Genomic DNA, 72,089 nt, shown 5'->3' with positions numbered 1-72,089 from the left:
TCTCGAAATCCTGAGGTTGGTCTGGAAATCCTGACCTCAAGTGATCCTCCCACCTCAGCCTCCCAGAGTGCTAGGATTACAGGCCCGAGCCACTGAACCTGGCCCAGCAAGTTCTCATTAATAGAAGACCTAGATGAGAAAGGCAGTCCTCCACTTTCTAATAACACCTATGGTTTATACTGCATAATATAATTCAATGGAACAGTATTCTCACCGATGATAAACAAATTTATAGGAAATTCATTCACCTATTCAACTTAAATATTAATATAAAGTTAATATTTTGACCAATATTAAAAATTTAAAAATTCTATTATGCTGACACTTTCAAAAGTATTAACTTAGCAATAAGTCATCTTTATGATGCCATTTATTAAACTGAAAGGAAAGAAGATGGTACATTCTGGGTTTTACTTAAAAAAGGGATTTAATTCAATAATTGATTCATTGCTACTTGAAAACAATACCTTCTTTCTCAGCACTGGATGAGGCAAAAGCAGCTTTCGTGGTCTTCAACTTGCCTTTAATGGAAAGCATTACAGAATTTCAGCAGTGAACATCATCTGGTTCCTACTCAAAGCCCAGTTCCAAGAAAATGTGGGAGAGAATCTAAGAGATAAGTTCTGTTCAAGGCATGAAGATTCCAATCTCAAATACTTCACTCCAGCAACTTATGTTATACCAGCTGTTCCATCGTTGAATACTAAATGATCATTGAAAACAAATGAAGATAACAATATCCTCATTGCCATCATTTATTACTAATATTTACATAAATTGTTTTATATCCAAATATATGCATATAAAACATTTGTACAGATAAATTAGTGTTAAGAATTAAAAATGTGCGGCTGGGCGCGGTGGCTCACGCCTGTAATCCTAGCTCTGGGAGGCCGAGGCGGGTGGATCGCTCGAGGTCAGGAGTTCGAGACCAGCCTGAGCAAGAGTGAGACCCCGTCTCTACTAAAAATAGAAAGAAATTATCTGGCCAACTAAAAATATATATACAAAAAAATTAGCCGGGCATGGTGGCTCATGCCTGTAGTCCCAGCTACTCGGGAGGCCGAGGCAGTAGGATCGCTTAAGCCCAGGAGTCTGAGGTTGCTGTGAGCTAGGCTGATGCCACGGCACTCACTCTAGCCCGGGCAACAAAGTGAGACTCTGTCTCAAAAAAAAAAAAAAAAAAAAAAAAAAAAAAAAAAAAAGAATTAAAAATGTGCGGGCTGTACATGCCTGTAGCCCACACCTGTAATCCTAGCACTCTGGGAGGCCAAGTTGGGAGGATCATGCTCGAGGTCAGTAGTTTGAGACCAGCCTGAGCAAGAACAAGACCCCGTCTCTCCTAAAAATAAAAAAAAATTAGTAGGGCGTGGTGGCACACTCCTGTAGTCCAGCTCTTTGGGAGGCTGAGGCAGGAGGATCACTTGAGCCCAGGAGTTTCAGGTTGCAGTGAGCTAGGATGATGCCACCGCACTCTAGCCCGGGCATCAGAGGGAGACTCTGAGAGAGACTCTTAAAAATGTGCAGTAACATCCACAAATGTCCTTTCTATGTTCTGAAATCTATGCAATTGTTTTCAAGACTGGAAACCTGAACACCCTGGCTACACATTAAAAACGTGTCAGAATACACACGTTGTGGAACTGACCATCTCATACAAGCAAAACCAAACTTAGAGTGCTTTCATTATTGCTTAATCCTCTAATTAGCCTCAAAAGAAGACCACTGAATACTAAAGTCAAGTACTTACTAAATAGTGTTGATTTCTACTAGCCAAACAGCCCTCACAAACCAACAACAGAACCAGGATAGTCTTTCTCAGCTCATTGTCTATTAGGAGTTTGATACATTTTCAATTAAAGCCTTCATTTTTCCTGTAGACATCAACATGTGTGGCCCAAACAACAGTGTCTCTGAGGTGGGCTCTGATTCACACTTTGGAACTCTTTTGTCAGCTTCATCTAGGCCACAAATTCTCTCTTATAAGGACACCAGTCAGATTGGATTAGGGCCCACCCTAACAGCCTCATTTAACCTTATTCACCTCTTTAAAGGCCCTATATCCAAATACAGTCACTTTCTGAGGTATTGGGGATTAGGACTTCAACATATGGATTTTGGGAGGAATCAGTTCAGCTCATACGTAACATTTCTTTACGTGAACTCCTTACCAAGAGGCAAGGAATGACAGCAGTAGTTCCAGAAAACTAAAAGTAATTAGTCCAATACATCATTCGAATCAAATCGAATTTGTGGTATTTGTTCGTATTAGGCATGCAATCTCCTCAAGAAAAATTCATAGAAACCATTTAAAGAAATGATTTGAAGTAACTTCTTTTAGACTTCTTTAAATTACCTCAAAATCCTCGTCCTACAGATGTTTGAATCTGAATGAATCTGAATCTGAATGAATACCTCTTATTTTGCCCAAAAGGAAGTTCACTGAAGATTTTAAAAAGTACCCTAAGCAGAAGGTTTTCATGTGTTTTTATTGATTAGAATTGTATACAGTTGTAATCCTTCTAGCATACATGTAATATACAGTAACAATCAAATATCTGATACTAAAATAAGTTACTGACAAATGCTAATATTGAACACACAATAATTCTATTAACAATAAAAACCAAAATCACAGAGTTTATCTTAAAAAATTTAGATTCAGGCTATTATTTCACAATTTGGAAGTCTGAGTAATCCAACTTTGAGATGACTTTTTCATTGTTGAAGTTTGCTTTGTCAATGTGTGATTTGGGACTTCCACTTGTCTCAAGCCATTCCTGCATATGGCGCACCTTGGAGATGGGACCTTGCAATTGCCCTTGCACTGTGCCCCGGTCAGTGTTCTGGACCCAGCCTACCAATCCCAGCTTTTTACCCTCAGCCTAAAGGGGGAAAAAAAAAGAGAGAGAGATATCCAGTGAGATTGAACAAAGTGAGGCTAAAATCTGTTGCTAGAATCTTTGCCCAGAATCAAGCCACTGGAACTAATTTGATATTGTCCAGAACGGTCAAAAAAGAAAGACAGCAAGAAGGATCTTATTGCTGATCTTAGCATGAAGCGTTGGCCACTCGAATCCATTTCCATCTTCTACCCTATGAAACCCAGGCATTACAATTTTTCACTCTGTAGTCAATTTGGTTAAGCAAATTGGTTAAGTACCAAAGATATAAGTCCAAAACAGATGCTTTCAAAATGATCCCCTAAGGCTGACTGTTTTAGGATACTGGGCTGTATCTTGCTTATTTTCTCTTTTCCTAATCAAGCATCTGTTGGGTTTGTTAAATGGAAAAAGCATGAAGTTATCTGATCCTTCCCTTTGTCTTTAACCAGGACCACACCTAAATGTCCTGATGAATTAGTGTCCATAACATCTTTAAAAATCATTAGAGAGCATTTCACAATTTCCTGGGCAACTCATCTCATTGTTCTCACTGTAGAAAAACTGTCTAATCCAACATCTTTATGTTGCATCCAAAGCCCACTTTCTGTCACCCTCCTACAGAAAGAAAGCAGTTGGTGATCAGCCTATGAACACCAAACTTTCATGAAACTACATAACTATTAGGTTTTCACTTGACTTTCTTCTCTTTTGTCTAAACAATCACAATGCCTTAACATTGACTGCCACACTAGAAAAACATTTTCCTTGGGGCCACAGTGCTTTCTTACAAAAATACAATGAAAACTTCGAAAACAAAACGATCCTTTCTAATTTAATGAAAAATTTGTTATTTTTTGTTGTTTTCTGTGTGTGACTTATATGCTCTCAAGGTGAAGAGATATGTGAGTTATATATGCTTCATGAGGTCCAGGGCACAAAACTCGATTGAGTCAAATATAACTCACATGGCAGTTAATGTGTTAAAGTTGAATAAGCTTACGAAGAGCATTTAATCATTGTAGTGGCTATCTTTTCTCACCCTTTTCAATGTTCTTTCCTTTAAGTCATTAAACTGTGGCAAGACTGAATTTAGGAAAAGTAGCAATGTTTTAGAGGGAATTTTATTTTTTTATAAATATATAATTAGGATATTATAAAAGTCATTGATTATTATTTCTATCTAAATAGAAAGTGTTGGATTACAAAAGAAAATGGGAGTTAACATGATTGCATGTCAAAATGCCAGAGTAGCAACCTAGTAAATGTGGGAAATTGCTGGAGTTAGCCAAAGAAAACATTATGCACAGCAAAAAAATGTTTGATGAAGAACTGAAGTATCCATCAGATCACTTATGTTCAAAGCAAAGACATGCTTGCATAATGAACAAGAGACTCCAGTCAAATAAATAAGTTTAAGGGATACAGAGGAAATTAAGGAATGAAGAAAAATAGGAAATACCTACAGCATGCACTGCTAAGTGCCAAAGAAGATAGCATAAAAGAAGAATGCTGAGAATGGATTTAGAGGAAGACTTCATGCCAACTGACTTTATGCTTAGATTAAACTTAGGGAGTTGGTTATCCCTAGTTCTTAGAGTTACCTTATATGGTAAATAAATACAAGAATGTGCAGTTTTGAGCAGGAAGTTATAACAGTCAAATAAATCTTTAACTTGCAATGTTATTTATCTGAACTCCTGAGAGTGAAGAAAAACTCCCAAATTTGACCAGTGTTGAGAATGGGAATTTTCTATAGGTTTCATTTGTATTCTCGATTCTGTTCTTATTTTTTAAATGATGACACAATGTTACTGATTCATGTGCAGTTTTGAATATCTATTTAAACAAGTAAACAGTGTTTTTCCTAAGAAAATTCCAAAAAGCTAATTCTACCTCATAACCATATTTCTGCTTAAACAGTCATCTGTTTTGGTTTTTTTTTTAATCACATGCTCACACACACTCACTCATTCTCACATCTGATATTTTAAGGAATGTAAGACCAACTCTAGTTGCAATCTAAAAAGAAAGTCCCCTAGAATCAATAACCTAGAATTCTACCTTAGGACACTAGAAAAAGAAGAGCAAACTAAACTCAAAACAAGCAGAAAGAAGGAAATAATAAAGATTAGAGGTGAGAATTTAACAGAGAATAGAAAAACAGAGAGAAATCAATAAAACCAAAAGTTGATTCTTTGAAAAGATCAACTAAATTGGCAACCTTTAGCTAGACTGATCAAGAAAAAAAGGCAGAAGCCTCAAATTATTAAAATCAGAAATGAAAGAAGGGACATTACTACCAAACCTTACAAAAATAAAAAGGATTATAAGGGAATACTATGAACAATTGTATACCAACAAATTAGATAACTTAGATGAAAAGGACAGATTCCTAGAAAGATGAACTACCTAAACTGAATCAAGAAAAAAAATAGAAAATCTGAATAGACCTATAACAAGTAGAGAGATTGAATTAGTAATCAAAAGCACTTCCCACAAAGAAATGCCCAGGACTAGATGCCTTCACAGGTAAATTCCACCAAATGTTTAAGAAGAATCTCTCATCAATCCTTCATAAAATCTTCCAAAACACAGAAGAGGAAACACTTCCCAACTCATTCTATTAAGCCAGCATTATCCTCATACCAAAACCAAAGATATCACAAGAAAAAAAAAAACAAACTATAGATCAATATCCCTTATGAACATAAATGAAAAATCCTCAACAGAATACCAGCAAACCAAAGCTAGCAACATACAAAAAGGATTATAAACCATGACAAACTGAGATTTATCCCAGGAATGCAAGGTTGGTTCTATATACAAATAGTAATCAACTTAATCTACCATATTAATAAACAAAATAGGCTGGGCGCAGTGGCTCACGCCTGTAATCCTAGCACTCTGGGAGGCCGAGGCGGGTGGATCGCTCGAGGTCAGGAGTTTGAGACCAGCCTCAGCAAGAGCGAGACCCCGTCTTTACTAAAAATAGAAAGAAATTATCTGGCCAACTAAAAAATATATATAGAAAAAAATCAGCCGGGCATGGTGGTGCATGCCTGTAGTCCCAGCTACTGGGGAGGCTGAGGCAGTAGGATGGCTTAAGCCCAGGAGTTTGAGGTTGCTGTGAGCTAGGCTGACGCCCGGCACTCACTCTAGCCTGGGCAACACAGCGAGACTCTGTCTCAAAAAAAAAAGAACAAAACAAAACAAAACAAAACAAAAACTACACAATCAGCTCAGTAGATGGCAAAAAAGCATTCAACAAAATCCAATACCCTTTTATAATAAAAACACTCAACAAACTAAGAAAAGAAGGAAATCTCCTCAACCTGATAAGGGGCATTTGTGAAAAACCCACAGCTACCATCATATCTAATGATGAAAGACTAAAAACTTTCCCCCTAAGATCAGGAACAAGACAAGGATGTCTGCTCTTACTGCTCTACTCATTATACTTGAGCTTCTAGCCAGGGCAGAGAAAAATAAAGAACAGGCATTCAGATTGGAAAAGAAGTAAAACTACCTGTACTTGCAGATGACATATCAATATACAGAAAATCCTAAAGTGCACACACACACACACACACACACACACACGAACTAATAAAAACAATTTCACAAGGTTGCAGGATATGACTGGTATACAAAAATCAACTGTATTTCTACACATTAGCAATGAACAATCAAAAATGAAATTACGGAAACAATTCTGTTTATAGTACCATCAAAAACAATAGAATGCTTTAACAAAAGAAGTGCAAGCCATGTAGGAAAACTATAAAACATTGTTGAAAAAAATTAAAGATGATCTCATAAATGGAAGGACATTCTGTCTTAATATTGTTAAGATGGCAATACTCCCCAAACTGATCTACAGATTCAAAGCAATTTCTATTGAAATCCTAGCTGCCATTTTTGCAGAAATTGACAAATTGATCCTAAAATTCACAGGGAAACATAATGGACCCTGACTAGCTAAAAATAATCTTGAAAAGGATGAACAAAATCGAAGGATTCACACTTCCCAATTTTAAAGCTTACTATAAAGCTACAGTAATTGAGATACTGTGGTATTGGCCAAAGGATAGCATCTTAGTTTACTCTGTGTTGCTATAAAGGAACACCTGAGGCTGGGTAATTAATTTATTATATAAATAAAAGGTTTTTTTGGCTCATGGTTCGGCAGACTGTACAAGAAACACGGCACCAGCATCTGCATTGGGTGAGGGCCTCGGGCTGCTCCCACACACAATGAAAGGCAAAGTAGAAATGAAGTTTGTAGAGATCACATGATGAGAGAGGAAGCAGGGTGAGGGGAGGTGCTAAGCTCTTTATAACAGCCAGCTCTTCAGGGAACTAATAGAGTGAGAACTCACTCACCCCAACCCAGGGAAGGCATTAATCTATTCATGAGGGATCCTGCCCCATAACCTAAACACCTCCCATCAGGACCCACCTCCAACACTGGGGATCAAATTTCAACATGGGATTTAGAGGGAACAAACATCCAAACTATGGCAGGTAGACATATAGATCAATGAAATAGAATTGAGAGTCCAGAAATAAACCCTTAACTTACATTTGTGGTCAACTGATTTTTGACAAGGGTGCCGTGACAAATCAATGTGGGGACATAATATTCTTTTCAATAAATTATGCTGGGACAACTGGATATCCACATGCAAAAGAATAAAGTCAGGACTGGGTGTGGTGGCTCATGCCTGTAATCCTAGTACTTTGGGAGGCTGAGGTGGGAGGATCGCTTGAGCCCAGGAGTTCAAGACCAGCCTGAGTAATATAGTGAGGCCCCATCTCTACCAAAAATAAGAAAATTACATGGGCATGGTGGCATGCACTTGTAGTCCTAGTTACTCCAGAGGCGAAAGCAAGAGGATGGCTTGAGCCCAGAAGTTGGAAGTTACAGTGAGCTATGATGACACTACTGTACTCTAGTCTGGGCAACAGAGTGAGGTCCGGTCTCAAAACCTCATACCACATTAAAATTAACTCAAACTGAATCAAAAACCTAAATCTAAGAGCTTAAAGTAGGAAATTCTTAGTTCATGACCTTGGATTGGGCAAAGGTTTCTTAGACATAACATTAAAAGCACAAGCAATAAAAGAACAGATAAATTTGACTTCATCAAAATTAAAATCTTTTGTACTTCATAGGACACTATGAAGAAAGTGAAAAGACAACCCACAGATTGGGAGAAATATCTGATACATCTGCTAAGGGACTAGTATCCAGATTATATAAAAAAATTCTTATAACTCAACAATAAGAAGGTAAATAACTAAAAAATGGGCAAAGGATCTGAATGAACATATCTCCAAAGGAGACATATAATATCCTATTTCATGTGCCAGTAAGCACATGAAAAGATGCTCAACATCATTAGTCATTAGAAGGCAAATCAAAACCACATGGAGAATATTATTCATCTTGAAAAGAAAGGAAATTCTAACACATGACGTAACATGGATGAACCTTGAGGACATTATGTTAAGTGAAATAAACCAATCACAAAAGGGCAAATACTGTATAATTACACTTATATGAGGTACCTAGAGTAGTTGAATTCATAGAGATAGAAAGCAGAATCATGATTGTTTGCCAGTGAGGGGAGGACAGAATGGGGAGTTTGTGTTTAATGGGTACAGTTTCAGTTTTGCAGGATAAAAAGAGTTCTGTGGATGAATGGTGGTGATGGAAGCACGACACAGTGACTATCCTTGAGGTTACTGAATTGTACATTTAAAAATAGTTAAAATGATAATTTCTACATAATGTATATTTTACCACAATTTTAGAAACAAGTGTTATATAGTTTCCAACTATTTTGGGATTTTCCAGTTATCTGTTATCGATATGTAGTTTAATTCCACTGTGGTTGACGAACATTTCTTGTATGACTTGAATCTTTTTTAATTCACTGATACCTGAAAACAAAACAAGCAACAACAAGAAACCACAATGAGATACTACTTCACACCCACTAGGATGGCTGTCATAAAAAAAGGCAGTAACAACCAAAAAACTAATTCTTATACATTGCTGCTCAGAATGTAAAATGGTAGAGTTGCCTTGGAAAAGTCTGGCAGTTCATCAAAAACTTAAACACAGAGTTACCATATGGAATTGAAAACACTGTCTACAACAAAAATATGTACATAAATGTTCATAGCATCATTATTGATAGATAGGCAAAAATTGGAAACAACCCAAATGTCCATAAATTGATGAATGGATAAATAAAATGTGGTATATACATCCAATGTAATATTATTCAGCCATAAAAGGAATAAAGTACTGATACATAGTACAATATGGATAAACTTTGAAAACGCTGTTAAGTGAAAGAACCAAACATAAAAAAGGTCATATTTGTATGATTCCATTTATATTAAATGTCTGGAATAGACAAATGCATAGAGACAGAAAGCAGGTTAGTGGTTGCCAGGGCTGGGAGGAGTGAGTGCTAATAGGTAGGGGATTTCTTTTGCGGTGACGAAAATGTTCTGGAATTAGTGCACAACTTTGTGAATACACTAAAAATCACTGAATTATATATTTTAAAAGCAGGAATTTTATGTAGCAAAACAAAACAATTGTAAAGACAAACATATATTTAAACAATTATAAATAATAAAGAGTAAGCTACAGTCTAAGGAAAAAAGATAGCATTTTCTTTGCAGTTTTCCAAATCATTATTTGTTTTCTGCATTTTTAATTTTCTCTGTAAATTGGAGAAAGATGTGCTATATATACCACCATCTCATCTTTTCCTCAACAACTGTGATTAATCTTTGAAGCTGTCACATCAATTTACTAAATCATAGGAACCTGCCCTGCATAATTGGTAACAAAGCTGATTGTAATATAGCTCTTGCTATGACTTTCAGCAATTCTTTTTTCAACAGGTACTTCCCATGAGTATGAAACGGGAAGAAATAATTTGCAAATAAGTAGAAAAAGAGGCACTGGCAATTAAAATTCATATTTTAAAGATTAAGACTTGAATCTTAAGTACTACAGTCCCAGGAATGGAATACTTAAAAGGTTCTAAAGTCCTAACTCATTTGTAGGGTTGGAGACATACTGGTAAGGCAATAGTCTGACACCCCGCTACAAAAGGCATAAGGGAAATTGAGATTGCATTTGTGTGTGCGTGTTGAGGGAAGATTAGTGACACTTTGTAAAGCAGAGGTAGAGGCTGCCAACAGTTTGTTCATCTCCTCAAATACTCCTTATTACTCTAGTAGGAATACCAGACTCCATGTTCAGCATTACCATTACCTATTCTGGAATGGATAAAATGTTTTTAATTAGAAAAACTTCAGCTGGAAAAGGTAAATGTTCTTTGAAAGGCAAAAAGGAATTAAGTGGAGAATTGGAGGAAGGTTGGAGAAATGAAAGAAGTCTGAAGAAAATGCAGCAGCTACAGAAGCATTTACATAAATTCCATAAATGTCATCAGTTTATCTAAATATCATCTCTTCATCTCTTTGATCAATGTTAGTTTTCCTAAAAGAAATGTGACTTGGTTTGATGGTGCCACAACAGGGAGAATGGGGGAAGCCCTCTATTCACCTTGGAAGAGAGAAGCTTATTAATACGTGCATCTAGATGCTTAGGCACTACTGTTAGAAAAACACCAGTAACAGCTGCAGGAAAATCTTTCATTTATATCATGATTTACCGACTGCACAGCATTTTCATACTCAATGCTCTACAAACTACCTCTCTGCCATGCATCTACCAAATAGCCAGCTTCTTCTACTTTACATTTGCCAGGCACATGTCCCTTGTTCCCATGCTCATAACGTGGGCCACATACCTGAGTATGCTTGCGGAAAAACACCCCTTGCACCTTTCCAAAAATTTCATAATCCACTGATATCAAGGTGTTGCCTTCTGCCATGCTCAAACCTGTCAGAAACCAGGAAAGCAGAAAAGTGAAGGATTATTCCAGGCCCCCTAATCCTGAAATCAGAAAGGACCACCACACCCACACGTCTTCAACCTTAGCCACTGCGACCTCTCCTCGCCAGTGAAGTTAGATGTGAATGAGTGGATAAGGTAAGGCGTCTGTGGGAAGTCACAGCGAGACGCCTGGGGGGGGGGGGAGCTGGGGTCGCAACTGCCACCAAGGCCTCTTTCGGGGAAATGACCGTCTCCCAATTCCCTCCTGACACCCATGCCCAGTCTCGCCCCCTCCCCACACTTTTTCTCTTCCCAAGCGGCCGCCAGAATCCCGTTACTAACATTTCAGGGATAAAAAAAAACTGACGGGCACACCCCGGGGTCCTCTCCCAGCTCACCCTCCTCGTCTTCCCCACGGGCCGCCGGGATCACTCGGGGACCGCCAAGCCAACCGGGACTGCTAGGCCAATGGCTCCCCCGGCCGCGCAAACCGCCGCGCCCGGAAGTTTAGAGCGCGGCTCCTCCTTCGCTGTCCCTCCTGCCTATCACCTCCAGCGGACCAATCAGAGACGGCGCCTCATCCCCGAACCCACTCAGAGGGTGGGATTTCTGGACGCGGTCGTCGCGTTGCCCGGTGAGCTCCGGGTCGAGGGATCTGTCCAGGGTCTTGGCTTGGCCTTCACAGGCCCAGCCCTCGCCCCTCCTCGGTCACTAAGGCACCCCCTTCTCATGTTCTCTTGGGGAGAAAGGTACAGACGAAGAAGCACTTGGGATACATTCAGTCGCTGAATGAGTACTGACAGCCCAGTGTCTGCCAGGCACTGTTCTGGGTGACTGGCATACATTAAGAACAAAACAGGATCCCTGCCCTGGAGGACCTTAAATTCTGGAGGTGGGAGACAAACAATAAACATCATAAATCAGTAAATTGACTAAGACACATACAACCCTTCTGTCCTGATTTTCTTTCAGTTGTCCTGAAATTTTGGGTCAGAGGAGATACAGGAGGTCCCAGTGGAGGTTATTTCTCCTTCTGGGCTCCTGGCAGCTGCCCACCAGAGTCTACCATACTAAGAAAATGCCAAATAATGCTTGAACAAATAACTAGCTAAACAAATAAAGCAAAAGTACAAGCAAAATAACTCATGGCTTCCAGAGTCACAATTTAATCAGTCAATCTAAGCCAGATGACTAAACTGCATGACTTTATTTTGGGAAAAGAGAATTGTCAAGGAGGATGGCTAAAATTATAGTTGATTTGTAGACATCTGAATCCAGCTACCCTTATGATTGAGAATGTGTATGAAGGAAAACTGTGTTTATTGTTCCTCTGTGGATTGCTTGTGTACATTACACTATTGTATAACATGACTCCCTATGTGAATATGCCAGGTTGTCAGACTTGGCAAGGCAATATGGGTTTGCAATGGTAACCATGGAAATTCATCATTCCACTAGTTCCCCACTATAGAGTAAGGGACCCATATTCTAGAGAATCATAAAACCTTAGTGCTGGGGTGGGGGTTGGTGGTGAGTGAGCTAGATTGTTTTGTGCTTGGCAATATTTGAAAATAACAGAGTACCTGGCTGATGTTATTTCTTTCCCTAAAATTCATTTAAAAAAAATACCCAGTTCCTCTGTAGAATTCAAAACCTACTGAGCACCTAATATGTATAAGACACTGTAGGATATGCAAAGATGAATAACATATAATCTCTGCCCTCAAAGAGTTTTTAATTTAGTGTAAGGGATAAATATTCATGCAAATAATGACAATAAAGTGCAGTGTGGTAATTTAATTTCATGAAATTCCATTGAGAGCTTATCATAAATCAGCCCTGTGCTGTAACAAGGACAAAATATTATGGAGAAAAGAGATTAATTCTGACTGGGAAGATTGGGAAAGGGTTTTTGGAGGAAACAGCATTTAATTCAAGGTTACACAACCACAACCAGTAAGTGATGAGCTGTTATTTAGTTCCATGCCATCAGTCCAGAATCCACTCCCATAAATGCTCTCAGTTCCTGAAGCTTGGGGTAAGGCAGTCACCACAAAGTGAGGAAGTACAGGTGGTCTGCTGTGGCTAGACCAGGGGTTCCCAACCCTAGCTGCACATTAGCACTTTTGGGGAAGCATTCTTTTTAATTTTTTATTCATTTAGAGACAGGCTGGATTGAAGTGGCCTGATCACAGCTTGTTGTAACCTCGAGCTCCTGGGCTCAAGCGATCATCCCATCTCAGCCTCCCGAGTAGCTGGGACTATAGGCATATACCACCACACCTGGCAAATTTTTAATTTTTTTTTTGTAGAGACAGGATCTCACTATATTGCCCAGGCTGGTCTTGAACTCCTGGCCTAAAGAGATCCTCCCACCTTGGCCTCCCAAAACACTGGGATTATAGGTGTGAATCACCACAACCGGCATGGGGAAGCTTTTAAAAATACTGATGCCCAAGCCTCACTCTGATATTGCTTTCCAGGAATTCTCAATGCACAGCCAGGGTTGAGACCCACTGGGCTACACTCTGGGGTTTATTAAGGGCAGGCAGGGCTGGAAAGGTAGACTGGACCTAATCTGGCAGGTAGAAATGCCATGCTACATTATGTGTTTTAACTGTATTCTCCAGGTAAAGAAGAAGCCACTGGGGAGGGAAATGATAGGATCATAAGTATTTAGTAATTAGCCTGCTTTAATCATTTCACTGTGTATACATATGGCAAAACATCAATTTATATACTGCAAACATATATAATTTTTGTCAATTATATCTTAATAAAGCTGGGGCCTGGGGGATGTATTTAGGATGATTATGCCAGTAGCAGTAGGAAGGATGGCTTTGGGAAGCAGATGTTGAAAAAGCAAAACTAGAAGTTAGGAAGGTGGTGCCAAGCCAATGAGAAGTGAGGAAGAACTCACCTGGGGCAGTAGAAATGTACAGGAAGGATTATATATGAGAGACATTGCAGAAATAAGCTCCACAGAACCTGCGGTCAGAAGGAAGAGGTGACAAAGAAGGAGGAGTGGAAAATGACTGATGCTGTGAGCATGACAAAGAACACTGGGAAGAAGCAGATTGAGGAATGGGGAAAGGACCGTGAGTTTGTGTTCACCTTACTGAGTTCAAGGTTCCTGAGGAACAATCATGTGAAGATGCAAAATGGGCAGCTGGAAATTTGAGTTTGTATCTAAGGAGACAGACTAAAACTAAGCTGGCTATCTTTTTTTGAGACAAGAGTCTCACTCTGTTGCCGGGGCTAGAGTGTCGTGGCATTAGCCTAGCTCACAGCAACCTTAAACTCCTGGGCTCAAGCAATCCTTCTGCCTCAGCCTCCCGAGTAGCTGGGACTACAGGCATATGCCACATTGCCCAGCTAATTTTTTCTATATATTTTTAGCTGTCCAGTTAATTTCTTTCTATTTTTCTTTAGTAGAGATGGGGGTCTTGCTCTTGCTCAGGCTGGTCTCGAACTCCTGAGCTCAAATGATCCTCCCGCCTTGGCCTCCTAGAGTGCTAGCATTACAGGCATGAGCCATGCACCCAGCCAGCTGGCTATCATTTAAACAGGTAAAGGCTGGGTATGGTGGTTCACACCTGTAATATTAGCACTCTGGGGTTGGGACAGGAGGATCGCTTGAGGCCAAGAGTTCCAGACCAGCCTGGGCAACATAGCAAGACCCTGTTACTAAAAAAAAAAAAAAAAAAAATTAGTCAAGTATGGTGGCATGTTCCTGTAAGTCCAGCTATTCAGGAGGCTAAGACAGGAGGATTACTTGAACACAAGAGTTCGAGGCTGCAGTGAGCTATGATCATGCCACTGCACTCTAGCCTGGGCAACAGAGTAAGATTCTGTTTCTAAAAAAAATTAAACAATAATAAAAATAAATAAATACAAACATAGGTGAAACCTGAAATTTAAGTATTTTGTTGAAGCCATTAAGAAAGAGAATGTCTGGAACTGCATATATATGAGAAATAAGAGTGCTCAGGAGAACATCTAAATTTACAGGGCAGATGGGGGAAAGATATAAATGCCAGAGACCTGGAAAAAGACGGAAAAAGAACCTGAAGGAAGAAACTAAGAGGCAACAGGAGCAAGTGAGAAGAGAGTTCTAAGTGGTTGAATGATCAATAATGTCAAATGAGGCTGGGTATGGTGGCTCATGCCTGTAATCCTAGCACTCAGGGAGGCCAAGGTGGATGGATAGTTTGAGCTCAGGAGTTCGAGACCAGCCTGAGCAAGAGTGAGACCCCCATCTCTACTAAAAAAAAAAAAAAAAATAGAAAGAAATTATCTGGACAACTAAAAAAAAATATATATATATATAAATCAGCTGGGCATGGTGGCGCATGCTTGTAGTCTCAGCTTCTTGGGAGGCTGAGGCAGAAGGATTGCTTGAGCCCAGGAGTTTGAGGTTGCTGTGAGGTTGCTGACGCCATGGCACTCTAGTTTGGGCAACAGAGTGAGACTCTGTCTCAAAAAATAAATAAATAAATAAAAATGTCAAATGAGTAGGCTGAAGAAATGAAGCTTTGGTCTTTGGTCATTGGAAGGTCACTGGTAGCCTTGCAATTAAATAAAGTGGAGGGAGTAGAAGCCAGACCACAGTAGACTGGACAATGAGGGGGAGTTGAGGAAGAGGGAGCAGCAAGTGTAGAGAATTCTATTATGAAGACTTGTGGATGAGATAACATCTCATCCCAGTTACAATGGCTTTTATCAAAAAGGCAGTAAGTAACAAATGCTGATGATGATGTGGAGAAAGGGGAACCCTTGTACACTGTTGGTGGGAATGTAAATTAGTGCAACCACTATGGAGAACAGTGTGGAGGTTCTTCAAAAAAACTAAAAATATAACTACCATATGACCCAGCAACTCCACTGCTGGGTATAAATCCCAAGGATGCGAATTCAGTATATCAAAAAGATATCTGCACTCCCATGTTTATCGCAGCACTATTCACAATAGCCAAGATATGGAATCAACCTAATTGTCCATCAATGGATGAATGGATAAAGAAATTGTGGTACATATACACAATGGAATATTATATAGCCACAAAAGAATGAAATCCTATTTGCAACAACATGGATAGAACTGGAGAACATTATGTTAAGTGAAATAAGCCAAGCACAGAAAGACAAATCTCACATGTTCTCACTCATATGTGGGAGCTAAATATTAAAAACAATTTATCTCATGGAGACAGAGAGTAGAATAACAGTTACCAGAGCCTGGGAAGGGTAGTGAGGGGCAGGGATAAAGTGGGGATGGTTAATGGGTACAAAAATATAGATAGAATGAACAATATTTGTAAGTACAACAAAGTGGGTATGATCAACAATAAGTTAGGGTATACTTTAAAATAACTAAAAGAATGGAATTGGAATGTTCCTAAAACAAAGAAATGTTAAATGCCTGAGGTGATGGATACCCCAATTACCCTGATTTGATTAATTCACATTGTATGCCTGTATCAAAACATCACATGTACCCTGTAAAGGTACAACAAATAGTTGTATAAAGATATACAACTATTATGTACCTATAATTATTAAAAAATTTTAAAAACTTGAAAAAAAAGAAGTCTTGTGGAAAAGAGGAGAAATAAATGGTGAATGGTACCAACCTAAGAGGTGTCAGGTCAAGGGAAATGAGGTTTGTTTTGCAGGGGAAAGTTAAGCATATCTTAAAACCAAAGGGGAGTTTATGGAGAGGCACAACTTGAAGTGAAAAAGATGCAGGGGTAAAGTGATGGAGTCAGTTCCTGGAGGGTACCAAAGGGACTAATTCAAGAGAACTTATGGAAAGAAAGAAGACCTTCCTCATAGAGGAGAGGGAAAGAAGTCAAGAGGGAGCGAAGCTGTGAGAGGCAGGCCGGACGCTGAGATAACTGGGACCCTGAGTAGAGTGGGAAATATCTGGAACTGCATATATGGAGAAGGCAGTAGTCAATGAGGGATGAAAACAAGGAATAAAAAAAAAAAAAAAAAGGACTGCCTGGAGGGCCCACCAAGGAATTTCTTCGAACATGTAAAATCTGTAACATGACATGTTGTGCGATTAAAACTGACTACTGCTGTCTACATTATTTTCCATTGGTATGAATCCTTCGAGCAGTTACAGGAAAAAAGTGTACTGGCTGTTCCAAACAGCTTACACAAATGAACTGAAGCGTGAAGACAAATAAACTGTCTTCCGATGGTAACAAGTTGTAGAGCATCATTTAGTGTTGAAACCAGGTTATGCTGATTATGTTTGATCTGGTCGTTAATTTATCATCACATTTGGCTGAGTCATTCCTGGGGCCTAAGTAGAGACAACCAGAGTTACCACGTGAGCGTAAAACATTATGATATCAAAATAATTAGATTGGCCACAGAAACTATCCTGGAAAGACACTGAGTAGCAAAAAAATAAACCTGACAGAGTATTGGCGGGGAAAAGCACGGACAGTAGGTAGCCATACCTGGGGCCCGTCCGTGCAGAGCAGCGAGCGTGCCCAGAAAGGCTGTCAGCAGGCCCACGGCCGCCAAGCCGGCGGAGGCCGGGATCTTGCTGCAGGACGACCCCGGGGCACATCGACGGGTTCCGCCCTTCGTCAGACACGGGCACGCCCCAGGGTCTGTGAGCATCGTTCTCGGAAAAATTCAAGTTCTTCTTTGATGCAGCCCCAGAAAAGCCTCTCCTGCCCCTCCCGCCCTTCCCTCGCTCCCAAGGGCAGGGCGGGGCGGAGCTGCAGACTTGGCCGGACACCCGGTCAAGTGACACTCAGACCTGCCGCACCCCCTACCCCGGCCGCCCCGCATCGCGTGTGGACTGCGCCTGCGCGCGCCTCCCCGGGCGGAGTTAGCGGCGAGAGGCGGGGCTCGGTGCGCGCGCCCATCGGGTCTCTCGGCAACGAGAATAACAGAGGCCAGCTGAGGGCGCGTGCGCGGCGGTCTGTTGAGTGGGGTCGGGTCTGGAGAACTAGGTCCTGGGGTTCTCTTGAGCAGGAGTGGTCCCCGATAGTCTCAGGTACGCGGAAGGGCGGGAAGACATGAGGTCAACACCTCGACCTCCCGAGGGCTCGAGGGGCAGGAGAGCGAGTGCTTGTCCCCAAAGGCGGAGTCCCCAGTGGGGGCACCCGGGTTGACCTCCGGGCCAGAACCTGACTTCCGGGTTCCGGGTTTAAAATCGGTCGTGGCCAGGTCAGATGGCCCCCCCCACCTCTCAGGTTACAGACTTTCCGCCCCTGCGCCACGCCACGGGGACTCCTTGGATGAGTGTTTGATAGCCAGGCACCTGCTCCAGGTCCTGATTGGTCTCTGTGCTCTTTGGAGTCACGCACAGTTTCAGCAGAAGGGAAGCCAGAGAGCTCTTTGTGCCAGTCACTACCTCTGGGCCGGCCGCAGCTTTCCCACCTGGAAAATGGTGGGGCTGGACTCATAGGGAACCCTTCAGTTTACCGTTTACAGAAACTGGGGCCAACAAGGGGAAGTTGCTTGTCTTGTGTCACAGGCCTAAAAACTGACTTTCAATCCAATACTCTTTCCACCTACTAAGGAGTATACTGTGTATGGCAGAGACTGGTACTGGTGGAAAGCTAGGTGGCAGGAACACCTTTATCACCTTCATTTTTCTATCCTCAGGGCCTAAGACAATATCTGGCACATAATAATCACTCACCAAATGCTTACTGAACAAAAGCTCTGGGCTGGGCGTGGTGGCTCACGCCTGTAATCCTAGCCCCCTGGGAGGCCAAGGTGGGAGAATCGCTCAAAGTCAGGAGTTCGAGACCAGCCTGAGCAAGAGCGACATCCCGTCTCTACTAAAAAATAGAAATTATCTAGACAACTAAAAATATATAGAAAAAATTAGCCGGGCATGGTGGCACGTGCCTGTAGTCCCAGCTACTCGGGAGGCTGAGGCAGGAGGATCGCTTGAGCCCAGGAGTTTGAGGTTGCTGTGAGCTAGGCTGATGCCACGGCACTCTAGCCAGGGAAAAAGAGCGAGAGAGACTCTGTCTCAAAAAAAAAAAAGCTCTGGCACATCGAGCACCATTGTCCATAGAAAGGTTTAAGGGAAATGTGGGGAGGGCAAATGTAGAAACAGTTAACTTTAGCAGCCGAGGGTGAACCTCAGGCAAACTCTTCACGTGTATCTGGTTTAAATCTCCCCTAGGCTTCAGTCTAGGCCCTGCCTGAATGGCTGGCCTCCAGTTGGCGCCACATCTGTCTGTGAGTGTTATGTTCCCACGTGATAAAACGGAAGCTCCAGGGCTCCACTCAGCAAAGCAAGGCCCTTATGAACAAGGTGATTCTTCCCAGCAGTCATCAGTGGGGCACCGGTGGAACAATTTCCAGCAGAAGCTTTTGAGCAACAAAGAGCCAATGCTGGATAATGTCTACACTCACTCAAAGTGGAACACCTGCACTAAAGCCCGGAGCTACTCCCATCCCCACTATGCAGGACTCAGCCACCAAGATTCAGGAAGTGATCCCCAAGGCCAAGGCAAGGGTTTATTTCACTCATCAGTCGCTCAATCCCGGTATCCCAAAGCAAATAACCAGGACTTTATCCCCTTTACAAAGAAACGAGTTGGGGTGGACCGGGCCTACCCACTGAAACCTGTGGGCCACTGGAAGTCTGGCAGTGTAGGTGAGGCTGGCACCAATGGGGACCAGAATGTCAACCCAAGATCCCCTGAGCCAAGAGAGTTTTCATACAGCAACTTTGGTTTGAAGAACCAGACAAATTCATCTGTGGCTGATACTGTTCTTGCTGCCATGAAGGGGGAAAGGGTCATGGCAAACTTCGACAGGACCAAGTGGATGCAGATCCAAAGACTAAAAGCTGCAGGGGACAACTTAGAGGAGGAAATCCGAAGAAAGGAGATTCTCCTGAGGGAAAAGCTGAAGAGGACAGAGGAGGAACTCAGAAGGATACAGAAGGAAAAGGAACAGGCTGAGGAAAATGAAAACAGAGAGCTACAGAGGATGATACTCTTCAGGGGGAGAGTTAAAGGTAGTAAGAGCAACCCCACGTACAAACCTATCTTCTCCCCAGAATTTGGGTCTAAGGAGGTGATCAGTAGAGACAAGAGAGAGGATGAAACTTGGAGACGGTCTCAAGAAAATTCTAGCCCTTTCCAGTTCTATGATTACGGAATCCAGAGTCTCAAAAGGGAAAAGCTGGCGACAAGCAATAACAAAATCCGAGACCAAGTCTCAGAGCCGTCAATAGAGCCTTCAGAAACACCAGGCAGTACTGTGCAGGGATATACCAGAAATTCTAGCCTGCCCAGGGCACCAGACTCCTCAGGGTCCAGTGGCTCTGCTGAAGAGCCTGAACTGGGCAAGTGCAGCCACTGTGGACGCAAGTTTCTCTTGCTCAGGCTGGAGAGACACTCCAACATCTGCAGCAGGATGCAGGGTTCCAAGAGGAAAGTGTTTGATTCTTCCAGGGCCCGGGCTAAAGGCACAGAACTAGAGCAGTACTTGAACTGGAAGGCGCCAGCTTCAGTCAAGGTAACCAAAGCCTTACTGGATTTGACTTTGTGTGGGGAATCATTGGAAGGGTCTGTTATGTCCTCACCAGTTTTCTTTAGGGAAAATTCATGTGTCATGTAGGAAGAAAGTGAAAATTAACATTTCTTGATTACTACTGTGTGCCATTCACTGTGACAGGAGCTTTTCATGTGATCCTCACCACTCTGAGGATTTCATTATCTCTCATCAGATAGGTTAAGTAACTCACTTGAGGTCACAAACAACTTTAAGCAGCAGGGTCACCATATAAATCTTGGTTGGAATGACTTCAAAATCTAAATTTAAAATACATGTCCTTTTGATTATAAAAGTAATACATGTTTACTGTGGAAAATTTAAAAGACACAATCTAAAGAAAAGAATTATGCAGCATTTCATCATCTGGAGTAAACTCCTTGCTCTTTGCAACATAATCTGCCACCTCCCAAGTTAGTATCTGTTATCACTCCTTTAACTGTATCTGCCCTTTCAAGATTAGCTCAGTTTTGATATCCTTCTTAGTAAATATTAATACATGAAACACAACTAAGTTTGGAATTCTTTTTCTCCCCAATTAGAGTGTAAACACCTTGAAAGTAAAGGACTTTCTTTTTTTGGCTATCTCTCAAAACATTCTTCCCTTTAGAAAAACATGGTTGTAAAAAGTAAGGATTTCAAGACACTTACGCGATAAGTTTACTTCATAGGCACATTTGGACAGATCTGGAGAAGACCGTCTCATAAATAGTCTGCCAAGGTTATGCCACTTGGTTTGTAAAATGAATGTTTCTCAAAGTGTGGGATGCTGACAAACACTTTTTATTTTAGTATTTTTGGAGTGTATTAGAAAAACACAACAACATATTAAGCCCTCGATTTCCAGGGATCATGAATTTAAAGAAAAATGTTAAGCGATTAATAGTAAAGGGGATAAAGTGAAAGTGATAATGCAAATGATCAAAGTTTGGGAAAGCCAAACTTTAAAATCATAGGCCATATGATCTCAAAGGCCCCCAGCTAGCTCTAATATTCTAGAAAAATAAGAGAGTGGCATTCTGTTTTCATTTCTTTCCAACCCTTCCTCTGCTGTGCTGGCACCTCTTGTCCATCAGGACTTTACAGTTTATGTGTGTCTTTGCTGGGGCCTTAAAAACTCGCATTTATGTGATGGCTGTTAAAGTTGTTTACAATTAGAATTCTTTCTTTCAGTACAATTTGGGAGATCACCACAAGAACGTTTCTTCTGTGTTGAGAGGCAATCTCCCTGAAATCTAGTTTCCAAAAAGAAGTCAACATTTTGCTCTTGCAGATAATGACATGATGGCCAGTTACTGTTCTTTCCTGTTCTCTTTCTGGTCTACCCAATAATCCACTGGGGAGTCACTCTGTCCCACTATAGTGATTTATTTTTGGCCAGAACCTAAGAGAATCATGTGTTTCTTAAATTCCTAAGTTCAGTAGCTGTGAAGCAAAAGAATTGGGCTTCTGAGATCAGATGCCCCAGCTTTGTGAAAACTAGTTTCGGGGAATGTGTGGCATTGAGGACAAGGCAGAAGGGATCTGGATTGAGATGCACCCCCCTCCAGGATTCTCAGCTCTTTTCCACAGCTCTGTGCCTTTGAAAACTGAGTGGTTGTATCTTCCTGTCATTCCTCTGGTGTACTCACAAGAATAGGTGATCTTTCTGATATCTTTTAATCTTTACATAACTTCCAGCAGACTTAGACCTCTTGTCTCTTTACTGGACATTCAAGGATAGGAACACATCTGTGTCTTTGTACTTAGTGTTACTTGAATAAAATTTCAATATGCTAAGAATTAAAGTATAGGTAGGTATCGTACACTTGAGGAACTTTTCCCTAATTGAATTCTTTTAAAGGTTCCTGGAGACCACCTCTAACACTGACTCTCTTGCCCCTTGTCTGTTTCAGTAAGCGTCTCTGCTGATGGATCCTTCCTTTTCTTTTGATAATATCTCTTCCTATTATTCATCATCAGTGATGTCAGATTACCCAGGCCTATTTTTCTTCTTTTAAAAATTTGTTTTAATTTAAATAGCATTTGCATTCATTTGAGAAAAGCATGTTGTACCCAAGTGACCTGTAATGCAGGTCAGCAGGATCCTGCCTTATCCCTCTCCATCCCCGAATCCAGTCTCCAGAGGCAGCCTTCAGTTCTGTCAGATGATTCTTCTGGCATGTATTCCCATATTTCCAAATAATATGCTTATTTTCTTGATTTATCAATTCTCCATGTTATCTGGTGACTTCAGTGAAAATCTCTTCCATAGCCTCTCTCCCCTACTTTTTTCCTTCCCTTATCTTTCCACCGTAGTTGAATCAAAATTTTAGGTTAAATCAGGAGTCAGCTTTTACATTATAATAATGACCATGTAAATTTTGTTCACTCATGAGTAAATACATTCTGCCCCTGCCCTCACGTACCTGGAGTTAATCATTGACTTATGTTTTCATTTCCTTCATTTTCCACATACCTGTCTCTAATTTTCTTCCCCTAAATGATCCATCTGATGTCAGACATCTGCTAATGTTTTTGTAAATGCTCAGACACCTGTCATAATCTATCAGTTTGATTTTTTAATTCTGGAAACTTCCCTTCCATCACTCTTTTCCTTCCTGCTCCAGGCCGGACTGGTTATCCTCTGGGCCTGATGCAGACCCGTTGTCCTGGGACTTCTCTTTGCTTCTCTTCTGTGTTGGGTCCCCTGTTTCCAGCATCTTGTGTTTCCTTTTTCTTGCATTACTCCTTGCTTTGCTGAAGCTTACTAAGAAAGGTGCACAGCAGGTACATTTTTTATCTTGGAATGAATGAAAATATCTATATAAGAGCCTCCTATTTGGTGATTGTAGGTGGAAGATAATTTTGATAGAACTTTTAAGGCATTTTCCTCTAGCTTTTAGCATCCAGTGTTACTGTTGAGAAATCTAATGTCATTTTGATTCCTGTTCACAATATGAAACCTGGTTTTTTTTTTTCCTTTTCCTAAAAGCTTACAGAATTTTCTATGCTAAAATTCTGAAATTTTGTAGTGATTGTGCTGGATATTTGGTAAGCCATTTCGGTCTCAAGATGTGTGACCTTTAATTCTAGGAATGTTAATTATATTATTTAATAATTTTCTCCTCATGTTTTCTGTTCTTTTTGGAACTCTTACTGGTCACATGTTGGACTTCTTGGATTGACTTTCTAATTTTTTAATCTTTTCTACTTTCCATCTTGATCTTTCCCATTATGAGAAATTTCCTTGACATTATTTTGCAACATTTCTATTTAATTTTAATTTTTTAATTTATAATCATTCTGGTTCTCTGGTTGTTCCTTTTTCATAGTATACTCTTCTTGTTTTATGGACACCATCTCTTCTAACACTCATTTTGTTGACATTATGGTTTTTTTTTAATTTCAGGAAATTATGGGGGTACAAACATTTTGGTTACATGTTATGACTTTGCCCAACGATGATTTGAGATATTATGGTTTTTTTGTATTAAAAACAGGTTTCTTCTCCTACCTGCCTTGTTGCTGCTTCCTGAGTTTTTGTTTGTGGACTTTTTTGGGTCTTTTCCTTGTTAGCGCTTTCATCAAATATCTTGTGGCTCTTGTCTGTCCATTCATAGTTAAGCTTAAATGGGGCTTGTTGACTAAAGGACTTCATATTAAGGCTATAAAATAGCCTTTTAATTAGGGTCCCCCAAGGTCAGTGTCTGAAGGCTTTTCTCTGGACTGCTCGGTGCATCTAGGAACCTTCTCTTTCCTTGGAGGATGTCAATGTGCTTGGTACTCTGGGAGCTAAGGAGGCTAACAGTTCTATAATTTGGTATGTACACTAGGATTTAATCCCATTTTCAGCCCCAAGACTAACCCAGTTCTCTCCCAGTTCTGGAGTTCCTGAGTCTGAAACCTGTCTGGTTCAATTTCTCTACAGAATAAACTCCTATTCTCCTGTGAGGGTGCCAGGGGTGTTGGACACTTGGACGTGCAAGGTGTTAGAGGAGCTGCGGGGTCTAGCTTGTTTTTAGCCCTGAAACTACCCCCTTTCCACTGTCTGGCTTATTTTCTTGATTTATCAATTTCCCACATTACCTGGTGACTTCCTTTTGTGGAAATTGTGGGTGAAAATCTCTTTCATACCCCCCTTCAGCTTTTCTAAGCACTGAGCCTCTCAGGGTTCCAATGGGAAAATGGCTTGCCTCGCAGTAGTGTCCCCCTTTGCAGGCCAGTCACTTATCACTGTTGCTCCTTTCCTGTTCTTTGACCTTGAGGATTAACACCCTTTTTATTTCTTTACTGTCATTCTAATGGAGACTTCAGAAGGAGATGAGATAAATGCCAAGTTGAATGATCAATCTCCCTTTTATATTATAGGCTGAACCTCCTCAGAAGAGCAACTGGAGGCAGAAGCATGAATCTTTTATCCGTACCCTCCGCCAGGCTCGAGAGGTCCAGCAGGTAATTGCCAAAGGTGGAAACCCCTCAGACTTGCCTCCCATCCTGCCTGCAGAAAATCCAGACTATCTTCAGTGCCCTCACTGTAGCCGCCACTTTGCTCCCAAGGTGGCTGAGCGACACATTCCCAAGTGTAAGACCATCAAGAACCGTCCTCCACCTCCAAGGAGGCATTACAGTTGAGCACATGACAACAGTGGAAACCTGCTCGGATAGTTCAAGCTCCGCTGCTTCTCTTCAGCCGTAAATGGGAGTAGAATTTGATGCAGAGCAGAAAGAAACAAAATTTTAACATCCCTCAGATTTGCCTGCAAGCTAAAATCAGTGAGGAGAAAGCCACTGCTAAGCAGCAGGAGGCAGCAGCCCCAGCTTCCCACTAAATTACAACCTCCAGCTGGTATGCCTTATGTTATTGCCCTCAGAATTGATGGGGGAAGACACTGAAGAGTACTGAGCAGGCTACATTAAAGCTCTTTTCTCTCAAGCCTGACTTGTGGTTTTTGCTAGTGAAGTGCTTGCATTTGGTTGTGCCTTCAGGCCACTGCATGTATGTTCGTGGTTCCTGTTAACTCTTCTGACTCTTGCATGAAGTTGGAGTTATTAGAATGAGTTGGTGTCAGAGAAACATGGTCACCCAGATGGTAATTCTTACATAAGATAAGATTTTGCTGTAAGGCATTATTAATGGAAATCTACCCCTGGCCTCCCTGATGCATGGTCCTGGCCAAAAGCCAAAAAAAGTAGGTAAGGTTTAGGCACCAGTGCCTCCTAAACCTTCCCTATGGTGTACTGTGTAATAAAGGAAACATCTTTATGTACTTTACAGGGCAGGGAACGGGGAAAGCACATTATACTTCTTTCTCTACTTGTTTTCTAATGGGTTTCACATGTTAAAGAAAGAAACCTCAGTTTCAGCTGTTACTAGCAGTCTGCTTTCACATCAAGTTGGTTTAATGACTTTTGAAATCAGGCAGCAAATTCTACCATCAAAGCAAGCTGGGACATTACAAGTGTCACATGTTCCTGCCAATTATAGCACAGCCGATTTCTATTTGAGAAAGTAAACTTTGAAGGGAAAGGGACTAAATCTGTTATATTTTCTGTGTAGAATAGTGCTCAGCACAAATTAGGCCTTCAATTAATGGGTTTTGCAGATTTAAAGTTAAATAAAAAGATGAGTGAGCCTTAGACTTGTGAAATGGGAAAACCAGTAAGTTAATGTCTGAGAAGCTAACATCAGTTCAGATAGGAATGAAGCTAGCACAACAGATCTGAAATCCTACTAGGATTACTGTCTTGAGAGCACCACTCATATTATTAGTTTAAAATCCTGGAGAAAAACCACCCAGCTTGAGCTGGGCAAAGGAGACTGGGCAGACAACAAAACCACATTTTGCTGAATAACAAACAAATGGCCACTCACTCCTATCCCAGTTCTTCTGCAGCTTCTGTCAGGTGGCTGGGCTAACAGATAAGACCAATTTGAAATGTGAGTTTAAGGCTTCAGCAGTGGAGCTGCAGGACACTAGGCTGAAAAAAATTATCTACTTAAAGAGGAGCATATATCGAATTGCTTTGCACTTTTTTAATTGTTCCAGAGGAAAAAAGGTAGCACGTAATGGGGCCTTTGGTTAGCCCCTTACGGAAACCTCACATAGAGACACTGGACATTTAACCCAATGTGTGCATTCTCCAGCCAAGTTTAATGAAGTACACACTTTAAGTTTCACACTTGATGTTAAAAGCAATAGATGGCAAGAGTAAGCTGTGGCCAAGGTCACAAAGTGGTAGCCTGTGGACTGCTTTGCCCCACAGATGTTTTATTGGGCTGGCACAGCATTAAATACATGATCTGACACTTCGAAATCGGGATATGGAGCAACTCTTGAAAAACTGGAAGTTCTGGAAACACTGGGCCAGCAACCTGCACAGCACAAATTGGGCGGGGTTCAGAATCAGTTGCTTTCCGATGGGGACAGCAGCACCACCTAGCCTGCTGCCCTTACCTACCTGGCCCCCAGGCACTGAGGTTTGGGATCCCTGGATGATGTTATTAAGGTCACAGATCAGGGTCCTCCACAGAGAACAAATGTGTGAGGGGGCAGTGCTTTCTATAGACACAAGGAAGCAGTTACTCATTCTTATGTTACTAAAGAAATAAAACAATAGTCAATGCCTTAGTGTTCCCTTGGATCTCTATGTGTTCAGGCCTTGATTATATTAGGAATATCTATTAGTCTTTTAAATTTAGCTTGATCTGGTCTTTGGGAAGAGGTTAAGAACCTTTTTCTGTCTGTCTCTTCCGGGATAGCTCAGAGGATGATAGTGGATAAATAAATGCTGTTTTAGTGTCTGTATTTTATATTACTTTATCCAAGAAACTTTAGTGCAAGTAAATGTTATAAATTTTAAAGTTCAAAAGGTTAAGGCCATGGGAAAAATTTCCTTGTGGAACTCACATGGAAACCCATTTCATTTTAAATGTATGTAAACGTGCTGAGACAATATTTCTTAACAGCAATGTATTTACTTCACAGCACCTTCTGGCCAAGATTTGCTTTCAGTCATCAATTTATCACTCTTCACAACTACATAGGAGGTAGCAGAGATGTGACATAGTGGAGTTTTTCTCCCTAATGTTTCATGATTTTGTGAGATTTAATGACCAGCACATTTATCTCCACAGTTAATCATTGAAGCAATAAATGATTTTTGGCTTTGCAGCAGGAAGGAACGTATTTTATAGCCCTGACTACAGCCCCCTCTGCCCTGACACTATCATGAGTAATACTTCTTTGGAGGCCCAGGGATCTCATTTGAATGAATTTATTTAAAATACATTCTTGCTCTTCAGTTGTTCTTTCTATTATGATTGTTTGTGAATATATGGCAAACCAAATGAAATTTGAGTTTTACTCTGCTTTTACTTTAACCTTTAGTGAAATGTGAAGCCAAGAGAAGTTATAACTTGGCTGTGCTATTAGACCAAATACAGTTCACCCTCTTTGAGGGAAAAGTTTAAAAACATAAACTGGCATAATCACTTGGAAAAGCCCCCCGCTGAGACTGAGGAGGTAAGTTCAAGAAGGGATCCTTCTTTTAAAGGCTTATTTTTTTCTCCCCCTGCACTTTCAGCGCTGTCTTCTGGACATCTTGGGGGAAAAAAGGACGTGATTCTGCTGGCAAGAATAAGAAACTAGAAAGAAGCAAAGATTATTTCTGTGCAAATGTCCCTCGTGTTGTTTCTGTTCCAAGAACATTTGTTTATTTACATAAAGACTCACTGAATCAAAGGTTCATGAAAGCCTAGAATCTGGGTGTTTTAACCCCAGTGACTAAGGTCTGTGTGCAGGCTTACTGAGGCACAGCACTGATCGAGAGTTTAAATGTTTATTTAAAACAGAAATGCCAAACCATTCCACCCTCAACCTTTCAAGCATATGGCTAACAATAAGCTAGTTCTTTCCACAACAATGTCAGAGCAGAGGAGTAACTCAGGTTATACTATAACTCAAAAGCGATACTACTAGAAAACTTAAAACACCTAGCACTGCATAAAGTAGAAAAGCATGACAAAATCTAAAGAGAATTAGCTACAGACAACCATTCAAAGGCATTACTACTGCCTCACCTTTCACTTTATCCACCTTTGAACTGGTTTCTGTTTGCATAGTTGTTTGGTGGGAAAAAAATCATAATGGCTGTCCCAGGCACAATTTGGGAAAGTGCAAATTATCTCTAAGGCACAGAACTTAGATACTCGGCTAGATTAACAGCAAATCTAGACTTTCCAAGGGGACATGCTAGAGAAAATGACCACAGTGTTCCACCGCTAGGGAATGACCCCCCTCTGAACAAGAAAAGGGCTCTCACCCGCTGTCAGCACTCACTTTCACCCCACAGTCTCAGCAACGTGCCCATGTCCCTCAGCTTCACACGGGAAGCAATCCTCATGATGCACACCCAAACTGACCCTGCCTCTCAGGCCTGCTGAGATGGTGAGCATGAGGATACAGGGACATGGCAGGCCAGTCAGTCCTTAAGAAAATTAAAGTTGCATTTACATGATGAACCAAAACCCACTGTTAGGGTTTACAGCAACCCCCAAGTCCCCAGAACTTGTAACTTTAATCCAAGGTTGGCCCTTCCCTGATTTCAAGAAAAGGCTTCAGTGATTACGATAGTACTAATGTACTAAGCTTCCCAGAATTGAGAAAACAATGGGAACATCAAACCAAAGAAGATCCCATTGAACAGAGTTGCCCATCCCCAGCCATGGGGTTTTCCCAGAGCATTAGCCTTTACACCAGGTTTAGGGAAATGGCAAAATTTCCATTGCACAGGACCTTCCACAATATTAAACAGATATCACACATATTTTGGTTTGGGGAAAACGAAACACAATTTAGCTGTTTGTAGGGAGGTAGGATATGAGACTCTTCAAAGCAGCTCTTATGACTCAAAGTACTAAAGGAACATTTCCTAAGGCTAGGCAGAAACACAAAGCTCACATCCTTACGTGAAACCATCAAATGCCTGCCTAGAACGTTCTACATGAAGTTTTATTCTTCTAGGATACTCTTTCTCCTTGGGAAAGCTAGCTTGCTCTTGCCTACAGGGACACAATGAATATGGGATTAGCAGTGAGCTCTCAGCCAAATTCCTTCCACTCAGCAGGTTCTACCTGTTCTGTTAGGCTTCAGGGACTCCCAGGGTTTGGTGCTGGCTTTGGGCCACTCAAGTAGGAAAGATGATACAGATTCACTGGTTATGATATGGCTTCATAAACACCAAAAGGGGAAAAATACTGACTAGACATAAGGAAAGGGAGTGTTTGGGCTGCAGCTGTCAAGGTTAGAACCTTAAAAGCCATGAAGGTAGAGGCATAAACCTTCTCCTGAGCAGAAGACTGAGTCCATCTCAGCCTTCTCTAAGATACCAGGTAGAGGCAGCTAAAGGAGAACCTCCATTCCCTCATGACTTTCTCTTAAGGCCATTCCTACTGCCCCACTGACACAATTCTCTGAGACACCTCATCCCTCAGAGGTATCTTCCAAAGCTACGAAATCCCACCATGCATCAGCCACATCCTGAAACTCCAGCTGTGTGATGCGGAGGGACCTGCCCTTTCTCTACTCCTCACTGAAGAAATTTCAATCAACCTCAGAGGAAAAGCAATCTAAGCCCACTTTTCCTCCTAAAGCATTTAGCTGCATGAAGTAACTGAACTTTCTGGAAACAAGCTCTACATTGTTTTCACCAGACATACTTTCTCAGACTTAGGGCTCCTGAGAGGGCTCAGAATGCTTCACCACTCTCCAGAGGATGCTGGGTAGGCCACGGCTGCTTCCAGCCCACTCCAGCTTTACACTTTTCCCTCCCCCACCCAGAGGTGCAATGCCTGGTGTTTAATTCCCAAGGCAGCTTCCAATCAATGGTGAAAATGGTATATGGGATATAAGCTGCTACCAGCGCAATTAAGGTGAGCACTGTGTCTCCTCTTCAAAGGTGGGATCAACAGATGAGGTACAGAGCTGCTGTTGCTATGGCAGTCACTGATGACAAAGCCAGGGCCATGGGGCCCTTCCATTCTTCAAAACAATAAAATCACTTCTAGATCCTATCTAAAAGGCAATGCCACTCTCCAAACGTACAAGGAGAGTGCTTCAGAGCCTCCGCCTTGTGCTCCTTGTCTGCAAGTGAACAAAGCCAGGAAAGCTGCTCTCTGCATTTGGTAAGTGTGCTGTGAAGTTCTTTGGATCCCAGTTTCCTGGGGCTATATAGGCTCAGGAGACTAGAGGCTGGGTCGACAGGAGTCTGTTCCCAGGAGGCACCAGGAATCTGAATCTAAGTCAGGCTTTGGATCCATTTCCATCTCTTCCTTTGCTGTCTGAGTTCCTTTGGAATGCATCCCCACCTGTCCAGATAAAACACAGTCCACATTAGCAACAGTGCCACCTAGTCACAGCAGTTCAGGACAGTCTTGTGAGAAGCTCAAAGCACTATTTTACATAAAGTCCACACCCTCACATTTGCTGCAGGTAAGATGACCAAGTGTCCTAGTTTGTCCTGGACTGCAGGGTTTTTTGGCATGCAGAATTCTCAGTTTTAAAACTGGAACAGTCCTGGACAAAACAATATTCCTGCCTGCCACAGCTGCTAATCTTACCTCAACTGTGTATATTACTTTCTAAAGTAATTTCATAGACATTGTTTCTTTTGATCCTCAAAAGAACCATATGAAGTGGATGGTATAATTTTCTTAAGTGAGAAACCAGGGCTCAGAGAAACAAAGTAATTAGCCGAAACACATATAGCTGGTAAATGGCAAAGCCAAGGGCTGAGCTCTATTTCCCTGTTCCTAGTTCACTCTATACAGAACAATACTATGGCTCGTTAAAAATAACACAAGCAGCATCACCTATGAAATATTTTTACTAAAAATGTTTAACCTGAATCTAATCAAGCCAGAAGTCAAACTTCTGGTTTTCAGAAAAGACAGGGTGACAGAAGAACAAGTTAGACAATACCCCAAGAAAACAAGACAAATCCAGGATGTGGGATATTCTGTTAAATAACTGGCTTGGTTTCTTCAACAAGTCAATGTGATGAAAATATGTTTACAAAGGGTGATGGTGGTGGAGGGAATTGTTCTAGGTTAAAAGAAACAAGAGACATAACCAAATGGAATGTGAGGTTCTTAGTTAGATTTTGGTCTGATAAAGTGATAAAGGACATTTCTGTGGGGAAAACTGGAATATCAACTGGATACTGGATGTGAACTAAGAATATTAGTGTTAATTTTGTAAGGTGTGATAGTATTATGGTTGTTCAGGAGAATGAATGTCTTTATTTTTAGAGATATGTAATTAAGTATTATGATTTTTATAATTTACTTTAAAATGGTTCAGCAAAATAAATAAAGCATATATTTGTAAGTTGAAACAAATACAGCAACATGTTAACAACTGTTGAATATAGATGGTGGATATATGGTTGTTCATTGTACTGTAATGTTTAAAGTTTTTCATAATAAAAAGAAAAAATGAATAGTAACAAAAAACAATGGAAGTTAGGTGATGAAAATGATTCAATCCAAGTAACTGAACAAGACCCAAGGCTTCTGGAATTAATTACAAAAGTGACATCATGAAAAAGTGAAGACCTGCAAAGGAACAAATCTATTTCAGCACTTGGTGTTTTGTTTCTGTGATTCTTCAAAACAGACTTAGACACTGGATAATTCTCGTAATGCGCTTACCTGTTGACCTCCTTCTAATTTCTTATTCAGCTTCTGTAGTTGGGTAAAAATCTGGAGGTTTTCTTGCTGTAGCTTCTGTTGCTCAGCCAGACACTTTAACACCAGACCCTGCAATCTCTCAACCTCCACCTGCAGAGAGCTGCATGCACAGGCAGGAGTCGTCAGTGGTGTACCCTTCCCAGCACATGTTATTGCAGGATTCAGCCGAAGAGGCTAGAGAGACAAGGAGAGATTGTAGGAGGTTCTGCCCAGGTGCTACAGCTCCCCAATACAAACTTCCCCTAGGTGCAATCAGATTTTACTTTTAAACTAAGAAGATAAAACATATATACATAAGAATATATGCAACAGAAACAGAAAAATACTGGGATTACAATAGCACCTGGCACTGATATAACAGGGCAAGGGAACCCTCAAATGCCTCAGTCCCCATAGGCTAAGGTAGAAGACCAATTGTCTATTTTGGAGGACATTGTGAAAAATTTTAAAGTGCTTTGATATCTTCTCATTTAAAATGCTGAAGTGGGAGCTGGGCATGGTGGCATGTGCCTGTAGTCCTAACTACTGGGGAGGCTGAGGTGGAAGGATTGCTTGACCCTGGAGTTTGAGGTTGCAGTGAGCTCTGATTGTGCCAGTATACTCCAGCCTAGGTGACAGTGAGACCCTGTCTCAAAAACAAAATTGGCCAGGCACGGAGGCTAATGCCTGTAATCCCAGCATTTTGGAAGGCTGAGGTGGGAGGATCACTTGAGGCCAGAAGTTTTAGACCAGCTTGAGCAACACAGCAAGACCGTGTCTCTACAAATTATAAAATATAAACAAATAAATAAATAAAATAAAATGCTGAAGTGGGGAAAAGCATGATTTGGTTTAGAACAAGTCCTTCAGACCACAGTGAGGATGTAGTGATATGCAGTGGATATATATAACAGATGACACTTTAAAAAAGATTAGAGAGATGTGCAGTCAACAGGACCACCAACACAATTCAAGAAGGCTGACAGAGGAATTAAAACATTCACTTTGAAGTTTAAAAGGTTTTATTACCTCTTCTGGGGAGCTTTTCAATTATCCCAATCTGGACTTTTCTCCCTTCTACTGTACTTTGTTTATAGCAAGGGCCAGCAAATGACAGCCCACGGGCCAACTCTGACCTCCTGTTGTTTTTGTAAATAAAGTTTTATTGGAACACAGGCATGCTCATTCACTATGTATTATTTGAGGCTGCTTTTGTGCTATAATGTCAGAATTAAATAGTTGTAAAAGAGACTGTATGGCTCACAAAGTCTAAAATAATTACTATGTGGATCTTTATATAAAGAAATATAAAGGAAAAGTCTAAAATAATTACTACGTAGCCCTTTATAGAAAAAGTTTGATGCCACTGGTTTATAGTTTTATTGAGATATTCACAACAATTTCATTTCCACCACAGTTAGGTGTATATTAGGTTCGCTTCCAAACTAAACTACAAGCTATATACTTCTTATATTTAGAGTTACCCACCCTAGCAGTGTCATGAAAAACTGAATTTGAATTTTGGAATTTCAATTTTGGTACTTCTGAGGCAGAGAGTAAAAGACAATCCTCTGGTGTAGAAAGGTGTTAGCCTATCAGAAATGTGAAAGGGTAAACACCTTAATAGACAGTATGATGAGTTAATGCAGGGCAGCTGGAAGACCAAAAGCTAGAGGAAGAGACAGTGGGGCCAGGAGAACTGGGCCGAGCTCACAATAACTGTTTACACCTAGTCATGATTCAAAGGCAAAAAGCTCAGTTACCCAGGCTCCCACTGGGGGCTTGTGTTCCGAGGGAGCTTCAGAAGCCACTTTGAGTCCTTGTAGCTCTTCATAAGGCAGGGTATCTTTCTCAGATTCTGAAAATGCTGCACTTAAGGGAGATGGGCTGTCAGGCATGGGGATGAATTCTGCATTTTCCAGCTCCTATGTATATGAGAAAGAACCTTATCAGTTCTGTTTGCAGTAATTTGCTTTCTCCCAAATTCTCTTTTCTCTTTTCCTATAGTTTCCACTGTCATGACATCAGCACCCTCTAGTGGGGCAGAACAGTTGTGATTAACACCACATCTCACCCTACCTGTGAGCAAACTGCCATCCCTTCATCAGAGGAGTAACAGTGATGCAAATTCAACTTAAATTCAAGGACAGTCTGGAGAGTCTGGTGTGTTTCTCCAAAACATTTATTCTACACAGGCTATTCAGTGAATCGGGAAGCTCTAAGGTACTGGTAGTGAGTCTCGCTGCGAGGTTGCTTAAGGCTGGGGCTGAAGGTGCATCTAGAATAGTGTACTGGTTCTTCTGTTCAGACTCCTCAAACAACTCTCAAGTTTAGTCTTATTTAATAGATTTTGGGGGGGGTTTAAAAATTTTAAATTTCACAAACTGTAAATATTCACTGTAGAAAATGAGAAAATACAGATGGGAAAAGGAAGCTAATAAAAACCACCAACTCTCCCATCATTCAAAGATAATCACTGTTTAAACAGTCAATATATAGTTCTGTTGACATACTTTTGTGTTATATATTTTCTAAAAGAATGACATCATACTAACATGTATTTTATCCTCTTCTGCATAGTCAAATGTTGTGACCAATTTTCCTTGAAAATAAATATACTTCAACGAAATTCAACTTTCATAAACCATTTTCCGATTGTAAGCATTCCAATTGCCCCAGTATTCCATTTTTATAAATGACAGTACAAAATTTACAAGCTTAATCTTTGCATATATGCACTACAAAAACTACCTTCAAGGTAGACTATATTAATTTACATTCACTTAACTAATACAGGTAAGGAGAACATTTTGTATCTCTTCCTGTTGGAAAGGAAAAAGGATTAATGATTTGGTGATTTCTTTCTAGGCAGAAATCAGAAACCTTGATTCCTGCTGCAAAACAGTTCATACGGCATGAAAAACTGAGAGGTCATGATAGCTCCTTTCTAGTCCTTGCTAAGGGACTGGTATTTCATCTGAGGTACCTCTTCCAAAGGAATTACCTTTCGAAGCCAGCCAGGACAGGAGCTGCTGGCCCCACTACCGTTCCCCATGGCCTCTGTGGGACTGATTAAACCTTCCATTCCTCGGTCTGCTTCCATTGTTCCTCGGAAGCCTCCACTTGGATCAGGAGTTTCAGATTCCTGCTGACTGTCCTCCTCTTCACCACCACCACCTCCTCCAGGGCTAGAGCTCTGAACCACTGACAGATACACAGCACAGAAGTAGACAGCTTTGCTATGCAGCAAGAAAGATTTACCATCTGACAGTCCCACTTACCCTGGAAAGCTTCCTAGAGTTGCATGAAGTAGAATTGCAACAATGTAAGTCAGATACTGGGGACTAAATTTTTATTTCTTACACAAAGTATGTGGGTATCAGGATGTTCATAATGATGATTCACTTCCATTTTCCAAACTTGCTTACCCTATATCCATAGCAGATTATCAATACTCTAGAGCATTACTGAACAATCCCCGGAACCACACAGCTCATCAAATCTAGCATCCATGTTTACTCTGCTTCTTTAATACATACATTCAGATTGTAGCATCCCCCATAGACATTCATTTTATATAAAAAGGTCTTTAACATTTGAGCCAAACACCAATTAAAGTTGACAGATAAACTCACCACTAACTCCCTGTCTGGGGGAAAACATGAATGGTAAATTCTTCAACACTTAATGTGAGCATTAAATTTTAAAAATATGATAGCTGGTTTTATCATGCAGCATATTCCAAATTACTTTAACGATGACTAACAGATATGTGGTCAGGAAACAAAATTGAATTTTAATATGGGCCAAAGAAAAATATAATTAAGAAAATAAATTTGCCAAAACTAAAAAATAATTGCATGGTATATTCTAAGGTTAAATGTAAAAAAGTGTGTATTACCATTGTCGTACTGGCCTGAGGACTGATTGGGCCACCCTGTGATCCTACTGAAGCAGCAGAACTAAAGTTACCAAAATTAGCTCTGAAACTTGTTTTTGTTTTAAATAGCTTTTAAAAATTATGTTACATTTGAGATTCAAATAACACTATTTTTAACTTATGTGTAAGTTTTGATGCCTAACAATAAAACAAACATACGTGAATCTGCTACTAGAACTAGAATTACACCATCAAATATGATAGTTACTAGCCATATGTACCCATTTAAGTGTAAACAGAATTAAACATTCAGTTCCTCAGTCACACAAGCCACTTTTCAAGTGCTCAATGGCCACATGGGGCGAGTGGCTACTATAGTGAACAGCACAGATATAGAACACCCCATTGTCACAGAAAGACCTATTGGACAGTGATGAACTAGAGCATCACCTGGATCACTGTAGCTGCCTTGTGAATTCCTTTCTTCTCTGGCCTCCTACCCAGAATAAAGACATTCTCATTAATTCTGTATTTACCACTTCTTCCTAAAAAACCTTATCATCTATTGATATACCCTTAAACAATACAGTATTATTTACTTTGCTTGTTTTTAAACTTTATAAAAAGCCATGTAGTCTGCTGCCACTTGCTTTTTACATTTCATATTATGGAAATATTTGGAGATGCTGTTCATTTTCACTTCTGTTTAATAGTCCAATGGATGGTTTTAACACAATCAATAAATATTTATCGAGCATTTACCAGGCCCTGTTCTAGGCAATGTGGATAAAATTTATGAATAAAAATGATAAAAATCTCTGCCCTTATACTCTTGTTTACATTTTCTGGCAATGGACATTTGCTTTTTTTTTTTTGAGACAGAGTCTCATTCTGTTGTCCAGGCTAGAGTGCTGTGGCATCAGCCTAGCTCACAGCAACCTCAAACTCCTGGGCTCAAGCAATCCTTCTGCCTCAGCCTCCTGAGTAGCTGGGACTACAGGCATCACCACCATGCCTGGCTAACACTTTCTATATATTTTTAGCTGTCCAGTTAATTTCTTTCTATTTTTTTTTTAGTAGAGATGGGGGTCTTGCTCTTGCTCAGGCTGGTCTCAAACTCCTGAGCTCAAACGATCCTCTCACCTTGGCCTCCCAGAGTGCTAGGATTACAGGCGTGAGCCACTGCACCAGGCCTGGACATTTGCTTTTAATCTTATGCTTTTCCTTTAAATACTTTTCCAGCAAAACAATGTTGTAATAGAATAGCTGTGCTTAGCAGAAGAGATATTTTAGTCATTGTGATAGGCACAAATAGAGATGCTGAGCAATGGATTACTTAAGGAAACCAATAAAAGGTATAAGTGTATGTGTATGTATAAAGTTCAACAAGTCTAGATCATATTTCTAACTGTTTCATTTTGGGAAATTAATATGATTATTTATTTGCTTTTTAGAAATGGTGTCTTGCTAATGTTGCCCAGGCTGGTATACACTGGCTACTCACAGGCGAGATCATAGCGCACGACAGCCTTGAACTCCTGACCTCAAGTGATCTTCCCATCTCAGCCTCCTGAGTAGCTAAGACTATAGGTGCATACCACTGTGTCCAGCTTTAATCTGCTTTTATTTGGGGTGTTTATGTGTTTTGATTCCACAAAATATCAGAATCCAAGTTCTGAGACATCAAAGACTACAGAAACTCTAGCAGGTGGAAAACCAAAAAGGAATATAGATTCAATCTCCTGGCATGGTCCCACATAACAGAGAACCATAAGGAAAGCAGTCAAAGGAAAACTATCAGAGAGCTTTGGGATGGTTTTCCTAATCATGTTGAAAGTTTAGCCAACTTTTATTTCTGAGGACCTGTTTTAAAGGACTGTTTCTATAGACTGGAGTACCCCTGGGAATACCATGGAAGTGAAGGGCAGAGAGGACCTATAGCCCCTAGGGCTGTAAGAGAAGGAATAATATATAAGTCACATTACAGTGTTGGGCAAGCCACTTAATCACTTCCATATTCGTTGTGGACAAAGAAGATATACTCTCCCTCTGACTAAAATGTGAAAGTCATAACTTATTGTGAAACCCACCAAAATATGATCCTCCCTCTTAATCCTGTATACCTCATTTCCCAAAGAAATTTCCTATTTTCCTTTCAGTTTTGGAGACTGCATGGACTCTAACCCAAAGATCCACACTTCAGAAAACCACTGGTACCTGACACATTGCTACTCACCTGTTCCAATGGATAAGCCGCTGCTATTGGAACGGATGGTCTTAGAATTCAATACTTTCTCTGCGAAAAAATATTTGGTAGGTAAGCACTGTATACAGATATAGGCAAGAAAAGTGAAAGAAGACTAAGATATTTGCTATCCCTGACTCCAAATAACTTTATAATTATTACTGTATTAGAAATTAATACCATAGCCAAGCACCACTTGCTATTCTAACTATATTCATTATCTAAAGTAGCAATTCCCTACTTTAGCTCTTCATTGGAATCACCTAGGAAGCCTTAGAACGTAACAATACCTACGTCCCACCCCAGAGATTTTGATTTAATTGATCAGGGGTAGGGTCTGACAATGGGATTTTTTTTTTTTTTTTTGAGACAGAGTCTCGCTCTGTTGCCCGGGCTAGAGTGAGTGCCGTGGCGTCAGCCTAGCTCACAGCAACCTCAAACTCCTGGGCTTAAGCGATCCTACTGCCTCAGCCTCCCGAGTAGCTGGGACTACAGGCATGAGCCACCATGCCTGGCTAATTTTTTCTATATAGATTTTTAGCTGTCCAAATCATTTCTTTCTATTTTTGGTAGAGACGGGGTCTCACTCTTGCTCAGGCTCGTCTGGAACTCCTGACCTTGAGCGATCCACCCGTCTCGGCCTCCCAGAGTGTTAGGATTACAGGCGTGAGCCACCACACCCAGCACTGACAATGGGATTTTTAAAAGCTCCCCAGGGGATTCTAATGTGCAGCCATGGTTTCAAACCACTGATCTAAAACAATGGACTTGTAAACCCTTACATAGGCATTTAAATTTTAGTTCTTAACAAAGTAATCTTTATGCAGAAAGCATTTATGATTTAAAGAAGCATGAACACAGGCAACAAACTATTAAATAATTAGTGCATGATGACTAGAAGGAACAAAAAGATGAGGCAGAGCCCAAAGTTATATTAAAAAATGATCAAGGGATGGTAGATTGCAAAGGTCCAGGAAATGACAGTGTTCTGTTCCTACCACTAGATATGGCATCCCTGACCATTATAGGGCTTATAGAAGTAGCCTCTTTTTTTCAGGATACTTCTGTCTCCAAGAATGTGACCAAAGAGTACCTTAGAGATGTGGGTCTGCCCTCTGTCAAAGCCATCCCAACCCTACACATATGAAACTCTTACCAACAATGAGAATGGTATGCCAGCCACGGCAAGATAGGTCTGGGACATGATGTAGAGATCCAAATATAGGCCGAGGCCATGAGGTACAGATATCAGAGCCATGTGGTCTCTCTGTGGGGGTCATTGCCAGGCGGCCATTACCACCATTGCCCCAGGCAAAAATGTGATTATCTAGAAAAAAAGTTAAACAGCAGATCATTTAACAGAACAGTGGCTTCCTAACTCCTTGTGTGCCCCATCTTTATGCCCTAGAACTAGAAAGACTACATACTATGTATACATGTACACTATGTAGCAAACAAGGGAAAGCTGCTTATTCCCCAATATAAAGCCTAAACTCTTCTGATCACACCCACATAAAAATGCCCACTGCTCCTACATATTGCCAATCATTCATTCATTCATTCACTCATTTGACAACATTTTATGGGTCATTCAAACTTTTATTGGGCATCTACTTCATGACAGGCACTGTATGAGGTGATAGAGCAGTGAACAAAACCAAGTCCCTGCCCCTATGGAATTAATATTCTAGTTGGGGGAGACTAATAATACATAAATAAATAAACATCTAAAATGTAAGGTAGTGATAAGTGCTACAAAGGAAGATAAGTGGTGAAAAAATAAGTGGAAATACAGAATAGTGGGGTGCAGTATCATTATTTTAGATAGGGTAGTTGGAACTACCTATCTAAAATTTTTGACACTTGAGCAGAGATCTGATTGCAGTGAGGAAGAGAGTTTCGAGGCAGTAACAACAGCAAGTGCAAGGTCCTGCACAGGTAACGTTAGTAACACAAACAAGGAACAAGGAGGCCACTGCAGCTGGAGCTAAGTAAAGGAGGAGAAAGTAGTAGCAGAAGAGGTCAGGAGGTGGCTGGGGTCCTGGTAATGTAGGGCCATGCAGGGCATTGTGAGGACTTTGGTTCCTACTGACTAATAGAGGGAACCATTAGAGGTTTTGAGCAATAGGTATTTAAAAGGATCCCTCAGGCTACCATGAGGAGAACTGACTGCAGAAGAGCAAGAGTGGCACCAGGGAGACAGACCAGCTGTAGTATTGTAGATGGTGAGAAGTAGTTGGACATATTCTGAAGATAATCAACAGATATGTTGATGGATGGGATGTGGCGTGTAGAATGGAGATGCCATTTACTGAGATGGGAAGGCTGCAGGAGGAACAGGTCTGGGCCAAAAATAAGAAGTTTGATTTTGAATAGACTAAGTTTGTTTTGAGATGCCCATAACTTCTTGTCCAAATCAGGCCTTTTTTGAAAAATATTTTTCATTTTTGAGACAAGGTTTTGCTCTGTTATCCTGGCTAGAGTGCAGTGGCATCATCATAGCTCACTGCAACCTCAAATTCCTGGGCTCAAGCAATCCTCCTGCTTCAGCCTCCTGAGTAGCTGTGACTACAGGCAGGTGCCACCAGGCCCCAGCTAATTTTTCTATTTTTAGTAGAGATGGGGTTTCACTCTTGTTCAGAACGGTCTAAAACTATTCCTCGAAATCCCACCTCGGCCTCCCAGAGTGCTAGGATTATAGGCATAAGCCACTGTGCCAGGCTACTGGCTAATTTTTATATTTTTGTAGAGACAGGATCTTGATATGTTGCTCAGGCTGGTCTTGAACTCCTGGCTTCAAGCGATCTTCCTGCCTCAGCCTCCCAAAGTACTAGGATTACAGGCATGAGCCACTGTGCCCAGCCCTCTTTTTTTTTTTTTTTAAATGAAAAGGGGGTGCTATTAACGATTAAGCCAGGACAATAAGCATGAATTAGGACTGATCCAGGATGACTGGGCTATATAGCCACCCTATCTTAGACATTCAAGTCAAGAAGCTGTTGAATAAATGAGTCTGGAGGTCAGGGGTGGTGTACATGGGGGGCTGTCAGTGTATATGGGGGATATAAGAGAATAAGCTCACTTTGGTGAGAGGACTGAACTTCCGGGGCACTCCAGGGCTTGGAAGAGTTGGATGCTGTTATCACAGCACATGAGAGACCTGCCTGTATTAGTCCCCTGCCTTACTAGACTGTGAGCTCCTTGAGGACAGGTGCTTTCTGAGATGTATTCTTTTATTTTCAGAGCCTAAAAGATGACTTGGACATGAATGAGGCTAACAAGTACAGTTCAGAGAACAGGAACATTTATCAAGAGGTAACATGCCCAGCCACAGAATCCAATTCTACACTCCTCATTCTGAAGTTTAACTCATGAGGTATACAGATCTACTCAAGAAACATGATCTCTCTGAGACCCTGTCAGAACGTGCTACTGAATTTGTTGCACTAAATTTATCTTCAGTGATATGCTGACTCTGTCCTTCTAGGTACTGTTTCCATTTATCTAAGTCTGACAAGCAGTTTGCTCCCTAAACTCCTTTGTTTTGAGACAAGCAGGGAGGGTTAATGTGCTGCTCTGAAAGCTGGTTTACTTAATTACATACAGTAACAGATCACTTAATTGGCACTATCCCTGTCTGAGACTCCTCATGTGTATACACAGGCACAGACCAAAAGAAAACAAGGACATCTCAGAGTAAAGCAACAACAACAAAAATTGACGAGTCAAAAGATAAGAAGATCAAATGTGATTTGTTGTTCACCAATCATGAGAAAAAAGTGGCTACATAAATCAAGAAGTCCAGAGGACAATATAGGAAGACACGAGAAAAAAGAGAAAAAAAAAAAGAAAGCAGAAGAAAGAGGGAAGGGAATGAAGGATGGCAACAGTTGCAGCAAAGAAGAGAAGCAGACAGGAGCAAGAAGATAAATGCAGAGAAGAAACAGTCACAAGAGAAAAGAGAGAAGAAAAATCAATTTAGACCAATTCAGAAAGCAGAGAGACACATAGCACAGAGGAAAATGGCCCTTCAAGCTTTAGCGGTCCCTAAGGATATCACTGCAGTACAACTGACCCCAACCAAGGAGCAAGATTAAATTATTCTGTTCTCTCCAGCCACCCAGTCAATGTTTATTAAAACCAACAAGGTGCTGGGCAAGGTATATATGGAAGTACTTGATAATTCTTGAAACATTTTACCAATAAACTTAAAGCTGAAGTGAAAAAAGGGGGAACTCAGAATATTAACATGTCATTATCTAGAAATCTGATCTTTTAAAAAGCTCAATATGCATAACTGGCCACTGATTTAACACAAATAAAAAAGTACATGCATGATTCAGCTATACAAATAACCAGTCTACCTCTTTCCAAATCAAAAATTAAAACACAGCCATCTGTCCAGAAAGCTTGAAATGACAGGTACAGACTCACCATCAGTGGCAGCAATGGTAAACTCATCACCGCAGGAAACCCTGATCACTTGCTTCCCACCTAGGGGTCCCCCCAACAGATTGATTCCCAGACGCTTCTTGTAATTCCCAACGCCCAGCTGCCCACACTTATTGCAGCCGAAGGTCAGCAGCCGGCCTCGCTCTGAGGGAAAAGCAAAAATAAATAACCAGGCACAAATGGGTGATTAAACAGAGAAAAGACGCAGTTAATGCAGAGTTCCATGGACTAGCTTCTGGCTGTTAGAATACACAAGTATAAACCAGCCATGATCCTGGACCTATAGCAGCTAGGGTATCTAGACAATATATCCAACGAGACCCGGTTAGTGACAATATTGTATTTTCTCTCCAATATGGCAGTATTTTAAATGTGGAAAATAGGTACTATCTTAGAATACTTATGGAAGGTGCTCATTAGAGACAACAGATGTCTGGAATTATAGGTGTGGTGTTCTCATTAAGGGATATATTTATCCTGCATTTATAATGGTTATCAACAAAAATGTGTACTTGAATGCCTAACTTGTTAATGAGATAATCCTGGATGCTAGTGGGAAATCAGAAGGATGTATATATTGTTAAGAAAAGCTAGTACTTGATAGGATAAAAGAGCCTGAGCTACTAAGGCATGTAATACAGTTATAAATTAACTCACCATCAATAGCAGCTGTGTGAGTCTTGCCTGGGGCAATGGTACGAATCTTATAAAAGGACAACTGTTTAGCCAAGGTAAAGGAGGTTGTGTAGGGAACTTCGTGGTAAGCCTGAAACAAGGTAAAAAAACAAAGATTCATGAGGGTTTTTTTTTTTTCTTTTTTTGTAAAAAAGGAGGAATAATCAGGCTGAGAATGGGCCACAGTGACCAAAAGGCAAATCATATTTTTTGGGTTTTTTTTGGAGACAGAGTATCGCTCTGTTGCCTGGGCTAGAGTGCTGTGGCGTCAGCCTAGCTCACAGCAACCTCAAACTCCTGGGCTTAAGCAATCTTCTGCCTCAGCCTCCCGAGTAGCTGGGACTACAGAAATGCACCACCATGCCTGACTGATTTTTTTCCATATATTTTTAGTTGTCCAGCTAATTTCTTTCTATTTTTAGTAGAGACGGGGGGTCTCACTCTTGCTCAGGTTGGTCTCGAACTCCTGACCTCAAGCAATCCTCCCATCTCGGCCTCCCAGAGTGCTAGGATTACAGGCATGAGCCACCGCACCTGGCCTCAAAAGGCAAATCATGTTACTAAGACGAAAGTGCCAGGTAGTTTCCAGCTCCAGTAGAATACAAGAAGAAAAAAGCTCAATATATAATCAGAGAATTCAGCATATGAGGCAGTACTTTCTGACAACAAAAGTTTTAGATTCTGAATTAGGGTATAAAAAACATGAACTCTCTATCCCAGAAGGCATTCATATTAGGATAGAATTGCTGGTATCTGTCTTGTTATACACTTTGTATACCTAACAAAGGCGGCAGGGCAAAGAATTAAAATCCTGAAGAACTCTCCAGCCCATAAAGCAATTAGTTTCCTGTGATCTAATTTCATCTATAGGGTAATGTTCCTCAACTTTGTGTTAAAACCCATATTCCCTTGTGAATTAGTATAAAAAAAGAATCCTCTCATATGAGTTTAAAATTTCATAACAAATCCAATGTTATAACAACAACACAAATCAAGTAATGGTAATTCTGAACATGCCTTCTCAAACTACAAAAATCTCCAGCCTTGCCTTGAATTTGTACTCTTCCTAATTGAAAATCACTACTTCAGAGACTGCTTAAAAATTAACTTTTACCTTTTTCATTGAGGGAGAAAACTTGTCTCTTAACCTGATTCTTTAGAAAATGACAAAAACTCATCATACTAACACAAACAGGAAACTAAGACAGTATCAGTGGAAAATGTCACAACATCCTTGAAAGGGGAGAATGGTAATTACGTTTAGTAAGCCTATAATAGGATCAGTGACTTGGGAACCAATCTAAAAAACTCCACAAGGAGATGACACATGGAAATATATTTCTTTTTCATAATGTTAACTTTCTTGATAAGGTAGAACCTGAATTCCACCATTTTATTCTTTGTAATCAATTTATTTATTGAGGTATAACCAATATACTGCAAAATACTTCACAGCTTGATACATTTTCCTGTATGCACATACTTATAAAACCACCACCCCAATCAAGATAGAGACCATTTCCATCAGCCTAGGATTTCTCCCATCTCTTCTGTTAATACCCGTACCCCTCCTCCCACAATAGTACCCAATATTTTGACTTCTGCCAACGTAAGTTAATTTTGCCTGTTCTTGAACTTTACATAGTTGGAATCCTACAGCACGTATTCTTTTGTGGATGGCTTCTTTTGCTGAAGACAATGTCTGTGAGATCATCACTTTATTCTTAAGTCAAATTCTATGGTCACTAATCAATAATAGCATCCCAAAGAAACAAAGTGGGCACTCACTTCATGGTTGATGATTCCAGACATGCACTGATTCAGACCCAGTTTGTTGAACTCATTGAGTCCACAGGCAAGCACTTTGCCTGACTGGGTCAGCAGAAATGTCCCATCACAGCCACATTGAACTGCAACAATAATTAAGGCCTTAGGAACATCCACCTGCAAGAAAAAAAAAAAAAATCAGAAAAAGAAATCCCAAATACATAACTCAGACCAGGAAAAAAATCCTCAAATTTTTTTCAAAAGTAACATGCTGCATTTAGCAGAATGACTACAGGAAAGTAAAGGTTTCTGTATTCTCTTTAGATTTGCCCAGCGGCTTAGAGGCTACTATTTTCAAAATGGAGCTCAAGTTTTATAACATAAAGGAAAAGGCAGCAGTTCCAGGTGACCTAAGCAGACAGCCCCAGTATGTTTTAGTAACAGGTTCTACTAATAGGGAGACTTCTCAGAAAAAGTTGGGAAAGAAGAAGCTTCAATCCATTACTGATTTTGTCCTCTGAGATGGGAGGCTGCTTGACAGTTACCGAAGAAACACAGTAGCCCTGTGGGGTCCCAATCTGGTCATTTTATAGGAGAGGTGACAGAGTACTGAGGTAGCAGCTAGGACTTCCAAATGCTTATAATCTTCTATAGCTAAATAGACAAGAGATGGAAAATGGTAGGGGTGACGGATGTGTGGGGCCACGATGGATGTGTGTAAAGCCTGAAACCTGGACCCTCATAGTTTCTATGACAGCCTTCCAGGGGAGGAGAACAGCCATGAATCCCAGTGAGAATGGTCCCTACAAACACATAATTTAATTTTTAAAATGTAAATAAAAACTGGTAACAATAAACGGTATAGTTGATTAGTCAACCTTCCAGTGGGTAAGCCTGTGCCCTAGATGGGGGTGGGAGAGATGTAACCACAGTTGTCCCTCAGCTGGTTTCAGCTTCTGTGAGCCCCTTGCAGTGCCAGCTCTGACAGTGCTTAGAGTAATTAGACATTATGTTTCATACAACATGACCCTAAACAAAAACAACGATTTCATCTGGTGTTCAACTGTAGAAATAGGAGGGTAAAATGGCTGCACAGGGTTAAGAGATAGTTTACTGCTTTCTAGTATCTTCTTGAGGGGTTTTACCGTGTATATGTAGCTATATTTTGACTTTTCTGCTGTACACGCTGATTTTGGCTCTCATCCCTGAGTAAGATGTGACAGTGTCCACAGTTGCTATTAATATATACACTTTCTCAGCTTTCTATGATTTAGTCAGATGATAAGACCACATAGTGCTAAATCAGAAATCCTACATTGTCAGTCTCCCACAATATTTCCTGAAATAGGAAATATTTAAAAAACAAACACCTTGATATGAAGTCAAGAGGACATATTATTGGAGTCTATGTGACTTAGACAGGCCTTAGGTAGAAGCTGCTTCTGATTTTACCTTTTGTGGTGTATAATAATCCTCTTCTGAATCCAAACCCAGTCGTCCTGAAACACACATAAAAATGAAAATCATTATAATGAGCACCTCCTCCCAATGAAGATGTTCTATAAGATTCTCTTTTACTGAATTAACACTTCTCATATAGAGGCTGCATGATGTGTTTAGATGCACACAAGCTTCGAGTCAGGCTGTGCACCTGGGAAGAAGTGGACAGAGACAAGGCTACCCCTACCATATTCGCCACAGCCCCAAGAATAGACTTCCTTGTTTCGTGTCAGAACCACCACATGATTATCTCCACAGGAGACCTGCTCCACTGGATTGCTCAGGAAGAAGTTCAGCTGCATGGGTTCTAGCACTTCAGGGCCAGCAACCTTGTCCACTCCCATGCAGCCATAGTAATCTGATCCAAAGGCATAGAGCTGACCCTCATCTGCAAAAGGAAGGAAAACAGAACTCATCAAAGGTCTGAATTATTTTATTCAATCAGAAAGCTGGGCAGGCAGGGCTAGAATGAGAACTACCTGGCCAGTGATCTCCCATGAGATGACTCCATCAGGGAAATCTGAAGGATAGACTGTGTGAGTCTAGAGCTGTTTGTATATAGACGGTCACATGTACTATAATTATAACATAGTTTAAAAAGTATTAAAAGGGCTTAAAATTTTACTGGGGCCATTTTTATTTTATAGATAAAAACCAAGTGAGTAATGATAAGACAAAAACTAAAATGAGGTCTTGATCTTGATTTTGTGTTATCTATAGCCTGATGAGGTTGTAGGATTATTTTTCCCCCCAAATGGGACATATAACACATTTATCCTCATCCCACCTCTTCTCTATTATCCACCTGCATTCTCCTTGTGCACCATCCCCTAATATTATAGCACATTTGGCATGTTGTTATTAATGAATATATTTGCTCAATGTCTTTTGCTCTTTGAGTATTGTCTTTTGTTGTAAAATCCCAACTAAAATTGTACAGGATTAAGCACAGTAGCCTACATTAAATACACATAGATGCTTTCTGCTGATGGCTTACCTGTCACACAGACAGTGAAATCATCACCACACGACACCTGGTGGATAGCTTTGCCTTGCAACTTTTCCACATGCTTTGGCTGTCGATAGGAGGCTTTGTCTCCATGGCCCAGCTGACCGTGGAGTTTAGTACCCCCTTGCATGTTCTGTGAAATAGAGAGGTCTTGTGAAGTTTTAACTTTTCATGCCAAATACTAATCTTCAATATAATTTCATGTGAAGAAAAACAGGAAGCAAAAAAAAGCTGGAAATTTAGACATTAGAAAAGAAATGGATAAGGGGATTAAACCTTTTAATGGTAGGTAGCATAAAACCCCTGCCAACAGGTAAAGAAGATTTAGAAAGTATCCAGACTGATATCCATCAAGACTTAAAAGGATACATTTCCAATTTTGTCTTTATTCTTCAAGTCTAAGATGAACTATATATTTAATTATAAGTGATGACGAAAAAATTCTTTATAGAGTCTAATTGGATTGCTTCTCCAGTAGTACAGCCTCTTGGAAATCTGTACTAGAAGTTTTATAAATTTTGGTCACAGTTTCCCTGAAACATGGAACAGTTAGAAAGAACTGGGCTACATCAAAGAGGCTGCTATATGGCACTGAGAATAGTCCTGCCTGACTTTTCAATGGTTTTATAGACATAAGTAATTCTTTCCATTCAATGACTCAACTACAAGTCCTTATATAAATGTTTTTTAAGGCACTAATTTCACTCCATTTCTGGTAGCTTCTCAAGAACTACTTCTTTAAGGGATAGGGTTTTAGGACAGAACAGCAAGTCAACACTCCATAACAAAGGCCAAATCATTCATTCATTCTTTCAATCAGTCAATAGTTGAGTGTCTACTCTCTTACATACTGGGGACGAAACAGTGAAAAAGACATATATATGGTTCCTGTCCTCAGGGAGAAGGTATCTGAAACCACTGGAAAAAATGAGCTTCCTAAGAGAGGTGAACCGAGGGCCGAAGACAAGCTGGAGTAAAGAAAAAGTAGCCTGAAAACAGCCTGAGAAGGCACAAAGAAACAGGAAGAAAGCCAAGAGAACACGCTATCATGGAAGCCAAGTGAAGACAAAACTTCAAGAAGGGAGGGAGTGGTCAACTACATCAAGTGCTGCCAAAACGTCAAGCTAGGTAAGGAAGGACTAAAAATTATCTGTTTTATTTTAGTAATTTATATATCATTTTGTCAAGACCAGTTTAAATTGAGTGGCAGAAATGGAAGCAGCATGGTAGGTGAATGAGGAGAAACTGGGGATAAGGAAACCGTTTAATAAGAAGGTGAGAGACAGAGTGGAATCTAGAGGGTAACAGGTGGAAATTCTACACAAGCTATACCTAGCTATCATCAGTCATGGGTGGAGGTCTCAGAAGATTCTTGACACGGTATAGCGCTTCATTTGTTTACAAGGCTGCTTCACAGATACTAGTTGCTCTGAACCTCATGGTAATAGAACAGAATAATTAAGTGACTTATCTTAAATCATCCAACTGTAAATGGGAAAGCCTAGTCTCCTGAGTCCAAACATAGGGCTCTTTTAATTTTCTCTCCTTCTGCCATTCATTCATTCATTCAGAAAACACTTATAGGTGACCTAATATGTACCAGGCACTGGGGGATACATCAGTAAATTGACAAAATTGCTCCTCTCTTAAGAGCTTTCATTCCATCACCCCATACTGCCACTCCCTTAGCATAGGTTCAACTTAATGAAATGTATAAACATCCTGGGCCCAGTAAACAATGAGGCTTATAGCACGGTTGCAAAGTATTAATACTTAACTTTTACTTACCACCCAGGTATACAGTTCCTTCTCCACTGTGACCACAGCAAAATGGGTATTCCCTGCACACACCTGCCGGGCACTACAGCCACTCTTGATGACATCCAGTTTCTGGGGGGTAGACTTTCCACCACCCCAAACATAGACTTCACTGGTTCGTGATGTTACCACAGCAATGGGCGCTTCAGTCACAGTGCTTGACCTGCCAGCAACCCCAGAACAAAGGCACATTTAATATAAAAACAACATCAAAGAAAAATGCTTCCAGTCTGTTCCCTGAGAATAACCACCAATTATGGTATGAGAAAGTATGTTCTTTCTTGACAACTTTTTTCAACCCTCTATCATAGCAGGCTTTGCAATTCTTGCCTGAGGGCTTCATCACAGCTTGGCTAGATCAGATTCCAGCCTGATCCGCAACATCTACACTTTTCAATATTTGTCATGGGAATCATAGCTACTTTAGCGTGAGGGTGAAATTATAGCTTTCTCTCCTGAAAGGATGCCAAAGCCTACCGGAATCAAATAATGCACAAACCCAAGAAAGATCCCCTGCCCTTGGTAATTTAGGATGTATTAGTTTTCAATAGTCTCTTGAGCATTACCTTGGTCTCTTTGTAGGGGCATTAAGCAGAGTGACTTTTTCCTCCATCTCTCTACCAAAAGAAAATCAAAGAAACATGAGTGAAATAATAGGTTCCTATATTGCAAAGATGTCTCTTTAATACATTTCACATATTTAATCCTCTTATAAACTGTATGCATCCTATAGCATTACAATACTTTTATGAAAGTAGCTCAGTACAACTCAAACAGTTATACAGGCCTGGCATTAGACAATTCATTAAATACCAAACGGTCAGCAGTTTAAGGCCATTTGTTTTCTATTTCTGAGAAGTGGTCCAGGCTGGGAGAGCCTTGAGAACCTCTAACACACATGTTTAAGTACCTGATGGACAATTCCATTCAGTCTGCCCACTAACTCTACAAATGAAACATCTCCAAATCTGAGCTCATTATCCTTCTCTCAAACAAGCTTTTCTTTCTGACTTCTCTATTTCCATAATTGCCAGCGCCCCTCTCCCATTCTCCCAATCAACTGGGCTTAAAACCTCAGTCATCTCTGACTCAACTCTTTCTTTTCTTCAACATTCAAGTTCTATAGATGCTACCTACACAGTAGTTTTTACACTCACCTCTTCCTTTCCAGTCTCATCACCTTAATTCTGTGGGCAGCTCTACTTCCCATCTGTACTGTGGTAGCACCTCTTAATTAGTCTCACTTGCTACAGTCCTAAACCACTTTACTATCCTAATTTCACATTAAAACCAGTATTGATAAATAACTCTTTCTGAGGTACACCTCTTATCACATGAACTGCCCTCTCACAGACGTCCAATGCTTCTGTGCTATCACGTGAATTAAGCACAAATTCCTTGGCCTGGCATGCATGATTCCCTATCTATCTCTCCAACCTTCCTTCTCTTTGCTTATACCCTGTGTCCTAGCCCAGGGGTGTCATTCTACCTTAATCAAATATAGCTGAACTACAGGGGTAGTGCTCAGGAATCAGTATTTTTTGAAAGTTCCTGAGATTTTGCATTGAGAGCCCCAGGCCTAGAACCACTAAACTAGCCAAGTAGGACTGTGTGTTTCCTGAATATTTTCTATAACTTCCTGTGTCTGTGCCTTGGCTTATGCTATTTTTTCTGTCTGGAAAACTCTTTGTCTTATGTTTTTCCATCAAAGTACAAAGTTCCAACAGAGTATTGAAGGTAAATCTATAATTATCCACGAAAAATTGCAATTAAAAATTATCAAAATATTTCAATATGAGATTAAAATAATGATATTTTTGGGATATAAGCCAGATAAAAATTTTAAATATGCTTAACTGGCCTAAAAAAGTGGTATTGCCTGAATGTGCACAGAACATAAATGGAAGGTCATAGTGCTGTATCTGGAGTATTACACATAATTCCAGGTATCAAAACAGTGGCCAGAGACCAACTGGAGAAGAATCAGAAAAGATTAATTAAATGACACAACAGAATAAAGATATTGACCAAATAGCAAATATCATGGAATTAGGTGTGTACTTAACATACTTAAGGGCAAGACTTGAAAAACAGCATAGTAAGTGTTTGAATATTTTGAGGATATAAAAACAAAGAACTGGTAGAGGAGGAAGAAGGGTAGTAAGGCAAAAATAGTATAAAAGGATGAAATACAGACTAGAAAATTTAAGAAAGACAAGGAATACCTTGTCCTTTAAGTTAAGGTTTGAAGCTTCCTACAGGAAGTGAGGGAAAAAGCACATCCTTCCTATCTCTCAAGACCTCTGACACAGAATAAATCTCAGGAAATAACCTGTCAGCAGTCAATAAAGCTCAACCTCCAGAAATGGGCAAAAGGTACCTGAAGAGGACTCCTCCAACTCCACCCTACCATCTACACGAATGCACTAAAAAACAAAGGCCCCATCCAGTTCACACTACTATCCAAAAATCATTGAGCACCTTAAAATAGGCCCTGGGTTGATCACTTTCTATGTATTACCTTAGTTAATCCTCACTTTATCTCACCTTACAGAGGAGAAAACTAAGAGATGGAGATGTCAAGTAACTTGACAAAGATGACAGAACTCAGATACAAACCTGAGGATGTCTGAGTCTCCCTTAATTACTATACTGTAATGCCTAAATTCTAGATTTAAAAACCCACAGATGGGGGATGAAGAGGGTCCTGGAGTCTCATCAGTACAAATTTAGAAGTAAGGAGATGAAAGTCAAGCACTATCCTCAAGCAATGAAAGCAGAGATGTTGACAGAAAATAGCACTTAAGTGGCCAAGTCAGGAAACACCACCCTTTTTGTGGTCCTCTGATCAGGCCTCTAACAGTCAATCATGTCAGGAAAGACAGTGGAGTGACTTCTTTGTACTTTACCTTCTGCGTTTCCTGAGAAGGGGACGATCTAGAAGCTCATCTGCAGTGGGTCTCTGCTCAGGATCCTAAAAAGTAAAAACAGAGTTAGTTTTCACTATGGGGAATAGACAATATGGGATCTAAAGAGGCATTTTTACTTCCTCTTAGAAGGCTGTGGGTTAGTTAGTGAAAGACCACTCTATATTATCCTTTTGTTTCAAAAATCATAACTTCTCACGTCATAGTCCATGGTTCATGCTTCTCACCTTATTATCATTAACACTTGTACATGAAAGAGGATGTTTACAATGCACCTTCCTCACTTGTTCAATTAGGGCAGGGCAGTGGCTCTCAAACCTCAATATATACAGCACACACTGGGCACAGTGGCTCACGCCTATAATCCTAGAACTCTGGGAGGCCAAGGTGGGAGGATCGCTTGAGGTCAGGAGTTCGAGACCAGCCTGACCAAGAGTGAGATACTGTCTCTACTAAAAATACAAAAAATTAGCTGGGCATGGTGGTGCATGCCTGTAGTCCCAGCTACTCGGGAGGCTGAGGCAGAAGGATCACTTGAGCCTAGAAAGTTGCCGTGAGCTAGGCTGATGCCACGGCACTCTAGCCCGGGCAACTGAGCAAGACTCTGTCTAAAAAAAAAAAAAAAAATATATATATATATATATATATACACACACATATATATAATGTATGTATGTACAGCACAGGGAATTACCTGGGGTGCTTATTACAGATAAAGATTTCTTGACTTTATCCACAGAGATTTTGATCTAGTTGGTCTGAAGTGGGGCCTAGGAATCTTCTTGTTACTTATAAAACTCCCTCATTTTCTGGTGATTCTGATGCCAGTGATTCATGGACCATATTTTGAATAATACTAGAACTATACAGCAAAGGAATTATGAAATATTATAAGCATAAGTATTCTATATATTAGAAACTCTAAATCATCTTTGCCTACAGTTTTATAAAATAAATATTTAGAAATTAATCTTGGTCATAAAAAATGGAGCAAAATTTAAACGGCAAATTTATAAAGCAGAATAAAATAAGAATTTGTTTGTTGAAGCACACAACTATCATGAATTACTAATGCCTCTTCTGGGTACAGCCGCAACATACATCCTACCCTGGAAAGCCAATGTGGTTTTGTGTGGTTTGTTTCTGTGCCATACTCCAAACACTGAGGTTGGCAGGGGAAATATGAAACCGAAATGAATGTGTAAGTCATACCTACCTGGTCGAGGCATGCATGGACCATCTGGATCAATTCCAAAGAGTACTGGCTAGAATCAACTTCCATGGCCCGGATTCCTTGCACGATCTTCACACACAGGTTGAGTGGATTCTATGAGAAAATGATGATTGCATTGTTCCTGGTTATATAAAAATTATGTTATAATCTACCAGTAAGGGACTCTGAGATGTCTGTGGCCATTATTTAAAGAATTGGCAATAGGTCTGCGTTAGGCCTGACTTCTTTTTTAACTATTAGTTTGCATCAGCAAGAAATGGTTAGGGATGCACTGCTGCTATCAGACGGAATGAAGCCAACTGACCAATATGGAGATTAAATCTATAACTGTCTGGCCAACAGCAAAATGCTCAGAGAATATTATAATCTAAACCTTCAACTGAATCCCAAGAAAAAGCAAAGCAAGATTAGCCTCGCTTCTTGGCTTCAAGTACCTCCCTTATCAACTAATTTGCCTCCTAATTTGTATATCTTAATAATGGCTATATAGGCAGTACTCTGCTGCAACAGACAAAGCAGTGAATAATATATTAATAATAAAAATATTATAGTAATACCACTACCACCTTATTGACAGACCACTATAAACTAGACAGGCACATTACATATATGATCTTTTTTATCCTCAGAAACACCACTCAAGGAGGCTATTATCATTATCAATTTGTACATCAGAAAAATGGGGCTCAGAGATGTGAAGTAACTTGCCCAAAACCACACAGGTAGTAAAAACAGAGCCATATTCCAGCTAAGGTCTATCTGACTCCAAAAGTCATTTTCTTCTACTATATTATTTAGGAAAATTAGATGATATACCAGAACAAACTTCAGGATTTACAAAAACAAATAGAAATTATGGGCGCAAGATGGCTGACTAGAGACACTGCTTGCCAGACAGTCCCTGAGGGAAGAAAGGGTTTCAGATAAAGGAGATGAAGGGGGAAGAGTGGATGCAGCTCAGGTGTGTAGGTCGTAGAGAGAAGTGCTGGAGCCTGATGGGGACTTCACGGAGAAAAGATGCGAAGCAGATAAGTAAGAGGAAACCCAGAGAGGCTTGGAGTCCAGTGAAAGGGTATGGGGGACTCCCTTTCTCCCTCCCACACTCCTTCGGTGATCGGAGGGCCACTAAGTTACTTGGAAGCTTTCCCACTACCGAAGCCCAAACAACGCGGCAACCACGGAACTGTGGGGAGAACTTGTGTGATCCCAGAGCTTGGACATTTGGTGCAGGATTCTTTTCCAAGGAGAGTGACTCGAGGGGCTGGAGAGTCGGCTTTCTTCCATTCAGACTCCTACCCTTCCCTGCTCCTCCCCCACCCACCGCGACTGGAAGAACAATTTGAGCGAGTGGCTGCCTCTCCCCAGCTAGCGTGACCTCCGGTCTGAGGTTTCCACAGAGAGTGGGGCCCACACCTTTCCCCCTGAGGACCTGCAGTGGACCTGGGTTGCCTGATATGGGAGCTCCCTGCCTGCTGGCATTTCTCAGAGACACATGCCAGAGGGTCAGACACACAGGCCAGATCCCGTGCTCCCAGGACTGGAGTGGGTTGTCGGGGGAAACAACGAGGAGTTTTGGAAGCTGGACTCGGGAGGTGAGGGAGCCCATGTGGGTGGAACTGATAGAATAATACTGTGGGGGTCCGAGACATGGGGATCTGGGAGAGCGCCCACCCCCGCAAAGGAAAGGCGCGCTGTTGGACTAGGGCAGGTCCTCCAGTAGGAAAGACCCTAGCCCATGAGGCCATAGCAACCAAGCGCAGCGCATTCAGGTGCCAGGGCAGTAGGGGAATTGTGGCCCCTTCCTCAAGAGCAGCCCTGCCTTGACTCTCCTCCCAGTAGCTCCCCCTAGTGGCCAGGAAAACAGCCTCTGAGCACTGCTTTGCAAAGCCTTCCAGGCTCGCACAATCTAACCACACCCTGCCTTGTTCCTCCACCCACCTCTGCTGCGGTGGCGATCAAAGCAACCCCCTGGGAGCTACAGGGCCCCTCCCAAAGCCTGGGGCATTCAAGTGCTCCACCTGAGGGACTAGAGCTTATCACAGACACAAAGAACATCTCCGCAGTTGGCTCTTTCCTGCAAGCATCCACCACTGACAGGAAGAACAACTCTACAGCTCATCACAGCCTCTACCAACTCCAACAGCGGGGGGGGGGGGGGGGGGGGGCTGATTCTTACTCACAAGTAGCACCCATCATCTCGGAGATTAAGCTGGGGGTCCCAATACAATTCATACTGGTGGGAAAAGGTGAAGACAGGATAGAGGCAACCCGAGGGGACACTGCTTTTTAGGAGAGAAATGAAAGTTACAGGCAGCTCGATCTGTGAGGGGTCTCCCTCTTCCACTGCAGCCCTCTGGGCTGACTGGCGAGCTACTCAGAGTCTGTGCAAAGATATTGCACCAGAAAACAGGTAGAGCAGAGATCTGGTGCCTGCCCTTATGCAACCAACGACGTCCTGATCACTCTGGTACATAAAGCCAGGTCTGCTTGGGACCCAGTCTTCCAGCAGACAGTAGCCTTTGCATCACTCCCGCCAGACTGGGGAGGGAACACGCTCCCCTGTGTCATGTCCTATGACTGGCAGCTGAGCATGCCTCCTCTCCCATGTGGGAGCCGAACAGAGGAGGAGCCTCAGACACCACAGGCACCACTTGAGAAGCCTGTGCTACTGCCTCAGTGGGTCCTAGGTATGAGGGGAGACCCTTGGCTGACCAGCAGATCTGGCCCACCCACATGGACCCTGGGCCACTGAGACAAACCCCTGCCTATGTGACTGGGCATCAGCAGTCCACATGCTAGCGGAACAGCTCCCCATATGGGCGGCTCTCCCCCAGAAATCCCCAGAGCCAGCTCTGAAGCTCTTGCTGTGCCCGAGTCCAAGGCTCTGCCCCTGTAACTCCTGGGCCCCTGCTGGGCTTGCAACTCCATCCCTGAGACTCCAGAGTTGTGCCTGGTCCCTAAGACCCCACTCCTGAGTCCCCACCACTACCAGTGGGCCGGCAGAACCTCCCTGAGGTCCAACACTTCACTTGGGACCCTCCGGCCCTGAGCAGCTGCCATTCTTGGACTTCATTCAAGAGAGTCCCCAGCAAAGGAGAATAGGTGTCCTGCAATCCTATTAACCCAGAGCCAAGAGAATAGGAGCCATATGAGAAGAAACCAGCAAAAGAACCCTGGCAACATGAAAAAACAAAATAATTCGACACCCCCAAGGGAACACAATGGAGCTACAGTAGTGGATTCTACCCACAAGGAAATTGCCAAAATGACAGAAATAGAATTCAGAATACGGATGGCAAGTAAGATGAATAGAATTGAAGAGAAAGTTGAAAACCAACAAAAACAAGCCAAAAAAACTTTCAGGAAATCAAATGAAAAAAATGAAAAAAGTCACTAGAGAGCTAGATAACACAAGAAAAGATATATTAGAACTTAAAGAAATGAAAGAGTCATTTAGGAAATTTGAAAACATAGCAGAAAGCTTTAAAAACAGGCTAAAACAAGGAGAAGAAAGAATCTCAGAGCTTGAAGACAAGGCTCTCAAGATAACCCAGTCATTCAAAGAGGAAGAGAAGAGCAGAAAAAAGTTGGAGCAATCATTAAGAGAGATATGCGGCTAGGTGAAGCAAACTAACATTTGAATTACAGGTATCCCTGAAGAAGAAGAAGAAAGAATTAAAAGCAAGGAAAACCTATTTGAGGAAATTATTGAGGAAAACTTGCCTGGTATTACCAGAAATTCAGACATACAGATAGAAGATGGGCACTGAATACTGGGAATATTCACAGCAAATAGGTTATCTCCAAGACACATAGTAATCAACCTGGCTAAAGTCAAAATGAAGGAGAAAATTCTGCAAGCAGCAAGACGAAAGCATCAAATAACCTACAAAGGAAAACCCATCAGGCTAACTGCAGACTTCCTGGCAGAAACTTTACAAGCCAGAAGAGATTGGGGTCCATCTTGAATTGACTTAAACAGCATAACTGCCAGCCTAGAGCTTTGAATACTGCAAAACTTAGTTTCACAATAGATGGAGAAATTAAGTCTTTCCCAGATAAGCAAACACTGAGGGAATTTGCCATGACCAGACCTGCTCTGCACAAAATACTCAGAATAGCACTATACACAAATCAGCACAACAGATTCCCACCAGTGTAAATTCACCTAACAAAACCCCAAACTCAAAATTCTTATAAAACAATAGAACAAGAAAACAAAGCAATACAGGACTACTTCACAGGATAAATGGACCAACATCCCACATATCAATGCTATCAACTAACGTTAACAGACTGAATGCCCTTCTCAAAAAACATAAGCTGACTGAATAGATGAAAAAACATAACCCTACTATCTGTTGTATCTAGGAAACACATCTAAACCACAAGGTCACACACAGATTCAATGTGAAAGTATGGAAAAAATATTCCACACAAATAGAAATCAAAAGACAGCAGGTGTGGCCATTCTCCTATCAGATACAATTGACTTTAAGCCAATAAAGGTAAAGAAAGACAAGGAGGATCATTATGTAATGGTAAAGGGGGCAATTCAACAAGAAGACATAACAATCCTAAATATATATGCATCCAACACAGGAGCTCCAAGCAAATTTTACTAGAGCTAAACAAAGAAACAGCACCATCGTAATTGCTGGGAACCTCAACAACCCATTGTCAGAGCTCAACAAATCATCAAAGCAGAAAATAAATAAAGAAACAATGGACTTAAACCAAAATCTAAATCAAATGGACCTAACATTTACAGAACATTCTACCCTGAAACTACAGAATACATATTCTTCTCAACAGCACATGGGACATTCTCCAAGACTGATCATATTTTAGGTCACAAAACAGGTCTCAACAAATTTTAAAAAACTGAAATTATATAATGTCTTTTCTCCCACCACAGTGGAAAAAAACTAGAAATCAATCACAAGGAAACAAACATATACAAAGTCATGGAAATTAATCTGCCAGTGAACGATTATTGGGTCAAGAATGAAATTAAGATGGAAATCAAAAATTTCTTTGAACTTAATAACAAAGGGGACACAAGCTATCAAAATCTATGGAATGTAGCAAAAGCATTCCTCAGGGGAAAATTCATAGCCTTAAATGCCTACATCAAAAAGACAAAAAGATCACAAATTAACAACCTAATGTCATATCTCCTAAGGAACTAGAAAAGGAAGAACAAACCAAACCCAAAGCCAGCAGAAGAAAAGCAATAACAAAGGTCAGAGCACAACTAAATGAATTGGAGGAAAAACAAGATTAACAAAACAAAAAGTTGAATCTTGAAAAGATAAACAAAATTGATAGACCTTTTACTAGAGAACAGAAGAGAAAAGACTCAAATAAACTCCATCAGAAATGAAAAAGGTGACATTACAACTGATACCGCAGAAATACAAAACACCATCCATAAATACTATGTAAATCTCTACGTGCATAAACTAGAGAACGTAGAGGAAATGGACAAGTTCCAGGAAACACATAACCTCCCAAAACTCAACCAGGAAGAAACAGAACTCCCGAACAGACCAATTATGAACAGTGAGATTGAAACAATAATAAAAAACTCCCAACAACAACAACAACAACAAAAAAGCTGTGGACCAGATGGATTAACAGCCAAATTCTATCAGACCTACAAAGAAGACCTGGTATCCATAATAAAGAAATTATTCCATATTGAGAAGGATGGAATCCTCCTCAACTCATTCTAAAAACCAGTATCACCTTGATAGCAAAGCCAGGACAGGACACAACAAAAAAAGAATATCCAATATCCCTTATGAATATGGATGCAAAAATTCTCAGTAAAATACTAGCAAACCAAATTCAACAGCACATCAAAAAAAAAAAAAAAATAATAATAATCCACCAGGATCAAGTGGGCTTCATTCCAGGGATGCAAGGATGTACGGGTGGATCAACATATGTAAATCAATAAATGTGATTCACCACATAAACAAAAGCAAAAACAAAGACATATTATCATCTCAGTAGACACAGAAAAAGCATTTGACAAAATCCAGCACCCTTTCATAAAAACCCTCAATGAATTAGGCATAGAAGGAACACATCTCATAATTATAAAGAGCCATATATGACAAACCCATAGCCAACATCATATTGAATGGGGAAAAGTTGAAAGCATTCCTTTCCCCTAAGAACTGGAACAAGACAAGGATGCCCACTGTCACCACTTCTATTCAATATAGTGCCAGAAGTCCTAGCTAGAGCAATCAGGCAAGAGAAGAATATTAAGTGCATCTAAATCAGGAAAGAGGAGGTCAAACTATTGCTCTTCACTGATGATATGATCTTGTATCTAGAAAACCCCAAAGATTCCACCAAGAGTCTCCTGGAATTGACAAATAAATTCAGCAAAGTCTCAGGATACAAAATCAATGTACACAAATCAGTAGCATTTCTATATACTATAACAGTCAAGGTGAGAGTCAAATCAAAAACCCCATACCATTCACAATAGCTACAAAGAAAATAAAATACCTTGGAATATACTTAACCAAGGAGGTGAAAGATCTCTACAAGGAGAACTACGAAACTCTGAGGAAGGAAATCACAGAGGACACAAATGGGAAAAATACCATGCCCATGGATAGGTAGAATCAATATTGTTAAAATGTCCGCACTACCCAAAGTGATTTACAAATTCAATGCAATCCCCATCAAATTGCCAAAGTCATACTTCACAGATCAAGAAAAAAATAAATCTATGCTTTGTTTGGAACCAGAAAAGAACCCAAATAGCCAAAACAATCTTAAGCAAAAAGAACAAATCTGGAGGCATCACATTACCAAACTTCAGGCCAGGGGTGGTGGCTCACACCTGTAATCCTAGCACTCTGGAAGGCCAAGGCAGGAGGATCACTTGTGGTCAGGAGTTCAAGACTGGCCTGAGCAAGAGTTAGAGCCTGTCTCTATTACAAATAGAAAAAATTAGCCAGGTGTGGTGGCGTGTGCCTGTACTCCCAGCTATTCAGGAGGATGAGGCAGGAGGATCACTTGAGCCCAGGAGTTTGAAGTTGCTGTGAGCTAGGCTGATGCCATGGCACTCTACTCAGGGCAACAGAGTGAGACTCTGTCTCAAAAAAAGACAAAAACCCAAAAAAACAAAAAACAAAAAAAATTACCAGACTTCAAACTATACTACAAGGCCACAGTAACCAAAACAGCATGGTACTGGTACAAAAACAGAGACACAGACCAATGGAACAGAACCCAGACGTAAAACCATCTACCTACAACCAACTGATCTTTGACAAAACAGACAACAATGTACATTGAGGAAAAGAAGCCCTATTCAATAAATGGTGATAGGCAAACTGGATAGCCACATGCAGAAGAATGAAACAGGACTCTTACCGCTCACCACTCACAAAAATTAATTCAAGATGGATAAAAGAATTAGATCTAAGGCATGAAACCATAAGAATTCTAGAGTAAAATGTAGGAAAAACTCTTCTAGATATCAGCTTAGGCAAAGAATTTATGACTTAGACTCCCAATGGTAATTGTGGCAACAACAAAAATTAATATTTGATTAAAGTAAAAAGCTTCTGCACAGCTAAGGAAACAATCAACAGAACAAACAGACAACCTACAGAATGGGAGAAAATATTTGCAAGCTACACATCTGATAAAGGGCTAATAATCAGAATTTACAAAGAACTAAAGCAAATCAGCAAGAAAAAAATCAAATAACCTTGTTAAAAAGTGGGCAAAATACATGAACAGAAGCTTCTCAAAAGAAGACAAATGGTCAATAAAAATAGGAAAAAATGTTCAATGTCACTAATCATCAGGGAAATGCAAATTAAAACCAAAATGAGGTATCACCTTACCCCAGTTAGAATGGCTTTTATCGCTTGAGCTCAGGAGTTCGAGATCAGCCTGAGCAAGAGTGAGACCCTGTCTCTACTAAAAATAGGAAAAATTAGCCAGATGTGGTGGTGTGTGCCTGTAGTTCCAGCTACTGGGGAGGCTGAGGTAGGAGGATTGCTTGAGCCCAAGAGTTTGAGGTTTCTGTGAGCTAGGCTAACACCATGCCACTCTAGCCCAGGTAACAGAGCGAGACTTCGTCACAAAATAAATAAATAAATAAATAAAGTCCAAAAACAATAGATGCTGGTGTGGATGCAGACAGAAAGGAACACTTATACACTGTTGGTGGGACTACATATTAGTACAACCTCTATGGAAAACAGTATGGCAATTACTGAAAGAATTAAAAGTAGACCTACCATTCAATCCAGCAATCCCACTATTGAGTATTTACCCAAAGGAAAAGAAGATTTTCCATCAAAAAGACACCTGCACTCGAATGTTTATTGCAGCATAATTCACAATTGCAAAGATGTAGAATCGACCCAAGTGCCTGTCAATTCATGAGTGGATTAATAAAGTGTGGTATACGTATACCGTGTAGTACTACTCAGCCATAAAAAAGATAAATCAATACCTTTTGCAACAATCTGGATGGAACTGGAGACCATTCTCCTAAGTGAAGTATTTCAAGAACAGAAAACCAAACACCACATGTACTCACTATTAAACTGAAACTAACAAACCAGCACACATGTGCACAGAGGGAAATAAAACTCAGTGGAAATCAACCAGGCAGAGGGGGGAAGAGGGGAGGGGAGGGGGAAAAACAAACCTAATGGGTACAATTAACATTATTTGGGTGATGGGCACACCTATAGCGGGGACTCAAGCATTACAAAAATGATCCATGCAACCTAAAACATTTATATCCTCTTAATATTTTGAAATTTAAAAAAAAAAAGCAAAGAAAAACAAATGGGTCTCATGAAAGGCCAGTGAATTTGTATTATTTTACATTTGTATTTTTCACACATATTATTAGAGAATCTCTGTGAGGCAAATATTGTTATCATATTATAGATAATGAAATAGAGGATCAAAGAAATGAAGTGATTTGCCTAAATTCTCACATCTGGTTGGCAGAGGAGATTGGATGTGAATCCACTTTAGCTACTTAAAGTCTGGTCCATGGAATAATACCATCAGCATCACCTGGGAGCTTGTTAGAAACGTAGAATATCAAGCACCCCCTAACAGAATCTGCACTTTAATAAGATACCCAGTAAAAGCGTAATTTTTCATAAAAAAGATTAAAAAAACTTAATGGGCATTATATAATTTGCCTTAGCTTTTTAAAAAATGATGTACTGAAACATATGAAATAAAAATGGCCTTTCCAAACTGCAGCATCACATAATTTGACCCTACAGGCAGTTTTAAAATTATAGTCAACAAATTCAATATTTCAACAGGGAATTCAAGTTGAAGATAAACAGGGTCTATAGCATTTTAATAACATATTACTAATCCAATGCCTGAATACAGGTTATTTTTGCCTGTAGTTGATTTCCGTTCAAGAAATCAGAAGTTTGGGGATAAAGTTGATTCGTTTAGCCAAGTTGTGCCATTTTCAAGGACAATGTGGGGGCGATACACCAACTTACTGTAGCATCAAACGTTCTCTTTAGCGTCAGCAGTTCAAAAATGACGCAGCCTACGGCCCAGATATCAGACTTGAAATTGTATTTTACTCCTTGACAGAGCTCTGGAGACATGTAATATGGGGTTCCTACAAGCTGAACAAGAAAGAAAACAATCAAATAACATCCCTTCTGAGGTAACTATATTAACATTTCAACAGCTAAATTAAATTTCTGAACTAGTGATAACAACCATAAAACATTCATCAGCAGATTCCAAAATGGTTTTTATGAGAAGATACCACTATGGGGAGAGATCTTTTTAATATCAAATCTCTTGGGCCAATTATAAAGGGGCAGTCTCTGTGATAAAAGCATTGTGGTAACTTGCGGGGTTCAATAGCTCTGTGATTTATAGACCACAGAGGCTTTAGGCAATTAAGGCCTACCAAAAACTTTACACAGATACACTTAGTAAAGTGCACCAATGGAAAAAAACCAAACATTGACAGTAAGGAGATAGTAATTGAATGAAAGGGTTAAATATTTTGACTAAAATACTAAATACATTTTAACTAATAAAACTTTTTAAATGGCCCAATTTGACATCTGTTAAACTAACATAGCTGGTAAATTTTTCTTTGAATTTGAAGAATGGATTGGAAAATAAAAATGTCCTAAATAGAACTCATGCCTCTCCCAAGATTAGACACAATGAATGCCCCAGCAGTTCTAATAGAACTGATAACCATCTTCAATCAGCAAAGTGAAGAATTTTCAGATGGCATTTATAAATTTTCACATCATTCCTTCTTTGCATCTAACTGGCTGAAAAAAGTCAAGTCTTGGTTTTATCAGATTGTTCTTGATGAGAAAAATCCATATAAGGACAAGATTGCTTCCTTAGAAGTTCAATTTGGCCACTATCATACCAAAAACCGCGTCCCTGAAGCAGAGACTGCCAACCCAGGATGTCTAATTTGCTTGCAGGCATATCTTGACATTATCAAAAAAATCAGGACAAAATTAATTTTATTAACTTACATGTTCAAGTTCTTTTAAGGACAGAGCATTGTGAAACCAGAAGAGTTAATAACTGGGTTTTATAATTCTTAAAAGCATAAGATCACTGTCCTAAAGATCAACTTATGTCTACTCTATGTCTTTCTCAAAATCAGGTAAGAAGGGAGCCCTGCAGGTCAGACTATGTATGACATTAAGGAACAGATTGTTGTCTGGGCATCAGCCTTTATTTGTAATATAGGGCTATTCTTTGAATATAAAGAAGCAATCAAAGGAAACACAAAAAGAGATGTCTGACACCTTGAGCCCAAACATTAAATAACAGATAAAGCAAAATCTACTAAAGATCCTATACTGGAAAAAACAAAGCATTTTGTTGCTTTTAGAAAAGTTTCTAGTCAGTGTTAGAAAGAGTTATGAGGTCAGAGCCGTAATATAGACGTTGACTCCTGAAAGAACATCTGACCATGTACATGCCCACTAATGAGCCCAGGAAAAAGACTTCTAAAGATTTGCATTGTAAGTATGGAGAACTTGCAGGAATACTGAAAAAAAAAGTGCAGGATATAAGAGGTATAGTTATACCTCACAGTGCTGGAAGGGAAAAGAAAAAAAGAATTAAGATTCAAGGGCAGCCCATACATACCGTCTCAGCCATGGAATACTCAGAATTAAGTTTCTTTGCTAGGCCATAATCTCCAAGTTTTATCAGGTTTGCCTTGGTCAGAAAAATATTTAATGTCTTTATATCTCTGAAAATAAAGAAGATGTGCATATTAAGTCCATATAGTTAATTGTTTTATTTCATTCCCCACCCTGTCCAGGATTAGTACAGAATAAAAATGAGTGTGTTACTACTGCTCACATTCTGTTATGGGGTTCTAAACATCCCATACAGTGGTCACCACTTTCACATGCAGTTTAACATTGAAGAGGGAACTCAAAGGAGTAAAGGCAGAGAGTTAACTTCATCCTCTATGGCTTCATAGCATAGGAATGTCCCCCATACCAATGAAGCCATTAGGGTGAGGGTGAGCAGAGGAAAATGGTGCTCTAGGTAAGCATAATTCCTGTGAGACACACTGCCCCTTCAACTACCACCTATACCTTGAATTAAGTGTTATCAAGGCAATTTTAACTCTTGGTTGGTGTCAAAAGTTTCAAATAATCTGTTCCAAAGAAGACACTGCATATCCTAACGACAACATGACTAGGCTCTAAATAAAATCACTGGCTATTTTCCTAATGATGAATTACCAGTTTTGCCACATGTAAAACAAAATAAACTGTGCCTGATTCACCCTGGCTTCCTTTCTTGAAAGATGTGAATAAACCAGAACAATATACCTTGTTACTTTAAAAAAGAAAACAACAACATGCAATAGTAGCCATTCAATAGCTATCAAGAAATAGATGTTAACTGAATGAATAAATCAATAAAAAAGAAACCCTATATATTATAATCACTGGCAATGGTCAATAGCTCATTTAAAAAGGGTACAATGATGTGAAAATGTTCTTACCATGGTTCTCTTCTATAGCTAGAAATGAATGGAAATTTGTTTTTTTATCCCCAAAGACCTGGTAAGTTTATATAATTCATTGTACAAAATAAATAGGCTTTTATTTAAATTAAAAGAACTTAATTATAGAATTAAAAACAATTGCAAATTATTATTGCTCAGAGAAAACATTTACTATGAATTCCAACCAAACTAATACTATTTCTCATAGTGTCTTCTAGGCTTTACTGATGAATTAACAAACTGAACTCTAAATATCTGTAAAAGAAAAGCTTAAGTGGTACTTAGGTACTGAGGAGATTGCTCCTAGATCACAAATACGGTTTCACCTCAGGTAGCGAGGTTATCACCCCACATTACTCACGCTTTCCTTTCCTAATTATATCAATGGAAAAACTATGACTGCTTCATCAAGAAAATAAAAGTGCTGATGGGAGGCAGCCAGGGTGGGGGTCAGAATGGTGGGAAGGAATTCATCCCATAAATTTTTTACTGATTACCTATGAAGGATTCCAGCTTTATGGATACAGCTTACTGCTGATACAATCTGAAACAGGTACCACACCACCATCTGCAAAGACAAAATAAATTATATTTGGATTAGAAACAAAAAGCTACATTTACATAAACACACGCACACACAAACAAAACAAAGGAAGCTGTAACCAGAGGTTATGATTCAACATGATTTAACATTTCTCGCTTGTAGGTTGAGTAGGCAAAGAAAAGTGTAGGGATAAAAAAAAAAAAGGCAAGTTATCATAAAACAGTTCCAATGTCATTATGAAATATAGTATAGTGAAGCAGATTTGTGGAAAGAAACCCAGGAAAAATGCAAAGGTATAGAAAACTGGGCATACCAGTATGCAGTAACAGAACCAGGAAAGAAAGCCCATAGAGAATCATGATGTGGAGGTAAAACGTTTAGGAAGCAGCTAGAGAAAGTTTCCTTGTTAGAGGTTTCCTTTCTCATGAATATCAGAGCCTGGAAGGAGTCTGAACAAAAGGAAAAAAACACTCTTCACTGTTCGAAGAGTAAATACACAACTAGAATGCAAGAATTACAACATTATAATTCTAGCTTCCTTCCACAGAAATATAAATTACCTCTTCCTCAAACAACTTGTCCTTCTGACGAAGGATTTTGTCATACAGGTTCCCTCCTGCAATTAAACAACAGACAGGTTTGAATTCCTTAATATAGACCAAAGCTTGGATCATATATCTAATAGGGCTTTTTTTTTTTTTTTTTGAGACAGGGTCTCACTCTGTCACCCAGGCTGGAGTGCAGTGGCATGATCACAACTCACTGCAAACTAAAAGGCTCCAGTGATCCTCCTGCCTTGCCTCAGCCTCCTGAGTTCTAGTAGGGTTCTAACAGGTGATACAGGGAAATGAAGGATTCTGCTTTCTCTCCAAAGGAAACTACCTCTTCCCTCTTAGCTTTTCACATGGGTATACAACTATTCCCATCACCCAGAATCAGAAATATTCTTCAAAGATCTCCCTCCCTAATAAAAGAGGCTCAATACAAAAAAAGAATGATATTTTTAGAAAAAATGAGAGTAAAGGCCATTCCTATAGTCCCCAGTTAGTGAAATATCTTCAAAATCAGACGATTTACTTTTCCACAGTTCCTTTCAAGGAATCTGCAATATTTTTATAACAACTCTCCCAGTGTGACTACCAGAACATTTGGATTGCACCTATAATGCAATGTTTTGTACATACAGGATCTATATAAACAAATTCTTTTTCTTTCCACTTCACACTGAAAAGTTTTCCCAAAATTTAGGGTCCACTCCTAGATTGTTTCCAATAATTACTCCCTTTGTTGATTCCTTCCTGTGAAATAAATGTGAATTTACTTTTTTCTTTCCTTTTCCAAATAATACACACTACAAACGATCATGGTTTATCTTACTTTCCACCCGCAACTCCAACTTACACTTTAGCCCTGGCTAAGTGTTTACAGCTTCTTTCCCTGCAATTTAATATCTCAGAGTTTCAATAAATGTATCATTTATTCTAGTTCCTCCTAACCACAAAGGACTTTAACTACTTAAGGCTTCTGCTACTTCAAAACTTTGAACAAATAAAAACAATAAACAAATAAAAATAATCTCAAATATTTAGCATTGATCATGATCAGAACAAGAAACAATCAAACACGAGTCTAGACAAGAAAGTTCTAAGTGAAGAATATGTTGAGACCTGTTTATACAGTTCAAGTAAGGGCTTTGGGGGGTTCTCTTGTGGAATGAAGATAGTGGCTAGTGCAGCAGGTATCAAACACTTGCCACATACGAAGTATGGTGCTATGGGCTTTACATATTCATTTCATTTAATACGACAACCCTAGAAAGTAGATACCATTATCAACAAATTCATTTTAAAATGAAGAAACCGAGGCACAGAGAAGTTAAATTTCTTGCTCAAGGTTATAAAGCTAGAAAGTAGTGGAAATTGGGATGTGGGTTCAGAGTCTATTTTCTTAACAACTAGGCAATAAAGGTCATACAGGCAAAATGGTCCAAAGAAATCACAGATAAATAAAGCTGTGCTTTACTACATATCATTTTCACTCAGTTATAACTTTTGGGCCACTTTTCAATAGGACAGCTTTAGCTGAAGGTAATACAAATAAATATCATCTATAAGATTTCATTAAATGGTGCCAAGCCACACTCTAATGGCTAACTAATGTCATTTCATGAGGCAAAACCTTGAAAAATAAATGTAAAATTCAACTGAAGAAATAATTTGAACACAGAACTATAATCACAAGGGAGAATTTGACTATGCAGGGGGAAATCCCTCCCCTTATTTTGTACATCACTTCAAAACTCTCCAAGGCCTGAAATATTTCTCTTAAACTCTAGAAATCCATCTAAAGTTTTTATTACTCTATATGCCATTTCTTGTACTCTTCCTCCCAAGGTAAGTATGAGCATAAGAATGTCTTGCCTGAGGAAGTCCCACTGAATTCCACCTTACCATTACAATACTCCAGCTCAATCAGCAGGGTGGTATTATCCATAAAGTGATTGTAGTAGGCAATAATGTTGTCATGCTGCAGCAGTGCCAGAATAACAATCTCATTCAAGGCATCACGACGTTCCTTCTCAGACAGGCGGGTCAAATCAACTTCCTTCCACACAACCAGTGAGTCATCCTACAACACAGTGACAGAGGTATCGTGCCTTCCTCTTGCCTGGCAGCAAATTAATTCATATCCTCATCTCTAAGCCTAGAAAGAAAACTTCCTAGAGGGGCAAAGACTAACTCCTTTTATTTTTTCCTTTAAACAGACTTTAGTGATAGGTTCTGCATACAATTGAACACTATAATTTATTGCAGGCCTGGGGAAAGTAAAGCATTAAGATGTTGTTATTTTGTTGCTACACTTAATTTGTATGATGTCAGTTCCAGGTAAAAATATAGGTTGGGGGTAGATCTCAAAGATTCTACTGAAGACACTATGACAGACTGCTAGTCATGATGGGGACCGTAGTAGGACTAGGATATTGGAGAAGTAGAGAACTGAAGGGCAATTATCTATGGCTAACTACAGATTCTTGTAAAATTAAAATACTAAACTTGCCCCTAATTTTATAAATTTAGACTTCTCTAGTGATTTTTATTTATTCTTTCTGGTTAAGAATGTCATGCCCCATTTGCAACTCTGTAATCTCCTATCACACTTATGTATCACATTTTCCTCTATTCACGAAGAGTTACCTGCAGATCCCCATGTCTACTCTCCCTTATATCTCTAATTCTTTACTGACACAGGAGCAGCAGCACCTATATAACCCTCCCCATAGTTTTGAATGCCTCTTCAGGGCCTTTAAAAAGTGTTTTGAAAAGACCCTGATGAATCTTTTACTGTACATTTATTCAACGTAACCATCCCTTAATTTTCAGAGCTCATACACTGAAATAATATTTATCCATTATTTTCATTTACATATATACACAACTTAAATACTGTTTACTAACATGGCTGACTTGTTTTCCCATTGAAATACAAGCTTCTAGAGGAAAAGGGCTGCTTCTAATCAAACCTTTGTAAATTCACACACCTAACAAGTATTTGGTATGGATAATGCTATGCAATTCTGGGGAACTGTAATCAAGTTTAACTCAAAACAAAAATTGTAATCTAGTTCAATAGGATAACAATGAAAAGGCATGGGCAAAAAGATGTGAGACTTTAGTTCTAGTCCAAGATTTACTTCTAACTTAAGTGGGCAAGTCACAAAAATATACTTAATTTCTCTAACTAAAAAATATAAATACTAATGCTTATCTCTTCTTTCTCATATTGAATGCAAATAAGAAAATAGACTACAAAAAATAACAGTAACTCTAACATCATACATTAATGTGGCATTAGCATAAAAAAGAACACTTAAAAATATTCTCCTGTAACCAACTTTCTCCTCCATCTTTCAGCCTTAAAAGTATGCTGGCTTAGAACACATACCAGAACTGCAGATGGATCACTAATAGATGAATCATCTTCAGGAACCCTAGCAAGTTCTCATTAAATGTTTATCCCAAAGCTAGCGTTTTAAGACTTTAGTGATCAAATCCAGTTTACCGTTAGTTTTTGAAAGAATCGCCACTGCAGGGTTCTACATTAGTCTACATTCTTAACTTGGAACTCAGTGATCCACAGATTTCTCCAAAGATGTGTATATGTACAAACGTGAATGGACGCAGGGAAGATTACTTTGCTTACGTTAGGTTCTCAAAGGGGTTCTTGTCCCTCCAAAAGTTTAGAACTAATGGCTCAGAATATACCAATAAAGTATTTCCCGTGCATAAACCCTGCAGGATTAACACTGAGGAAGAAACCGACACACAATGATCTTCCCAATGATTCTCAAGAAGAGCCTCCAATTGCGTGATCAGTTCTGAACTTAAAATAATGACAGAGACAGCGGAATTGCAACTACTGTGGGCATTTAGAAGCTATGCCTCTCGTCCCCATCCCAATCTTGGACAGGATGGAAGTTTGGCAACAGCATGAGAGGAAGGAAGTTTTGACAATACCTCACATTCGTATACTACTTTAATTTACACTTTGCAAAGCACCTTCGTTGGATTCTCAAGATAACCTTAAAAAAGTAAAGATGATTTTTAAGGGAGTTAGCAGTGAGCCCATTTTATAGAGAGGGAACAGCTCAGAGACAGTTCGGTGACTTGCTCAGTTCCCGTGTTAAACAAAAATGACCAGTTAGTAAAACCAATGCTCTAACCAATTCCCAGTGCAGGTGAGTTGGAAGAGTGGCGGAGAAGACCCTAAGACATACACCCTGCGACTGCCTAATGACTAAGTGACGAAAGGCTCAAGACACGGGGAGAGCGGGGCCGGGAAGCAGGGGCTCGGGGCGGGGCGGCGGGGGCCGAGGGCCGCTACCTCGGTGCGGCGGTACAGCGTGGCCTCCCCGAAGGCGCCGCGGCCCAGGACGCGGATGGGGATGTAGTGCAGCTCCTCCTGCTCCGCCGCGCCGCCGCCGACTCGCGGCCCCTGACTGGCGATGGGCCCGGGGCCCGAGTCCCCGCCACCCCCGGACTCGCTCCCAAAGTCCGAGTTGATGGAATCGCAGTGTCGCTCGTACTCGCCCAGCACGGACATGGCGGCGGCCGCGGGCCTTCGGGACCGGCCTGCGTGTCCCCGACAGCGCTCGCCGCGCTGCGCCCCGCTCGCCTCAGACACCGGCCTGCAGACCCGCCGGCCCGGCCACCCCGTGAGGTTCCATGGTGGCTCCTGCCCCCTGACCCGGAAGCAGCTCTCCGTGTTTCCGGCCGGGCTGAGTTTCCTCCGCCTTCGCTGGTCCACTTGATTAGTCCAGCGGCCGAGGCTTCCCGCCCTCGGGGCTGGTCGGGAAAGTGAGGCCTCGCGGGGGCTGGAGTTGGCGGGCGTGTGGCGAGGACCGCGTGGAACCTCCGGGCTCCCGCAGGGTTAAGGGCGTCACGACACCCAGCTAATTTTTCTATTTTTTATAGAGCTGGGATCTCGCTCTTGCTCAGGCTGGTCTCGAACTCCTGACCTGGAGCAATCCACCCACTTTGGCCTCCCAGAGTGCTGGGATTACAGGCGTGAGCCGCCGTGCCCAGCCTGGTTATCTTTTTAATGCTTATTTTATTGATTCTTTCCATTCATTAGAATATAATCCCCATGAGAACCTGGATTTTTGCTTTCTTTTTCACTGTTATATATCATCATCAGTGCCTAGAAATGTGTTTGGCATTATAGTAGAGGCTCAAAAATTATTTGTTGAATGAAAATCATCTTATTATCACATATGCATATAACATTTTTTAAACCTAAATGTAAGACTGCCTGATAACCCTTTGCTAAATTTTATCTTCAAAGTTTCAGACTGTACAGATATTTTTGAATTTTTTAACTAATTCACTGAACAAACACTGAATACCAACATG

At 40.4% G+C, this 72,089-nt stretch overlaps 3 protein-coding genes across 6 annotated transcripts; 1 reads left to right on the top strand and 2 right to left on the bottom strand.

Moving 5' to 3' along the window:
- Positions 1–2,470: 2,470 nt before the first annotated feature.
- ACYP1 (acylphosphatase 1) lies at positions 2,471–17,576 on the bottom strand. 3 transcript variants are annotated; one of them, XM_045563683.1, is made up of 3 exons: positions 17,289–17,576; positions 10,730–10,821; positions 2,471–2,885 (listed from the first exon to the last, which is right to left on the bottom strand). In XM_045563683.1, the coding sequence occupies exons 1-3, from the start codon at positions 17,452–17,454 to the stop codon at positions 2,670–2,672; spliced, it is 474 nt and encodes a 157-aa protein (XP_045419639.1). In that variant the 5' UTR covers positions 17,455–17,576; the 3' UTR covers positions 2,471–2,669. The 3 variants fall into 3 exon arrangements, with proteins under 3 accessions (XP_045419639.1, XP_045419656.1, XP_045419647.1); XM_045563700.1 differs by lacking the exon at positions 17,289–17,576 and adding an exon at positions 11,214–11,307; XM_045563691.1 differs by lacking the exon at positions 17,289–17,576 and adding an exon at positions 11,158–11,226.
- A 154-nt stretch (positions 17,577–17,730) lies between these two features.
- ZC2HC1C (zinc finger C2HC-type containing 1C) lies at positions 17,731–25,279 on the top strand. The gene is made up of 3 exons (XM_045563669.1): positions 17,731–17,836; positions 18,983–20,328; positions 24,715–25,279. The coding sequence occupies exons 2-3, from the start codon at positions 19,006–19,008 to the stop codon at positions 24,976–24,978; spliced, it is 1,587 nt and encodes a 528-aa protein (XP_045419625.1). The 5' UTR covers positions 17,731–17,836; positions 18,983–19,005; the 3' UTR covers positions 24,979–25,279.
- Positions 25,280–28,171: 2,892 nt separating this feature from the next.
- On the bottom strand, positions 28,172–71,433 carry NEK9 (NIMA related kinase 9). 2 transcript variants are annotated; one of them, XM_045563635.1, is made up of 22 exons: positions 71,062–71,433; positions 68,631–68,808; positions 66,741–66,796; positions 66,134–66,204; positions 64,757–64,862; positions 63,112–63,243; positions 53,564–53,674; positions 52,330–52,394; positions 49,987–50,037; positions 49,391–49,583; positions 47,591–47,735; positions 46,781–46,981; positions 46,546–46,592; positions 45,115–45,270; positions 43,309–43,417; positions 42,634–42,795; positions 39,356–39,526; positions 38,191–38,250; positions 35,079–35,278; positions 33,838–33,999; positions 32,057–32,269; positions 28,172–30,712 (listed from the first exon to the last, which is right to left on the bottom strand). In XM_045563635.1, exons 1-22 carry the CDS (start codon positions 71,278–71,280, stop codon positions 30,590–30,592), a joined length of 2,931 nt encoding a protein of 976 aa, XP_045419591.1. In that variant the 5' UTR covers positions 71,281–71,433; the 3' UTR covers positions 28,172–30,589. The 2 variants fall into 2 exon arrangements, with proteins under 2 accessions (XP_045419591.1, XP_045419599.1); XM_045563643.1 differs by having other exon boundaries at positions 46,745–46,981; positions 71,062–71,410.
- Between the last annotated feature and the right edge of the window lie 656 nt (positions 71,434–72,089).

Source organism: Lemur catta, chromosome 1, assembly GCF_020740605.2.
Source record: "Lemur catta isolate mLemCat1 chromosome 1, mLemCat1.pri, whole genome shotgun sequence".
In the NCBI taxonomy this organism is placed as follows: Eukaryota; Metazoa; Chordata; class Mammalia; order Primates; family Lemuridae; genus Lemur; species Lemur catta.
The sequence above is the reverse complement of the archived record's forward strand: the minus strand, read 5'-3'. Positions and strand labels throughout refer to the sequence as shown.

Coding starts and splice junctions, on each gene's coding strand:
- NEK9 (XM_045563643.1), bottom strand. CDS start 71,280: ATGTCCGTGCTGGGCGAGTACGAGCGACACTGCGATTCCATCAACTCG. Junction 38,251..39,355: donor GCATACCATTCTCATTGTTG/GTAAGAGTTTCA, acceptor ATTTTTTCGCAG/AGAAAGTATTGAATTCTAAG. Junction 32,270..33,837: donor AGCCCCCAGTGGGAGCCTGG/GTAACTGAGCTT, acceptor TTGTCTCTCTAG/CCTCTTCGGCTGAATCCTGC.
- ZC2HC1C (XM_045563669.1), top strand. CDS start 19,006: ATGGCTGGCCTCCAGTTGGCGCCACATCTGTCTGTGAGTGTTATGTTC. Junction 20,329..24,714: donor AGGCGCCAGCTTCAGTCAAG/GTAACCAAAGCC, acceptor TTTATATTATAG/GCTGAACCTCCTCAGAAGAG.
- ACYP1 (XM_045563683.1), bottom strand. CDS start 17,454: ATGCTCACAGACCCTGGGGCGTGCCCGTGTCTGACGAAGGGCGGAACC. Junction 10,822..17,288: donor TCTGCACGGACGGGCCCCAG/GTATGGCTACCT, acceptor GGTTTCTGACAG/GTTTGAGCATGGCAGAAGGC. Junction 2,886..10,729: donor TTTTCCGCAAGCATACTCAG/GTATGTGGCCCA, acceptor TTCCCCCTTTAG/GCTGAGGGTAAAAAGCTGGG.